At 51.8% G+C, this 70,488-nt stretch overlaps 2 protein-coding genes across 2 annotated transcripts in view; one reads left to right on the top strand and one right to left on the bottom strand.

The window, feature by feature from the left end:
• The first annotated feature begins 40,906 nt into the window (after positions 1–40,906).
• On the top strand, positions 40,907–54,175 carry CCND1 (cyclin D1). The gene is made up of 5 exons (XM_008018194.3): positions 40,907–41,352; positions 42,890–43,105; positions 43,692–43,851; positions 47,801–47,949; positions 50,876–54,175. Exons 1-5 carry the CDS (start codon positions 41,155–41,157, stop codon positions 51,038–51,040), a joined length of 888 nt encoding a protein of 295 aa, XP_008016385.1. The 5' UTR covers positions 40,907–41,154; the 3' UTR covers positions 51,041–54,175.
• A 7,664-nt stretch (positions 54,176–61,839) lies between these two features.
• The window catches only part of LTO1 (LTO1 maturation factor of ABCE1), a 12,648-nt gene continuing 3,999 nt past the window's right edge, over positions 61,840–70,488 (bottom strand). Inside the window, exons 3-6 of the mRNA XM_073009630.1 lie at positions 70,100–70,170; positions 66,299–66,416; positions 63,931–65,993; positions 61,840–63,632 (exon numbers count right to left, since the gene is read on the bottom strand). Coding sequence (XP_072865731.1) covers positions 65,925–65,993; positions 66,299–66,416; positions 70,100–70,170 — 258 coding nt within the window. The 3' untranslated portion in view covers positions 61,840–63,632; positions 63,931–65,924. The remainder of the gene's footprint in view (positions 63,633–63,930; positions 65,994–66,298; positions 66,417–70,099; positions 70,171–70,488) is intronic.

Below are 70,488 nucleotides of genomic sequence, written 5' to 3'. Positions count from 1 at the left end.
CGGGGGAAAAGTAAGCGTTATATGTTTGAACTTGTTGCTTTATCTTTTCCAGACTTCTGTCATGCCTCAAAGTCAGCTAAAAAAAAAAAAAAAAAAAAAGGCAGCTTGAGTTAAATTAGCATTTCTGCCTCTCTTCCTTTGTCTGTCTTTATGCCTTTCAGTTTTAAAAGTAAGTATTGTAGTTTTATAAAAATCGAGTACCAGAATCTTTACAGTTCCACATGGCATAGCTGCCACCCAAGTCGAACGTGAAGCTGAGCTCTCCCGTTAGATCTGCAGACGCTCCCCATCAATGTCCATCTAGTGCATCAGGGTTGCGGGGGACACAGGAGAGGAAATGCGATTTCTATAAGGAATTGAGTACAGTTTCTAAAACGAGCTATTTGTTTCCACCATGAGGTGGTCTATCTCTGGCAGGGTGTTGCCCTTTTTATAACATGGGTCTCTGTTTTCAAAAGAAATTGTCTGATATGTGCAAATTATTATTTTTGGAAGGATGAGACCAAAATGTCAGTGCTTTCCTAAGCCACCCTAGGGGAAGGGGTGAGGGGACTTGCCTGGGATCCTCCTCCATCGTCCAAGCAGAATCAAAGCTGGGGCAAGATTTCATTTAGGTCAGCACCACCCTCCACCGCCACGTCTCCATCCCTGGAGCCCAGACGGATTCAGTAGGGTGATGAGTTAATACTAGTTTCCTTCCTTAGCCAACTGGCCACTTAGGGCCCAAAGAAGGGACCTTCCATGGGTACTGACTAAGGCTGGCACCCATAGCAGGAAGAACTGCTGGCAATGGGCAACTCCAGAACCCATATCTGCGCCTCTTGGGAAGAACAGTGGCCTGTGGTGCGGCATCCACATGGGAGTGTGTGCCTCCCAACAGAACTCTCACCATGTAAACCCCTCCCCACCTGGGACCCCATGCCACATTCCGACCTCGGAAATTCATGTGTACTCAGGAAATTCAAACACGTTATCATCCTGCTACGTGCGGTGATGATGGTAATGATACTGGGAAGCCTTCACTCAGTGCAACCGTGGATGGAGCTGACAGGGCAAGTGTTAATGGGACCACCACTGATGAACTGGGAAGGAAGCAAAGCCAACCATATTTCCACTCCTCCTTGGCTCTCAATACCCCCAGGCTCCATACCTCAGACCATCTCTCCCTGAGTCACTCTTGGGAACAGGACCTGTGCTCTGGCTTTTGCAGGAGCAGCCGTTGCTTGGGACCCCCCTAGGCCCCAGGACTGTGGCCAGTCCTCGCCTGCCTCTGTTCTTTGGCGGGCCCACCAGGCAGCCACGTCCTCTGTAGAGATGCACATATTCGTTTATTTATTCAATTCATTTTGACTTATTCATCAGATTTAAATGGACTCTTTTTGATAAAAGCCCAAAGAGTAGAAGGGAGGCAGCTCTCCAGATGCAGGTGCTGGGCCCCATGAGTTTCCTGTTAACCCCTTGATGAGGTCCCTGCATGTGCAAGACCACGGTGGCAGAAAGGAGACTGAGAGCAGAGGCCATGGGATACAAGAGCTGCTTCACGCTCAGCTTTGAGGGCCAGCCTGGCCAGGATAAACCTAAAGGTGGGAACCTGCAGCTTGCTGGGCCCAGCTGAGCTTGGGGTGAATCCACATGTAGAGGGTGCAGTATGCAGGACTGGCCGCACAGCTCAGATGGAAACTCCCCTCCTACAGTCAAAGTCCAGATTCCTGGCTTAGCCTTCAAGCCTCTCCAGACTGACTACTTTTCCAGGATCCACTTCAGGGCTCTGTGGCCAACACAGCAGAGCAGCTGCTTTCTCATCCCTAAGCTCACCGTCCAGGTTCCCTGTGTTGGCCTGGCTTCTGGGAGCATCCCCCAGTCTCTGATGAAAGCTACTGAGGACTCACAGCCATGTCCTGAGCCAAGAATTGCCACTGACTGCAGGGAAGCCCCCTGGCCTGGAACATCCCCCTGGGACCACCCTGCCTGGGAGGGCCATAGTCAGTGACTGACTGACTGACCCTGGGGGTCTAAGGGCCCCCATGCCTCACTATGGGACTGACTCTGTGATGCAGGTCACACTCCAGAGCCCCCTGTGGGGCTGAAACCACCACTGTGCTGAGCCTCCCCTGCCCCATCTAGCCTCTCTCACTTTCTTTCTCTTGAAAGCCCTCTGTCAATCAATCCCATGGACCCAAACCCTTGTCTCAGGCTCTGCATCTGAGAAGCCTGGCCAGAGACCCTGTCCTTTCATATCCTTCTGGCTTTGCTGCCTCTGTCCCCTCCATGGAAAGGCCTCTTTCTCCCTTATCACAGGTTGAATTTTGTCCCTCAAATATTTATGTGTTGATGTCCTAACCCCCCATATCTCAGGATATGACACTGTTTGGGGGAACAGGGACTTCAAAGAGGTAATTTAAGTGAGATCACATGGGTGGGCCTTAATCCCATCTGATCCATGTCCCTGTAAGAGGAGATGAGGACACAGACACGCACAGAAAGACCACCCTGGAGGACACAGGGAGAAAACGGTCGACTATAAACCAAAGAGAGAAGACTCAGGAGCAACCAGCCCTGTGACACCTTAATCTGGGACTTCCAGCCCCAGGACGGTGAGAGGATCAATTTCTATTGTTTAAGCCTCCCTGTCTGCAATAGTTCATCATGGCAGCCCCAGCAGATCAAGGCACCTCTACATTCACTGACACCGCATTTGCCCTTCAGGATCCAGCTGTCATCCACCTGCAGTGCCTCCCTGCTTCTCCAAGATAGAATCACTTCTGCAGCACATTCTCGTGCCCATCTTAATATAAATACCACACCCCCACTTGCATTATGCTAGTTATATACATTCCTATTCTCAGCAGAGACTTTGCCTTTTAACGTATTCCTCCTTGCATTCCACGTAAGACCTACTAAATTGTCAAGTAATGTTTGTCGAGTTAAAAATGGACTTGGATTGAATTCCTTGACTCCCCAGGACAGGCCACCTTCCTCCTCCCCAGCAGGCCGAGCTCATTGGCAACTCAGATGGTATCGCACACGGGCACGGCGCAGGATCACGCTCCGGTCTCCGACACCAGCCCCATTTAAATGACTCTGGGGACACAGAATAGGAACTTAAATTTCTTTCCATGCAGCTAAAGGCTTCCTCCTAGGAAGTCGCTGACTGAACACACTTCACCGAAAAGATCACAGATGAAACTGAGACCCTAGACCCGTCTCAGCTCCCCTAGAGGCTCCTGAGCTGCGGGACTGGCTTCCCTTCAGACCCCCTTTGGGAGCGAGGCTGCTGGGAGTCTGTGCACCAAGAGGTCAATTGTCCGATATCACTGAGCCAAAGCTATCTGTTTAACAGACAACGTATCTGAGTGTCAGAATCAGCGACCATCATCCAAGATGCTGGGGTTTTTTCTTCTGCGTTGAAATGGATCCTTTGAGAGTCAGTCAAGGGGAAAGAATGTGGAAGGATGAAGCTCAGCAGAGCACCTCGGAGAAGGAGGCCCTCGGTTATAAGGGGGACATGAAAAACCGGGAATTTCCTCTCCCATCACACACTTCCCTCCGTTACCTCTACACCTCTGTAGAAAAACTACTCATTTGTGTTTCTGAAGACAGGAGGGCAGGGGGAGTGGGGATCATCAGAGCAAGGCATGTTTCCTGAAAATGTTTTTGATTGTCAGGAGGAGACTTGTCGAAGTAAATGCATGAGAGTCTCCCTACCCCCACCCTCCATACGAATACTGGGGGCTGGCTTTGCATAAGCAGCTTGTCGGCAGGAGGAAGGAAAGTGGATGTATCCCAGGATGAATGATAACTGTGCGGCCCGGGCCTTATGAACAATAGCTTTCTGGCCAGACAACATTAGCCACAGCCAGGTTGCATTTTTAAAAGAATGTTTGTGCATTTTTTTTTTATGTCTCCTAAAACTGAGAATTCTCTTAAAAGACATCAAAAGTGTTGAGCGCAGATATTCAGAATAAATCAACCCTTCCCCCCCCCACCCCCGCCAGTATGGTTGTTGTTGTAATAACAGTCTTCTTATTTATTGGATACTCATGTAACTTAAGATGAAAAGACATCTTATAGCCTTCGGGCAAAATGATGGGAAACCAACGGTACACTGGAGGCTCCTTTACGCCCAGGAGGGAGTCAGTTTCAGGCCATGGGAAAGGGGCTCTTTTCACTGCTTCTTGAGACCCACCTCCTGCCTTTCAATATTTCCCTACAGTGACTTTTCTTAAAGGCATGTAAAAAATACCTTGGTTAATTGGTTGTGATGAAAGAACATAACACAGTGGTCACGGAGACCCATTGAGGGTTGGTCCAAGAATTCGTTAAGTAACTGGTTTCTGAGCAGATTTGCTTAAATGTGCATGTTCCTCTCTGATCTGGAGGCATTTGGCAAGCTGAGGTTCCAAACAGGAAAGTCGGGTTCCAAGGCTCTAAGCAAATCAGTTCCACCTAATGGGCCTCAAATGACCCCGCTAAGAAATGGGTCTAATTATACCCACGGCCTCGGATTGTTGTGAAGTTTAATTAATGCTTGAAAATGTTTTGAGATCCTTGGATGAAAACAGACCACAGATACAGAGTGTTATTACAGAATCCTGCCGGAGGCCTTCTTTTTCTGCAATAAAATGCTGTGGGCATTATCTGAACTTTGTCCCTGCCAGCAATGGGGTTTTCTGAGATGTGCCTCTGTCCACTACACCTGCTTTCAAACCCTTTAAAGCCCTTTGACTGCTATGGGCCACTTATATGTAAATGCCCCAAGACAACAGATGAGAGATCTGACAGACTCCTTAGCAACTCAATTACCAAGAAGCGGCCGGGCGCAGTGGCTCACGCCTGTAATCCCAGCACTTTGGGAGGCCGAGGCGGGTGGGTCACTTGAGGTCAGGAGTTCGAGACCAGCCTGACCAACATGGCAAAACCCTGTCTCTACTAAAACCACAAAAATTAGCTGAGTGTGGTGGCACATGCCTGTAATCCCAGCTACTCAGGAAGCTGAGGCAGGAGAATCGCTTGAACCCGGGAGGCGGAGGTTGCAGTGAGCCGAGATAGCACCGTTGCATTCCAGCCTGAGTGACAGAGCAAGACCCTGGCTAAAAAACAAAAACAAAAACAAAATTCCGAGAAGAAAAATGTGTCTGTGCTCTCTCCTGTGGATTTTGGTTAATTTCTCCACCATCAACGGTATCATTTGAGGATGATTGTGGTACCCCCCACACCTGGCTTAGATTGCTCAAAATCAAAATGCTCTTTCTTAATGAACAGCCAAGGAGAGGGCTTGGGTTCACCATCTTTTATTTATTCTTTTGTACTATAATAAAGTAGAAAAGACTGATCTTAACTAAATTTGGTCTCTAATAAAGGGATTCCGGATGCACATAGTTTTGTTTTCCTTTTGATCTTCATCTTTTAAACATAAGTTTCTTGCTGGGCTCATGTACCCGGGGTAAGAGATGGATGGAAGGCTCTGCGTGGTCTGCCGGTGACAGACTCACTGGCATGTGGAGTTCTTGTGTAATCTGGCTAGGCCCCGTTCTCAGGAGTCTGATGGGAAGCTGGAGATTTGTTATTTCTAAACGCTGAACGGACTGGAAAGAAAGTGACTCTCACCTCCCTGATGTGGTCCCTCATGTCCCCTCTGCCCAGGACACTCTGCCCCCATATGGCCACTTGGCTGTCTCTTTGGCTCACTTGGAGGTCCATACAAATCCCCCCAACCCCCCATGCTGACTGCTCCCCGCTCCCCTCTCCTTCCACCCACTGTCACCCTCAATTTCTTATCTGGCATTATTCCCTTTGTGTTATCACTCATTCAGTTACATGGAATTCTCTGTCTCTCCCTCTAGAATTCGGCATCCATGGAGTGGTGGGGAGAGGTGTCCGTTTAATTCACTGTAGTATCCCCAGCCCGAGTATCCTACCTCACACATCGTGAGAGCTCGATCAATATTGCCGGGTAAATGGCCTCAGCGCCTAGTGGTGGGGAGTACGCAGAGGCTGAAACAAAGGCTTGAGCGTGAGCCCTTCATGGAGAAGTATGATCTGGGTTGGGGTGAGCAAGGCTGGAAGGACAAGAGGCGACACAACGGCACAGCCTTGAACCTGCTATTGCTACCCTCACTGGTCTCTCAAACCAAGGGATTCCCCGACGAGTGTGTGACTGTTTTCCTGGACTTTCCTCTGGAGAAGGGAAAACATTAATTCCACCATCATCCACCAGCGACCACCCTCTGCTAGAGGCATCTCACAAACTCCGGTAAGGTGCACGACTGGGTCGCAGTGTGACCATGAAAGGCGTCACTCCTACTGCCCATGAATTCCTGGGGACACAGCCCCGTGTGCCGGCCATTAGCTCAGTACATTCACCACACACTGGAAGATGGGGTCCCAGTGCCACTGGGTGTTGCCCTGAGCTGACACCTTAGCAGAGTCTTTAGCAAGATGCTCTCGCATTTCCTTGGGCTGATGCTTCTGGCTTATGGGAGTATATCTGTCGTAAGCCCAATAGATCTCACTAGTGTGTGCTCCAGTGAGCATCTCCCTCACTATAAAAAGTGTCCTCGCTCCAAGGCATCTGCCAGTTCCTTGGAGACAGATTCTGTCAGCCCTTTGATTGATGTGGGCAGAGCACTGTGAACACAGAAGGCAAATGCATATCTAGAGTAATGCCAATTCCAAAAAAGACAAGTGTTATCTCCTTTAGACTAGAAGGGGACCAATATAATCAGCTTACCACTAAGTGGTTAGTCAGTGCCCTCAAGGAATGAGGCCTTATTGAAGGTTTGTCATTACTGTCTGCTTTTGTGTGTGTTTGTCTGAGACAGGGTCTTGCTCAGTTGCCCAGACTGGAATGCAGAGGCACAATCACGGCTCGCTGCAGCTTCAACCTCCCGGGCTCAAGTGATCCTCTCACCTCAGCCTCTGCAGTAGCTGAGACCACAGGTGCACGACACTATACCTGGCTAATTTTTTGTTTTTTGTAGAGATGGGATTTCACCATGTTACTCAGGCTGGTCTCAAACTCCTGGACTCAAGCGATCTGCCCACCTTGGTCTCCCAAAGTGCTGGAATTACAGGCATGAGCCACCACACCCAACCTAGTGTCTGCCTTTGAAAGGTTGGGCAGACTAGCATGATCTATAGAACATCAAGATGATTATGGTACCTGTGACGTATATTCGTGGAGAACAGGAGTTAGGATAACACAGATCTGGAGTGAGATCGTGAATATCCTTCCTATAATGATAAATTGCTTTTTATCCTCTTTACTGATCAGGATAGAGAACACATTTGCTATAGCAATAGCTGCACACCTTCCAACTTCCAATTCTGGCCAAAAGTAACTTTCCTGCCACACACAATTCTAAAACTAGGGAACAGGGGAGGGATATGAAGCAACTGTGCTCAGGCATTGGGTACAGGCAGCAAAGACTGTGATCTCTAAGAGAAGGGAAACTCCTGGTGTGAGCCCACGGATTGCCCTGCCTCTCTCCCTAAGGAAAGTGTCCTGACTGTGGTCCAGGGGGCTCAGCGAGAGCATAGCAATCTTACCCAGCTGAAGAGGCTGCCAAATAGCTGGATCTATGGGTCAGGACACCAGAAATGGGGGAAGCTCTTCTAAGCATGAGCACCTCAAAAGTTTGTGTGGGGGTCACCCACAGTCCTCGGCCAAAGGTAGAGCTGTGTGTATGCAGGGAAAGACTGAAGAATTACCAGAGTCAGTTGCTATGCAGTTGAGAGGGACAACGATGCTGAGATATATTAGAACTCCAGCTCAGCCAGAGAGGAGTGGTTCCATTTATATCCCAAACACAAGAGACATCAGAAAAGTCATGCCTCAGGAGTAAGGACCACAATCTAGAATAAGGTCTACTCTACACTCTCTAATGCCTAAAACTAAGCCTCAACAACAGGAGTATCACATATAGCTGGAAGGCAAAACTTGGAGGATGAGTTAAATCAACTTAGAGGGGCTTAGGAAACACTAGATCCTAGTTTATGCAAATTCAAGTTATCCGTCAGAATGAAACTGCCTGCTAGAATAGAAATCAACAGTACTCAGAGGCAAATAGCAGAATCCTGGATTTCTAGGGTGTGTTACATGCAATGTCCAGAATATAATAAAAACAAATTCTAAACATCCAAGACAACAGGAAAATGTAAGCCATACTGAGAAAAAAAGGCAATCAATTGGAACTGACACTGAGATGTCCCAGATGTTGCACTTAGCAGATATAGACTTTAAAACTGTTACTATAATAAATATGTTAAGGGTTTAAAGAAAAATATGGTGTTAATGAGTGAACGGATAGGGAATTTCAGCAGAGAAATTAAAACTCAGAGAGAGAACCAAATGGAAATTCTACAATTCAACAACACAAAGCAAATGAAAAAGTAGCTGGATTAACTTAAAAGAAGATTAGAAATGAGAGAATAAATGATCTAAAGACAAATCTGTGGAATCTATGCAATCTAAATAACAGAGATCAAAAAAGAAATGTAAAGAAAGTAACGGATCCTGAGATACCTATGGAATAAAATCAAATGGCCTCGCGATGTGTAATTACAGTACTAGAAGGAAAAGAGGGTGATAACAAGGCCGAAAAAAGTCTGAAGAAATAAGACGGAACTTTTCCGAAAGTTGATGGGAATCATCAACTTATAGATCCAAGTACATCAGTGAACCCTGAACAGAACAACTGCCAAGAACAACCACACCTAGGCACACCATAGTAAAACTGCTGGAAACCAAAGAAAAAAAATCTTGAAAGCATTCAGGGGAAAAAAAAAAATGTACATTACAAGGAGGGAAACAAAGATACAAATCGTACTGATGCCTCATCAGAAACAATACAATCAGAAGAAAGTGCCAAGAGAGACTTAATGTGTTGAAAAAATTTTTCAACTCAGAATTCTATATCCAGTGACAATACCCTTCAAAAACAGGGGTGGAGGAAAGGATGAAATAAAGGCCTTTTTAGACCCATAGAACCTGAAAGCATTTCTCACCAGTGGATCTGTACTACTAGGGTGCTCTTCAGGCTGAATGGATATTACACCAATGGAAATAAGAACCTGCACAAAGGCATGAAGACTGTCTGAACTGGTAAATAAGTGGGTAAATAGTCACTTGCCAAATGTCAGAGATTGTGCCAATCTGCTGCAACAAATTCACCACATCCGGCACAACAGCAGCAACGAGGTTAAGTTTACATGGTTAAGTTTACCATACCATCATGCACCATGACCCATCTGTTTTTGCAGGGGCCAGACAGGTGAATTGGATGACAATGCCATGGAGCAGCATCACTTCATACCTTAAGTTTTTTGTGATGGTCCTAAATCCCTGCAGTTCCCCCTGGTTTGTAATATTGCTTCTGATTTTACCATCTTAGCCAGGTGACAGTTTCAGGGGCTTCCACTTGGTTCTTCCCACTTCATGGCTCTTTCCCCACGAGTCAGAGAATCAAAGCAAGAGTCCTGCCAATTCTGAAGTCTAGCTACTGCAATTACTACAATCAGGGAGCAAGAAAATGACTATAAGGTGAGTCCCCGGATCGACTGGCACCACTGGGTGATGACCTTGGGCAGGAACTCCATTTATCACCTGGTCTTCTTAGGAAGGCCCCCCACCGTCCACTGCCAGTATAACCAGGGGATAATCAGGAGTTTCAGATTGCCTCATATCAGGCCCTATATCAACAATCCCTGAAAGCGTAAGTAATCCTCTTTCTTCAGTGTACAGTTACTCTGGTAGATAGCCACATGTCCCTTCAGGAAAGCATCAGGGAAATAACTGCTGCATAAACTGGCAGTGGTATTACAGGATCCTCCCTCAAAGATACTCAACTTCCCTTTTAGTTAATTAATTAATTGATTAATGGAGTCTTGGTTTGTAAACTGAAATCTACTACTACATATACTTCCCTGGTTCCCATTGGTACATATTGATTAGCTCCTGATTTTTTCACTAGTGAGCTATCTCTTCTTAGAGCAGGAAACGTATTTCCTCACATGGGCCATGCTCAGGGCTGACCCTAGCTATGAGCCTTATTGGCTTGCACGTACTGAGGTGGGAACACATACTGAAAATGGCAAATGTCATGTTACATACCTGCTTCAAGTGAGACTTTGTGAATTGGAGGAAGCTCTAGGCAAAGGGGGCATTTCTCATCGAGGGGGTAAGGATATCTGCTGATATAGGGGGCTCAAAAGAATCTGGAGGTACAGGATTTTCAGGCTCATCCACCTAAATGTTACCATCCTGGATCTCAAAGTCCCACTCTTTTCCTACCAGAACCCTAATTTGGACAAAGCAGATCTGCGCAGTCAGTGTCCTTTGCTGCTATGCCACTCTTACAATCAGATCCTGAGCCTGATTTTCAGTACAGTCTGCCCTACAGAAAATGAAAATCTTTAAACGCTTCCAGAGACCCTCTGGATTCCACAGCTTGACATGAACTGACAGATGGCTAATCTAAACCTATCACTTTCTTTTTCAAGGCTCCCAAGGCCATTTAACTAAAGGAAGCACACTCCATGCTATTCAAGTGCCACAGCCCTGCACAGCCCAATGCCTCATTTTCCATGTGTACCTCATCCCAGGCAACCACAGGTGAGAGCCTTGGCTATGTGTGCCATAATCATTACCACCACCTGGAATGGGCCCCTCATTGATGTTTGACTAGTGAGTGATCCAATACCAAAATCCCATCCTGGGGCTCTGCTTTCAGAGGTTTTTTTTTTTTTTTTTTCCAAATATCTTAAACCAGTGTTCTTAGCAAATCCTGAAACAAAGACTTAACTGCAAGTACTTGGTTGGGAAGTGAGAACAAGTGAACAGGGCTGAGGGAGAGGAGGAGCAAGGAAGGGAAGAGGGAAAAGCCAAGTAACCCTGCGTTATTTGGTTAACCTCCAAGCACCTGCCATTTCAAATCAATAAACATCTGCTGGTTAATAGACCAATGGTAATGGTGGGCATGCCTTAACTGTGAAGCAGGAAACTAAGGCAACTGCCTAGATTTTAAATTCAGGAGCAAACTTTAGGCAGAGGTGAGAGGATTTGGGAATTATTCTCATCCTTGCCTCAGTTCCTTGAATTTCAGGGGAAGGGGAAGAAGTCCTAGCCCACTTATAAGTATGACATTGGCTTCATTTCCAATTCCATACCCAGCCAGCCCTCCAAAATACTATGTACTTTGTTTAAGTAAGGAAAGGAAATTAACATGGGCAGATGACATGCTGCTCATATTATAAGTAAAAATACTGGGATCTAAAGATGTACAGGTATCTGTTCAAAGTTCCAAAATTCAAACGAGAGTCTGCTTCATTCCAAAGTTCTTGCTTCCCCTATCTGACCATGCTGAGAACTTTGTCCTAAGAATCCAGAGTCCATCAACCCCAAACAGGCCCCAAATTCTCTGAAGAATAATTTGGGTGAGGTAAGTGAGGTTCAGAGTTGTTTAAGGGAAATTGCCTGTTAAATCAGTGGATTCAGCTGAGTCTGAGATCACACATGAGCCCACCAGAACCATATTCTGGTCTCCATGGCCAGGAAGTTTTCTTTTTCCAAGAGATTGTTTTCTAAAGTGAGAAAACAGCCTTTTTCTTCTTCTTCTGTATTCTGAGGGATTTTCCTCTTTGTACAATTTGCTGAAAATATACATTTTGATAAGAGAAATATTTGGACATCTGGGCAAGAGGGAAGTTGTGAAATCTCTACCCACCGTCCCAGGAGGGAACGGAAAGTGAGGAGGCAGCTGGACTTCCGGGCTCCGGGATCAAAGTGACTCCGCTTGTCTCCATCAGACCTTCCTGAGGCCAGTGTGCCCAGCTCTTTCCCTGTCTACATGGGCACCCACCTAGCTGGGGTGCCCTTGCAGCAAGAGGGACAGGGAAAAAGACCAAAGCACCTATCGCAAATGCCATCCTCAAGGTCACAGCCTGCAGGGTCACTGGCCTCAGCCCACTCCCACTGTTAGAAAGCAAATGGCTGCTAGCAGCTCAGGATCACCTGGGTTCTGCAAACCCTGACCGTGAGCAATCATTTTCCACAGGGATCACTGTGGTGTTTGTGTACCAGCACATCCCCTTCCTCCAGGGGTCCCCAGCCTTGGAGAGGACTCCCAGCACCTCAGGGAAACCACGTGGCTTAGAACCAAAAAATGATGTCCAGGGAGCCCTGTTCAAGAGATTAGGGCCCTTGGCATCATGGCACCAGGGAAACCTGGGCCTGAGCAGTGAGACTGTGTTGTCATGACCTCTGTAGATCCAGGTAGGCTTCCTGGAGGAGGTGAGCCCCAGAAGAGCTTTGAGAAACGTGAAACATTGGTATAGGTGGGGAGTGGTTGGGGATGGAGGGAGGGCAGTGAACAATGTAAACAAAGCTAAGGAAGCCCAAGTGGGCCTGTCCAGTTAGCTGAGAGTCAATGGCCTCAGGGCCATATTCTTGGGTGGGTGGGCGACCCACGATTTCTCCATGAGGTTTTTAAAATTGGTGTTCATTTCAGTGACCTTGTCCTCCAGGCATCACATCCACATGTAATCATCTGGAATGACCTGGATGCTTCTGATTTCAGGGCGCAGATTTGCATTTCTCATTCAGCAGACATGAAAAGAAGATAACCAGGGCAGGAGCTCTGAGCCCTTTCTGCAACGTAGACTTTATGGGAAAGTTTTCAATTCTATGGACCCCTTCTCAGAATAACACTCATCAGTGCAAAATACAAAATATATAGGAATACAAAGGAAGCGAATTCCACTGAAATCAGTTAACCGAATATTCTTAAAAAAAAAAAAAAAATGTGCGCTGGGCAGGGTAATCCCAGCACTTTGGGAGGCTGAGGCGGGTGGATCACATGAGGCCAGGAGTTTGAGACCAGCCTGGCCAACATGGGGAAACCCCGTCTCTAATAAAAATACAAAAATTAGCCGGGTGTGGTGGTGGGCACCTGTAATCCCAGCTACTTGGGAGTCTGAGGCAGGAGAATCGCTTGAACCCAGGAGGTAGAGGTTGCAGTGAGTTGAGATTATGCCTCTGCACTCCAGCCTAGGTGACAGAATGAGACTCGGTCTTGAAATAAATAAATAAATTTAAAATTAAAACTTTAAAAAAGACAAGTGTATCATATGGAAACTGCCCTGCTTTTCCAGTACATGCACTAAAGCCAGCAGTAGTTCTTCTCACTCACTTCCATGGCTTCAAAGGGCACATCAGCACAAACAACATGCCGAAATGTCTGCAACAACTGTAATGCAACTTGAAAAAATCCACAATTTCTACGAACGACAAAGCCACACGCCCTGCTGCTACAGCTGTGGCTCATGGCCTACCCTCAAATGCCAAAGTGCAGTCAGAGGTTGGTAAAAATCAAGATGTAACTTTCCCCTGCCCCAAGTTCATGGGCCCCAGGTTAAGAGCTCCTGACCTCTTCACATGCTGAGAAATGCATGTCTGGCTGTGGTCATATTAGCAAGTGGTGGTGGTGAGATCATGGTTCCACACACCTTGATCATCAGGGGGCAGCCCTTCACCAGCTGGAAATGGAAAGATGGTTCCTTGGACAAAGCCTTACTGTGCCACACTGGGGCTTTAGTTCAGCATCTTGAAAATGGTGTCCTGTCTTAGTGTCTTGTAATACCAAATCCCTTTCACAGACAGAGGCTAACAGTGGTGAACTTGATACACAGACAGTGTCTTTGCTCCACAGGAAGGATATGCAAGGAATGAGACATTTCACCGCCCTCAAGCAGGTCCACGTTTTACTCCTTAAGGGAGTGTGATGGTTTCAGGTGGGCTAGGGAAGAGGCGGCCAGCCCTAGCTGGGAGCCCGGCTCTCCAATGCAGGGTCAGAGCCTCCCATCTCCACCCCAGCAGGGGAACCCAACCCGGCCCGCGGCAAGACGCAGGAAGGTGCTCTCCGTGAGGGCCTGACCCAGGGTGCCAAGCCACAGTGGCAGAGGGCACAGAAGAGACAGGAGCGGGCCAGGGGGCATTAGAAGGGCCCCCAAGCAAGGTGAGAGGGCGGCAGGCACAAATCTGCCCCTCTGAGGTCTCAGGCAGGGGCATGAGAGGACCTCAGGAATGGGCCTCCTTCTCCACCTTGAAACGTTCAAAGCTGTGAATACCGTAAGACAGGACAAAAAAGAAGTTTCAGGTGTCTGTGCTACCCCACCACACGCACCCTCAAACAACTTTTTCTTTTAAAAAAAGGCATTTTTGACTGTACCTCTTCCGAAGGGCAGGGAGAGGGCTGGCGGCAGGCCTGTCCATCTACACACGGAAACTTTGCAGAGGAGGAAATGCTGCCTGCGGTCCGCTGACGGAAAGAAGCTCATTTGCAAATTGGCAGGTGGATCCTCGCCCTGTGAAGATAAAGGGCTTGATTGAGGAATGTCTAAAAAAAAGTGATTTAAATGTTTTTATGGAGTGCAAAACAAGAGAGGGGGAAAAAATTAAGTTAATAAAAATTTTACTGAATTAAGATAGAAACAAAGGTAGCATTTTACAGCAGCCATTTCCACTGAGGTTTTTAAAACAGACTTTTATGAGCTATTTTTTTCTCTTTTTTTCTTTTTTTTTTTTTCAAACCTTGCTCAGTGAAAAGCCTTCTAAATTACTGCTGACCACATTATTTTCAGTTCCTGAGCCATGATTTTTCCCTGCGCTGAGGGAGGCTCCATCTCCCAATTTACAGATGGGCAGGCCCGCTGCCCTACTGGTGGCTTCTGCAATTTGACTCTGAGATCCGTTAATGAGTCTGGCGTTGAATGTTAAAGCCATTTAATGGTAACCAAACTCTTCAGGGAATCCCACAGGGCTTTGATGGAAGCCCCAATCCTGTTGGCCCCTGCTAATTGCTCCAAGGCCCAGCTCCCCAGTTCTCCCCCACCCCTAACCCCCCGACACACACCAAAAAAAGGTGGAGATGGAGTGAGGATGTTGTAACGAGGAGACCTTGGAGACTAGAAGGAGTCGTGGCTCAAGAGAAAGATGGTGTCTATATTGCAAATCAACCCAGGATTGTCATCCACAGGCAAGAGACTATGAGGTTAGGGCTTCTCAGATGCCATGCTGGAAACATTTGGTAAAGTTTGGAGTAAGGAGCCAAGACTTATGGGGTGCCAAGCCCCAAAGGCTGGATTCACCAATGTGACTGGATGCTGGTGAGGACCCTTGTGTGCAGAGGCACAATTACTGCCCAAGAAAACCCTGAACCAAGGGGTCCTGGATGCTAGCAGGGCCCTAGAAACAGACCCAGAAGCGACACAGCCTCCACCTCCGGCCCGCATCCTGCATGCCCTGGGCCAGGCAACCGCACCGGAAAGGCTGCACCTGCTGAGAGGCCGGGCCATGCAGGGGTCAGAGAGGCCTCTGGGAGCCTGGACTCTGGACCAGGGGCCTGTGATGAGCACTCACAGGAGCTTCCAGCGTGGCCCTGCAGCCCGACACAGTAAACAGCACCAGACGCTCAGTTCCAGCCGAGAGGCCCAGCTGAAATGAAGTTTCAGTCCTAGACTTTGGCGTCCTTGAATTGACTCCCACCTGCCTTGGGTGTAACAGGCACAAGTCAAGGACTGGGAAAGTGCTTATCTTCACCTCCCCTGGGTCAGGAACCAGTGCCTGCGTTGTCCCCAGCCTGCCCTCCTGCAGGCAGCCCCCAGGAGGCAGAACCTGTACCGCATCTTCTGCCCTGGGCCATGGTACAAGCCCTAGCATGTATTTGAGTAGGGGGCTCTGAAGCTTGAAACCAGAGCTGGTCCTGCAGAAGCCCCTGGGTGGGGAGGGGCCTGCAAATGTGACCCGGGCCGTCTCACGCTTCCCGTAAGACGTGGATAAACCCACACGCAAGGCTTCCACGGCAGGCTTTCCTGCTCCCAAAGAATGCAATTATTAGTGGGGTTTATTCTCTCATGCCTTTGGCAAATTGGAGAGAGCTCCGAGGTCTAAAATGCATTCTTGAAGCAGAGTTGTGGCGGATGCTGACTGTTGGGGGTTGGTTGGAGAGGCCCGGGAACCTCCTTCCTGCCTCTGGTGAACCTGTCCTCCAAACTGCCCCACCTGCTTCCCCACCTGGTCACGCAGCTCTCTAACCTGAACATCTCCAGCGTGTCCTGCCGACAGGTGGACAGAGCCCAGCCCAGAGGCCCCCACACAGGCCCGGCCAATGCTTCCCACCTCCTCTACTGACTCTTGCCACAGACACTCCTGGAACCCCCCAGCTGCCCTCCAACCATCCTTGCCAGGCCTCATAATCTTTCTAAATCAAATTCAATTTAACTTTAAACCCAAAGAGGCAAGAAATGCCATTTTGGAACTAATAATCCAGGTAAGGGGGCCACCCTGGCAACACACACAAAGCCCCTCGTAAAACACCTGGTGCATCCTAAGCGCTCGATGCATTGATCCACTCGACAAACGGGCAGAGAGCCACTTCTGTGAGCACCTGCAGGGCGCACAGCTGAGCCCAAACCCAGGCCCTGCCTCACAGGGTGCACGGTCTAGTGCAAGGATTTACACAATAAATACCATACATTACATAGCATGCTGGAAAGTAATGCATACCACAGAACAAAAGAAAATGGGCTGGGTGCAGTGGCTCATGACCGTAATCCCAGCACTTTGGGAGGCAGAGGCGGGTGGATCATGAGGTCAGGAGTTCGAGACCAGCCTGACCAACATGGTAAAACCCCATCTCTACTGGAAATACAAAATTTAGCCAGGCGTGGTAGCAGGCACCTATAATTCCAGCTACTCAGGAGGCTGAGGCAGGAGAATTGCTTGAACCTGGGAGGCAGAGGTTGCAGTGAGCCACAGTCACGCCACTGTACTCCAGCCTGGGCAACAGAGCGAGACTCCATCTCAAATAAATAAATAAAAAGAAAATGGCAAGGGGGTGGGGTGCACTGGGCAGGGGGTGCCCTGCAGCATCAGGTGGGTTGGCTGGGGACAGCCACACCCAGAGCACAGCATTTGAAGAGTTAAAGCCCAGGAGGAAGCCCGCCCTGTAGCGAGCTAGGGAAAGAGCGTTCCAGGCCAAGAGGGCAGCCAGTGCAAGCGCCCTGAGGCAAGAGTGCGCCTGACACATCAGATGCTCAGCAGAGAAGCTGGCCGGGCTCAGCAGAGTGAGTGTGAGGGAAACTGTAGGGGCAGAGGTCAGAGAGAGTGGGGAGGACCCACTGAGGGTTGGGAGAAACGGTGCAGGACCTCAGGGCAGCAGAAGGAACTGATATTTTCTCTGAGTGAAACAAAGAATGGCCTGGCGGACGAGGGGCACTGGGACCAGCCACACGAGACCAGCTCTGTCTCGTGCCAGACACAGGATAGATCGCGCTATCCTCCCCACTCAAAGGCCAACGAAATGTCACAAGGGTGATGTCCCTTGAGTAGACAATTTCAGGGCCAGGACAGCTCAGCCATGCCCTTTCTTCCTCTGGCATGGTGACCAGCTGGGGCCCAGGGCCCCGGGCCCCCGGCACACAGTGGGTGCCCAGCATGAAGCAGAACAGAACCTTTGTTTCCAGCCACTGAGATGGGGTTTTTTTGTTACTGCAGCGAAACCAGCCTGAGTCTGATATGGGGGCAGAGACAGAGGGGCAGCTAGGGGACTATGGCAGTAATCCCAGTGACAGACAACGCAGCTGAGGCCAGAAAAGGAGCAGGAGAGGTGCTGAGAAGCAGTCGGAGTTAGGTATATTCTGAAGGGAAAGCTGGGAGGGGGTGGGTATGGGGTGTGAGGGGAAAGGGTGAGTTGGAGATGACTGCAAGGTTTGGGCTTGAACAACTAGAGAAATTGAGTCTCCACCAGCTGAGATGGGGAGGCTGGAGCAGGGAGGGGATCACGGCTTCAGTTGTGAACACGTTTGGGATGTCTCATTAACGTGAAGCCTGAAACATTCACGAGGTGGCAGGGGCAGGCATCCCATGAATTAATGTGGGGACCAGGGGAGGTGTCCAGGTGGGAGACATCAACGTGGGAGTGGGTGGTCAGTATCGAGATGGGACTTAAATCCCTGAGCTGAATGAGATAACTGAGGGAATGCATGTCCACAGAAGAAAGGCCAGGTTCAAGGACAATCCTGGGATCCCAGAAAGTTAGCATCCTCTGGGTCATGCAAGCATTTGGTATTTTACATGGGTCTAGGGTGGGAGAGAGGCCAGTCTTTGGTCCATCTGGACTGCCCAGGAGTGGCTCTCGTTGGCCACGTGAAGGTGGGCTCCATCCTGCTATGCCAGGATGCACAGGGATCCCAAGTAGGGAGCCCCACCCCAAAACTGTCTCCTTTTCCCTCCCCTACTTCTTAGAGACCTGCTGCTTTCCTGGATGTTCTGGAGGAACACCACAAGGGTCTTTCCCACTCTTGGAATGTCCCCTCTTTTAAATAAAGCCTCCATCTTGCCTGCCAGTTCTGGCCACATTTAGTTAGGCCGCTCCTTCCCAGGCCCTGTTGTAAACCCTAGAGCTTCCTCTAACCCTTGAGAAATTTCAACCCTTTTCTAAATGAAGAGTGTCTGTTTTTTGTTTGCTTGCTTGTTTGTTTTTGAGACAGAGTCTCGCTGTGTCACCAGGCTGGAGTGCAGTGGCGTGATCTCAGCTCACTGCAACCTCTGCCTCCTGGGTTCAAGAGATTCTCCTGCCTCAGCCTCCCAAGTAGATGGGACTACAGGTGCGCACCACCACGTCCAGCTAATTTTTGTATTTTTAGTAGAGACGGTGTTTCACCATGTTGGCCAGGATGGTCCCAATCTCTTGACCTCGTGATCCACCTGCATCAGCCTCCCAAAGTGCTGGGATTACAGGTGTGAGCCACCACACCAGGCCTGCAGAGTGTCTTAATCCTTCCCTGGGGCCAGAGCAGCTTGGTCCTCTTATCTCAAGGTATCACTTGCCCTCTGGAAGGAGAAGTAGGAAAGGGAAAAAAATAGCTCTCGTTTTCTTTGGATTCTTCTAGAACAGCAAAGAACACAGAATATCATCACAATATATTAACCTTCCACATATGCTTATCAACTTTGCTCAAATCATGAAAAATGAGTATCCTTCAAGGAACAAATAATCCTTCTACTAAATCAACCATTATAAATATATATAAAATGGGGGACACAATGGGAGTATGACACGATTAGGGTTTTGAATCAAACCAAGAACAGCGAAGCTTTAAAGACTCGTCTGTATCATGAACATAGACCCTGGCAATCCTAACACAATGAGAAAACTAGCCAAATCCAGTGAAGTCTGGGGTTTAGTGAACAGTGTATTAGTTCATTCTCACACTGCTATGAAGAAATACCCAAGAGTGGGTAATTTATAAAGAAAAGAGGTTTAATTGACTCACAGTTCTGCATGGCTGGGGAGGCCTAGGGAAACTTACAGTCATGGCAGAAGGCACCTCTTCACAGGGCAGCAGGAGACAGAATGAGTGCCGAGCAAAAGAAGAAACCCCTTATAAAACCATCAGATCTCACGAGAAGAGCATGGTGGAAACCACCTCTGATTCAATTATCTCCACCTGGTCCCATCCTCGACATGTGGAGATTATTACAATTAAAGGTGAGAGCTGGGTGGAGGCACAGAGCTAACCTATATCAAAAAATAATATACTGGTGTTGGTTTCTTAGCTTTGGCAAATGTACTGTGGTTATATGGGATGTTAACAATAAGAGAAACTGGGTGAGAGGTATATGGGAACTCTGTACTATCAAAAATTATTCCAGAATTGTCTGGGCATAGTGGCTCACACCTGTAATCCCGAGAAGTCACTCGCTCTCACGAGAACAGCATGGTGGAAACCACCTCTGATTCAATTATCTCCACCTGGTCCCATCCTCGACATGTGGAGATTATTACAATTAAAGGTGAGAGCTGGGTGGAGGCACAGAGCTAACCTATATCAAAAAATAATATACTGGTGTTGGTTTCTTAGCTTTGGCAAATGTACTGTGGTTATATGAGATGTTAACAATAAGAGAAACTGGGTGAGAGGTATATGGGAATTCTGTACTATCAAAAATTATTCCAGAATTGGCTGGGCATAGTGGCTCACACCTGTAATCCCAGCACTTTCAGAGGCCAAGTCGGGCGGATCACCTGAGGTCAAGAGTTCAAGACCAGCCTGACCAACATGGTGAAACCTCATATCTTCTAAAAATACAAAAATCAGCTAGGTGCAGTGATGCATGCCTGTAATCCCAGTTAGTTGGGAGGCTGAGGCAGGAGAATCTCTTGAACCTGGGAGGTGGAGGTTGCAGTGAGCTGAGATCACACCACTGCACCCTACCCTGGGCTCTGGGCGCCGAGCAAGATTCTGTCTCAAGAAAATAAAAATTATTTCAGAATAAAAGTTTTATCTTAAAATTCCAAATACAAGCAGAGACTCTTGCCACTTTAAAAAAAAAAAAAAAAAAAAAGGTGTCTATAGCAACCAAGAAGAGTTTATCCCAAGACTACATCAGTGGCATTAAAGCAGGAAAATTATTTACATGATTTATCATATTAGCATGAGAAATAGTAAAATCCATTTAATTATCTCAATAAATATCAACGAGGCATTTGAAAAAAAGTCACTAGAAATTTGTATGACAGGTTTTATTCTAAACATGATAAAGATTACGGGATTTTATTTTTTATTTTTTGAGACAGGGTCTTGCTCTGTCACTCAGGCTGGAGTGCAGTGGCACAATCTTGGCTCACTGCAGCCTCGACCTCCGCAGGCTCAGATGATCCTCCCACCTCAAGTCTCACGAGTAGCTGGGACTACAGGTGCACTCCACCACAGCCGGCTAAGTGTTTGCATTTTTTATAGAGACAAGGTTTTGCCATGTTGCCCAAGTCGGTCTTGAACTACTGGGCGTAAGCAATCCTCCCTCCTTGGCCTCCTAAAATGCTGGGATTACAGGCATGAGCCACTGCACCTGGCCAAGATTATGGATTTAAAATCAAAAGCCACCAGGCACAGTGGTGTGTGCCCGTAGTCCCAGCTACTTAGAAGACTGAGGCAGGGAGATGAACTGAGCTCAGGAATTCAAGGCTGCACAGTGAGCTATGATCATGCATGTAGATAGCTACTGCAGTCCGGCCTGGGCAGCATAGCAAGACCCTATCTCTTAAAGAAAAAAAAAAAGGCCAATTATTGCTTAAGGAATAGAAAGTCATTAGCACTAAAAATCTGGACATGCTCTCATTTGTCCAGTTACCACTCCTATTTTAATATAAAACTAAATTAAAACTAGAAACACTGGCAAAAGCTAATAAGAAAAAGAAATAACGTGAATATCAGAATAGAAGACATTAAAATGTGAATTGTCTTTTAGCTATGATTATAAACCTAGGAAAGCAACCAAAAGGACCAGTAAATTACTTCCAGAAGATACATAAGAAAACATTTAATCGAGGGCATCCTATATGCATATAATGCAGCTAGAAAATGCGTGTAAAATAAAAGAGAATTCAAGAGCAATTTAAAAATCAAATACTTGTATATCCACTTAATTGGGGACCTAAGACGCTTACCCAAAGGGCATGGTGAGACCCTAATAGGAGAAATGAAGGAAGATAAATTAAAAAAACAGAATTTTTCCCGCTCCTGTTAGGAAGAAGCACATAATAAAGACGAAAAATTTATCCCTGCCAGCTGGCAAGAGACAACTCTTGAATATTCAGAAAATTTGACAGTCATTTGTTAAGTTAGGTATAGCTTGAAAGTGGCCACGGTGGCCAGCACAGTGGCTCATGCCTATAATCCCAGCACTTTGGGAGGCCGAGGCGGGTAGATCACGAGGTCAAGAGATTGAGACCATCCTGGTCAACATGGTGAAACCCTGTCTCTACTAATATACAAAAATTAGCTGGGCGTGGTGGCGTGCGCCTGTAGCAGCTACTTGGGAGTCTGAGGTAGGAGAATCGCTTGAACCCTGGAGGTGGAAGTTGCAGTGAGCTGAGATCGCGCCACTGCACTCCAGCCTGGCGAGACTCAATCAAAAAAAAAAAAAAAAAAAAGAAAGAAAGAAAAGAAAAGAAAAGAAAAAAGAAGAAAGTGGCCACAGTGTGGGTATTTTTACCAAGCAGTCCACAAATGCACCAATCAGGGCTTTTCTTTCCAGAGAGCCGTTTTTCCTACACACCATTTAGTAAAGGTCAAAAGATTTTTTACTGTTACTTTTAGGAATGTAATGAATTGATTGAAGAATCCCCAAATTCCTCTTTTTATTTATTCTTTTACTTATTTATGTTTTGAGACAAGGTTCCACTCTGTCGCCCAGGCTGGAGTGCAGTGGCATGATCATGGCTCACCTCTGGAGCTCAAGTGATCCTCCTACCCTCAGCCTCCTGAGTGCCTGGGACCACAGGAACACACCACCATGCCTGGCTAATTTTTTGACTTTTTGTAGAGATGAGGTCTCACCATGTTGTCTGGGCTGGTCTCAAACTCCTGGGCTCAAGCGATCCTCGCACCTCGGCCTCCCAGAGTGCTGGGATTACAGATGGGAGCCACAGCTCCCGGCCCGCTATATTCTTTTGCATTTTTACTTACAATTGTTCTAGCTTTATTGAGGTATCATTGACATGAAGCTAATTAACATATCCATCCCCTTACAGAGTGACCGCTTTGTCTTTTGTGGTGAGAACATTTAAGATCTCTCTTAGCAATTGTCAAGTATGTGACACATTATTACTAACTGTAGTCACCATGTGGTACAAGAGAGATCCAGAATTTACTCATCCTGGGGAAAACATTTAATTTGTTGTATTTAAACATTGAGAGAAGTCTGAAAAGATCTACAAAAATATGTCTGAGTAGTGAGATTTCAGGTGCTTTTTTCCAATTATTTATTTATTTGTTTGTTTGTTTATTTATTTATTTATTTTTGAGACAGAGTCTTGCTCTCGTCGCCCAGGCTGGAATGCAATGGTGCGATCTTGGCTCACTGCAACCTCTGCCTTCCAGGCTCCAGCAATTCTCTGCCTCAGCCTCCCAAGTAACTGGTACTACAGGCGCCCGCCACCACGCCTGGCTATTTTTTGTAATTTTAGTAAAGATGGGATTTCACCATGTTGGCCAGGCTGGTCTCAAACTCCTGACTTCAGGTGATCTGCCTGCCTCAGCCTCCCAAAGTGCTGGGATTACAGGTATGAATCACCGCGCCTGGACCCCTTATTTTTAATTATTTTTATTTTTTTTCTATAATAAACATGTATTACTTGTGTGATGAGAAAACATTCTTTTTATTTATTTTAACAAGCTAGAAGAAAAGAAAATCACATTTTTTGCCCATCTGTGTAAAGGAAACAAATTCTGACTAAAGAAACAAAAACATCTCATTAGAGACAAGATGGCAGGGGGCTATTGAGCATCTTTCAAAAGTTGTGAACGCCTACGGCCGGGCGCAGTGGCTCACGCCTGTAATCCCAGCATTTTGGGAGGCTGAGGCGGGCCGATCACTTGAGGTCAGGAGTTCAAGACCAGCCTGTCCAACATGGTGAAACCCCATCTCTACTAAAAATATAAAAATTAGCTGGGCATGGTGGTTGAGTACCTGGAATCCAAGCTACTCTGGAGGCTGAAACAGGAGAATCGCTTGAAACCAGGAGGCAGAGGTTGCAGTGAGCCGAGATTGGGCCACTGCAGTCCAGCCTTGGTCACAGAGCAAGACTGTCTCAAAAAAAAAAAAAGAAAAAAAGAAAAGCAAAAGAAAAAAGTTGTGAACTCCTTACATAATCATAGGCATGATAAAACACAAATAGAACAACAGCATTGGAAAATGTGTAATAAATGTAAGTTAAAAGATAACTGTCTAGATATATGAAGTATTGCTATAAAATATACAAGCTCAAGATCCAGTTTCAAGTTAATGAGTGATCAGAGAAGGAAAAGAATACCATTTACACACCAGGAAATTAGGACAAAAAAGCGTCCCATGAAAAAATGCAAAGCGTCAGTAGCAATTCCAGAAAATACAACCAAAACAACACGAAAATCACTAGACACCTGTGAACCAGCTGAAGGAAGCAAAACCTATGTTGTGAGGGCTAAAAGGCAAACGGGCTTCCGCATTGTCTGAGGTGCCTGCTATAATTTGGTTTTGTTTCTGGAGAATATTCTGACAGCCCTTCTTGGCTTCTTGAGGAAAAAAGAAGACAAACTATTTATACCCTTTTGTATCACTTTGGAAAATATGTTCTGGGCAGCATCTTCCAAGTAATATTTCTGGAATACTTCCAAAGGATGTTGATAGATATTATATAGAAAGCGTATTGTAATTGCAAACACGGATGTTTCTATATTTCAGGACCTGTCAGTGCCCTTTACCCACTAATGTGCCTTGTGGATCTCCAAAACTATGTGCCATTTACTCAATTAATTTGACCCCAGAATCGTTGTCATGGTAACTTTACTAACAGCTCACAGAGCATTAGGCTGCTGGCAATCAGACTGAGAATAAGAAAAGTATTAGGGGTTTTTTGTTTGTTTGTTTGTTTTTGAGACTGAGTCTCGCTCTGTCGTCAAGCTGGAGTGCAGAGGCGCAATCTCGGTTCACTGCAACCTCCACCACCCGGGTTCAAGCGATTCCCCTGCCTCAGCCTCCCGAGTAGCTGGGATTACAAGCGTGTGCCATCAGGCCTGGCTAATTTTTTTTTTTTTTTTTTTTTTTTTTTTTTTGGTATTTTAGTAGAGACGGGGTTTCACCATGTTGGCCAGGATGGTCTCCATCTCCCGACCTCATGATCCACCCGCCTTGGTCTCCCAAAGTGCTGAGATTATAGGCGTGAGCCACCGCACCCAGCCAAGAAAGGTATTTTGTATTAAGATGTTATTGGTATAAGTAAAATCTCTGAAACAACCTGGATTTTTGCCAGCCGAGGAAAGTTTATCCAATTCGTCTGCATTTAGTAACAGTTCTTTGAGTGTAAGTTCTCTCTCATTTGCCAGTTAGATAAGCAGGCCTTGTAGACTTCTTACTTAAGTCACTGAGCCGAGAGTTGAACAGTAACAGAGAGCGAGCCCGTGGCTTGTCACCAGAGACCCATTTCCTCGGCTGCCACTGCTCAGTGGTCCCTGTTTAATTGGGAAAACCACCGGACTCCATTATCATCTAACCCAGAGATGCCATCAAGAATCACATGCCCTGCCGAAGTCAAACCGGAAAGTATATTTAGTGCTAGATGTTTGTGTATCTTTGTTAACCTTTAGAAAGAGGAAGAAGCTGGAGCCTGGTTCCCCATCAACGGTATCAGCTCAGCTAACTGACCCCTGATTCAATCTTGAAGTTAGGACGAGGAAATTGCACTGTATAAACTCATTCATGTCTTATTCATTCTTACATGCTGTCGGTCTGGTTGCCTTCAATTTCCTAGGACACATTTCTGTTTGAAAGTTTCCAGTCTTCTCCCACTCAAATGGAGGGGCAGCAGGAATTTAGCTCATATTGGTCACAATGAGTTGGAAGGAGTTGAACCAAAGAAATATCAGTATAAAACCAGAGCCTCAGAGACTCCGCGGACACCAATGTGTAGCATATGCTCACAGACACTGTGCTGAATGGGAACCCAGGGTACCCTACAGGAGCAGAGAGAGGGTAGGAAGCCTCGGCTGTGGCCATTATTTATCCCTCCCCTACCCCACCCCACTACTCCTTCCCTCCCTCCCTCACCCTATCCTGCTTCCACCCCACCCCTCCTGATTTTCCACATTTCTCTCTCTCTCTCTCTCTCACACACACACACACACACACACACACACACACACACACAGTTTGTCTTCTCAGTAGCCTTCTGATCTTGGTGATTTACGAATCCAGAAAAATGCACAAAAGCAGTCATTAGCCAACAAGAACCCATGTGTTCCTGGTAACATTCAAATGACCCCGGTACTCAGGAAGGTTTCTTGGGGCCATCAGCCTATCTGGAATGGCTATCACTCTTCAAGCCCAAAACATGTTTTTAAACACCTCTGTCCATTCATTCCTTCATTCCTTGGTCCAACACATCTGTGCAAAGCTCCTACAGTGGACAGTACCCCAGACTATACGTTTATAGTCTAGAGCAAGCCTGTCCAGCCCATGGCCCACAGGCCACATGCGGCCCAGGACCGCTTTGAATATGACCCAACACAAATTTGTAAACTTTCTTCAAACATTATGAGATTTTGGGGGGATTTTTTTTTAGCTCATTAGCTATGTGAATATTAGTGCATTTCATATGTGACCCAAGACAATTCCTCTTCCAAAGAGGCCCAGGGAAGCCAAAGCATGGGACAGCCCTGGTCTAGGGCATGGATAATATCAAACACTAATATCTAGCAAATACGAAACTCAATAGCAGGGTGCATTTAGAACTAGATGATAGCCGAGTGCGGTGGCTCATGCCTGTAATCCCAGCACTTTGGGAGGTTGAGGCAGGTGGATCACCTGAGGTCAGGAGTTCAAGACTAGCCTCGCCAACCTGGTGAAACTCTGTCTCTACTAAAAACACAAAAATTAGCTGGGTGCGGTGGCGGGTGCCTATAATCTCAGCTACTCGGGAGGATGAGGCAGAAGAATCCCTTGAACCCAGGAGGCGGAGGTTGCAGTGAGCTGAGATCACGCCATTGCACTCTAGCCTCGGTGACAAAGCAAGACTCCATCTCAAAAAAAAAAGAACTAGATGATAAATATGATCAGTGACTTTTATCTCCAAACTCCCAACGCCAGTCATAAAAGGGCTCTTCCCAACTGCCTTCGAGAGCCCCACCTTCCTGGCCCTTCCCAGCCTCAGGAGTGTTTGCAGCATGTCTTTAATGATGGCTCGTGGTGGCCCATGCGCTTCAGTCACAAGCAGAGGTTTGCAAGGTTATCACATTAACTGTGCCTGATCCCTTGCACCCAAATTACAGGCTGAAGCCACAAAATTGTCTCCCAATCAGAGGCCTCTTGCCGAACGCCCCCACAAACACCAAGTCCCCTTAATCAGAGTTGAGTGGATGTGCCGGTGAACTCTGCAACGGGGAGAACGCTGATTTTTCCAATTGTGCAAAGTACCTCAGCAGTCTCCCTCTAATTTTCCTTTTCATGTTCTTTTGAGGAGGTTTGTGTATTGCCAGTCAAGATTCTATGGCAAAAAAAAAGAAAAAAAAAAAAAAAAACATAAAAAGCCCACAACAGTGAAAACAACGACGACTAAATGCAGAAAGCAGTAGAGAGCTGCCTGCTGAGCCTCCGCCTGGGTTGAGGCTCCCTGGGAGTCCAGCTCCATCCAGCCTTGGTGCTCCAGTTGGGCATCTTAGCATGAGAAGCTGGAAGTACATGATCTCTGTGTTTTCATGACTTGTCAGGAGCTGCCTTTGCAGACAGACCCCCTACCTCCTGGCACTCCATGCCTGCTTCAAATATCAAGACAGTCCACCTTCTTCAAAGAGAAATCTCCCCGGACCTGCCAGCCACGTGGGATCCCTCCCTCTCCTGAGCCCCTGGAGAGCCTGGGATGGCAGTGGGAGGGAATGGTGGTCACAGATTCTGGAGGAAGTCACTCTTCCATAGAGCAACACGTACGGTGCTTGAGACACGCGGGCAGCTGTGGGTGGTGGCTGTGCGCAGCTGGCTGCTGAGCCGCATTGTGGCGGGGTGGGACCGCGGTGGGGTCTTGTGTTGAAGGCCCAGATGCTGTGCACTTGGAGGCAGGGGCACCACTGCAAGAACGGCTGAGTCCTGCAGCTCGAAAAGAGGGGTGGTAGGCCCCTAGGGGTGAGGAGAAGTTGACTTGGATGAAGAGGGTCTTGGAATGCCACGTAGTGATTTTAGAACACCTTCAGGGACCACCGGGGAGCCACTGAAGGTGCCTGAGTGCACAGTAGCATCATAAGACAAGTCCTCGGGTGTAGCCTGCCAGGCAGGTGAGCAAGGGGAGTGGTGACATACAGCAAGCTTCACAGGCCTGACGTCAAGCCATGTGATGAGGGTAACAGCTGACACCTTCTTCAGCACCAGCTGTGTGCAGGCCCTGGGTCGAGGCACTTTACAGGAATTGACTTGTTAAATCTTCCCATTGTTATCACTCCATTTTACAGGGAAGTAAAACAAGGCACATGGAGAAAGCAACTCAACTAAAACCATGCAGCCAGCAAGTAGTGGAGCTGAGACTGGAAGCCCAGCGTCTGGCCCCAGAGCCGCACACGTCATCACTGCACAGCCTTGCTTGGCTGGGCTGTAATCCATCAGCAGACCCGGGAGGCAAGGAGGAGGACAGGCCTATATGCTTGCTTAGAAATGAAAGGACTGAATCAGGAGCTGGAAACATGCCTCTCCTTTTGTATTAGTTATTCACTGCTACGTAACAAGCTGCCTCAATATGTTGTTTAAAACAATGCTCATTTGTTATCACCTAGGTGACGTGGGTCAGGAATGGGCATGGGGCTTAGCTTGGTCCCCTGGCTCTGGGTCTCTCACAGGCTGCCATAAAGGGCTCTTGGGGGGCTGCAGCCATCTCAAGGGTGGACTTTCAGGCTCACGCCCATGGCTGTCAGCAGCCTGCAAGGCCTTGCTGGCTGTGGGCTGCAGTTCCTGGCCACGTGGACCACCCAGAGGACAGCTCACAACATAGCAGCTGGCTTCTCCAAGGGCAAGGGCTCAAAGACAGCCAGCAAGGCAGACGGCACAGCCTTTTCAGAGCCCGGTCTTGGAAGGGACGTCCCATCACGTTTCCTTGGAAGTCATAGGCCTCACCCACACTCAAGGAGCAGGGGATTGCACAAGGGCAAGTGTGTCAAGAGGCAAGGCTATTGGGTGCCATTCTAGAGACTGTCTGTCACAACTTTTAAAATGAGAGCTTATTGTATAGTTTTTTGTGTTATTAAAAAAATGTTAATGATCAGCATTGAAAAACACAAACGTTTCATGATCAGCACTGAAAAATGCAAAAAGTGTTAAATAAAAACTCTCCAGCTCTTCTGTCTCCTCTTTCATCATTAGCCCTTGTTGGACCTCCTTTGTCCCTTGCCACTGCTGTGTCCCGCTTCATCCCTCAGAACTGGGACTTTTCTCCTTGTCTGGGTACTTTCTCCTCATATGTGCCCCACACTCCCAGAAGCCCCCCATCCCTGCATTTATGACCACTGACTCTTCTGTCTCTTCCATGAACGCAGACAAACCATTCACATTCCCAGCCAGAGCCAGCTCCTCTGCCTGTGCAGTGGGCCCCGCCCCACAGCCTCCCCACTTTACAATGTTTGCCTCTCCCCGGCATCATTTTCCTTTTCTCCTGGAATGTTCCCATCAACAAACGAGTCTGCTGCTATTTCTCCCATTGAAAAGAAAATAAAACCCCCTCTGTGACCCATTCTCCTCTCCAACTTCCTTCCCCTTCCAGCAAAGCTGATTTCTCCCCTGGCAGCTCTGCTCTCAGACTTCCTGCTCCACCCCACAAATCCTGACCCCACTAAGAGCCACTACCACGTTGCCATTGACTGTGTCTCTGTGGCATCACTGTTCTTGCTTCTTATCCTTCATGGCAGAGGACAGGCCTCACTGAGGGCTAGGAGACCTAAGGGAATCATAGTAGAGAAGGGAACAGGTTAAGTTCCACAACTTGAGTCACTGCCCCTCATTCCTGGGAAGCACCACAGGAAGTTCAGCCCTGCACAGGGCCCCCTCATCCCTGTCCCTGTGCCGTAAGACCCAGCGTGGGCAATTCCAAGTCTCTTCCTCTCATCTGGAGCACTGCCTCTTGCCCTTCAAGCCTGTTGCCCTTCCAATCTCTGCCTATCTTCAAGGAAACCACTCCCACTGCCAATATCATGAATACAAAGTGGCTGAAACAAGGTATAAATGTATTTTTTCCTCTTATGTACAAAACTTGGTATGGTGGCACTACTCTGTAATTTGAGTAAAGGGCCCTCATCACTGTGACATTCCTCATCCACATCATTCAAGAAGAGCCACTGCCATGTTTGCGCCTCATCAGGAAAAGGAAAAGGAGAAGGGGAAGGCATGCCCCTGCCTTTTAATGCCCCAACCCAGGAGTTTCAATCAGCACTTGCTCTCACAGCCCATTGGCTAGGACTTAGTCACAAGACCATCCCTTGCTGCAAGGGATGCTGGGAAATGTAGTCTTTAGCTGAGTAGTAGGTGCCCACTTAAAAACTCTATTGCTATGGAAGAAGGAGAGTATCAAAGATATCAAAGGGCACTGAGCAATGCCGGCCACCCAAAACCCTATCACCCAGCACTACCTTTTCCCATCTGTCTATATAATGCTCCTGGGAGGAATTGAGGGGCTGGGAGACTCTGGAGGTCTAGCAGCTTTCAAGGTGTCCTGATTTGCCCTAGTAGACAGCAGGCTGCTGCTGGATCAGACACACATGTGTCTCCCAAGGACCTCATGAATTCTTAGAGGTAGCATGGTTAAAGTTCATGCTAAGGAAAACACGGCTGCCTTACTGCTTCTTACTCAGCAGCCACCCCACTGGCCCTGTGGCAAAAGCATTGTACGTTGATGCTATAACTGTCATTTCTCTTTCCATTTCCTCCTGCTTTCAGCCCATGCCCTGCATCTTAGGAGGCAGAACCCAGGCCTCCTGTGCTCCTAAGTTATCATCCTCCAGTGACATGAAGGCCTGCCTTTGCATTTACGTGCAGCATCTGCCCTGGGACCAGACCAGTTAAATTCTACCTGAAACACCAGCCTCCCATTCCACTGCCTGCTGGAAAGGAGGTCATGGGGAATTTAGGATCCTCCTGAGCCTGGTAATGGGGGGCTTGGCAAGGGCTCCTCCCTCCATGACGGACAGAATCCCAAGTAGCTACTGCCCAATAAAACACAAAGGATTTGGCTCAGGTGTTCCCAGGAAAGCCAGGGAGCCTGGGGCCTGGAAAATACCTGGGTGTCTTTTGAAGTTGTTTCTGGTTGGATTCTTTTCTCTACTATAAAGGTAGTATTTGTTCATAATAGAATACAGTGTGTGGAAGTACATAACAGAGTATAGAAAAGGGAAAAATTGGCCAGGTGTGGTGGTTCATGTCTGTAATCCCAGCACTTTGGGAGGCCGAGGTGGGCGGATCACCTGAGATCAGGAGTTTGAGACCAGCCTGGACAACATGGTGAAACCCTGTCTCTACTAAAAATACAAAACAAACAAACAAACAAAATAGCTGGGCATGCTGGTGCACGCCTGTAATCCCAGCTACTCCAGAGACTGAGGCAGGAGAATCCTTGGAACCCAGGAGGTGGAGTTTCCAGTGAGCTAAGACGCACCACTGCACTCCAGCCTGGGCGACAGAGCAAGCCTCTATCTCAAAAAAAAAAAGGGAAAAATCACTGTGATCATCCCAAAAGTCTCCGCTCCTACTCTTTTGCTACATGTCCTTCAAACCAGCTATGTATTTATTTTGCTGAATTGATGCTGGTTTTATCTTTTGTATCTTGCTTTTTTTCATTTACTGTTCTTCCATCCAGTGCACACACCATGATTTACCATTCTCCTCTTCTTGAACATGAGATTGTTTCTAGGGTATCTCTTGCAAATATGATAATTGGCAATGATGTAACAGATCTCTATGCAGCTTACAAAAGTGATCAATCCTGGTGTCCTCCTCATCCTAGTTTTTGGTTCCAAGCAACAGAAACCAATGCTGGCAGATTTCAGCAGAAAAGGAAAATCGGATGCAGAAGATCGGCCGGAACAAGGGAGGCAAGACAGCATGAATCACAATGAAAGCATGCTGCAGATCTCATCTCATGAGAAGCCAGGGCCACCCCTCCCCGCCCCCACACCAGACCCTCCAATAAAACTGCAGGGGCTCAGACCTTGTCACCAGAGCCCATGGCTCTATGATGGGCACCACAGATACTGCTGCTCATAAACCTGGATGTCCCACCCAGTTCTACACTAGAAGACATTTCCTACTTTTTCTGATTCTTCCCACCACCAGCTCCCAATTCAAAATCTTGATCAAAAAAGATGAAATGTATAGATAATGCTATTTATGACATCAAAATATCAAGTACTTAGGAAGAAATCTAATAAAAGATGCATAACACACAACACACACACACTCACACACACACACCTGCAATGAAATTAAAGACAATCTAAATAAACAGAGGTCTATATCATGCCCATGAATCATGAATTGAATGACTCTGTCAGTAAAGTGTCAATTCCCTCAAAACTGATCTATAGATCCAATACAATCCCAATCAAAATTCCAGCGTCATGTGTGTGCAAGCATGTAAGTTGATTCCGAAATGTTTATGGAACCCTAAGGGCCAGGAACAGCCAGGGAAATCATAAAAGAGAAGCGAGTTGGAGGATTTAGCCCACCAGATATCAAGAATTCGTAGTGTACAGCTTCCATGATGCTTCTAGGGTAAGGACTGAAAAAGAGACCAATGGAACCAGATAAAAGTCCAGAAACAAGAGATTTATGTTAAATGAGCAGATTTTAGCTGCTCTTTTCACAAAAAAAGTAACTATGTGAGATGACGGGTATGTTAATCCGATTCACTCTGGTAACCATTTTACTATGTATATGTATCTCATGACATCAAGCTGTCAGGTTTATTTCAAAAATAAACTTTAAATAAAACCTTAGCAGCGTTATTCATAATAGCCAAAAAGTGGGAACATTCTATTTTTTAAAGAGCAGAAACTTTATTCCTCAAAGGAGAAATAGGTTAATAATAATAAGAATTAAGGCCAGGTGTGGTGGCTCATGCCTGTAATCCCAGCACTTTGGAAGGCCAAGGCCAGAGGATCACTCGAGCTCAGGAGTTTGAGACCAGCCTGGGCAACACAGTGAGACCCTATGTCTACAAAAATTTAAAAATTAGGTGGGTGAGGTGACAAGTGCCTATAGTCCCAGCTACTTGGGAGACAGAGGCAGGAAGATTGCTTGAGACCAGGAGGCCAAGGCTACAGTAAGGTATGATCGTGCCACTGCACTCCAGCCTGGGCAACAGAGCAAGACCCTGTGTCCAGGGGTGAAAAAAAGATGAGCCTTGTGAAAGAGAAATGAAAACAGCATCCACATATAAACTTGTACCTCCATGTTCATTGGCAGCATTGTCCACAGTAACCAAAGGTAGAAACCATCCTAAGGCCCATCAACTGATGAATGGATAAACAAAATGTGATCTACTGATACTATTGATAGTACCCAACCATAAAGAGGAATGAACCATGGACACATGCCACCTGTGGGCCTTGAAAACATGATGCTAAGTGCAAAAAGCCAGATGCAAGAGGCTACATAGCATACGATTCCATCTGTTGAAAATGTCCAGAAAAGGTGGATCCACACAGCAAGCAGATTAGTGATTGCCGGGGGCTGAGGAAAAGGGGGAAGAAAAGGGTGAATAACTACAAATGGGTCCAGGGTTTCTCTGGCGGATGATGAGCATGTTCTCAGATGGTGATGGTGACTGTCCAATATACCAAAATCCATTGAACTATATACTTTAAATGGGTGAACTTTATGGTATGTAAATTATTTTTCAATAAAGTTGTTTTTTAAAAATAAAATAAATAAAATAAAATGAAATAAAAAGGTGAACCCTGCCATTTTTAGGTGCTCTGGAGTTCACCGTTTTTCTCCTTGCATTTTGGAGTCAGAGTGAGAAGGCATCTCAGCTCTACCATAGCTGAATGATGCAGTGGGCTTCGGTTTCCTCATCTGTAAAATGGGGATAAAGGGCCTCTCCTTGGAGCTGCCGTGAAGATTGAATCAGATGCTCTCTGTGAAGATGCGGGGCAGGTGGAGAGCACAGTAAGCGTCCCGGGGCGCCGCACCATCACCGCCAGCAGGACTCACCGGTATCTTTGCCTGGGGAACAGCCAGGGTCTAGGCAGAAGAGCTGCTTCCCTATGGAGGCTCCTAACTTCCCCATCTCCTCCCTGTTTCTCCCCTGCCCACCCCCAACTCCTGGAAGTTGGACTCCCTGCCTCCTCCTGGGCCTCCCCGTATTGCATCTCCCCAGTTACTGTCCTTATCTCTCATCTCTTCTTTCCAAACAGCCTCTGTCTAGCACCTTGGAGCTTGCATGGTAATTCACGGGTGGGTGGTTCACAGGTGGGTGGATGCCGAGCTTGGCTTCATCAGATGGCAACCAAAGGGCAGAGGCCCAGGGGGCAAGGGAGCTCCAGGATCTGTCTCCCTTTGGAGAAGCCCAGGTTCACCTTCCCAGAAAGCTGCTTTGGCCTCACCACCATGGCCCCTACAGCCCCTACGCCCCTGACCCTCAATAACCTTCAGTGGAGCCCTTCTTGCAGCTGTAATTCCCCTCTTGGGATGCTACAAAAGGGATTCCAGGGATTTTTTCCCCATAACTCAAAAGGGATGGAATAAACAATATATTTGTCCGGGACAAGGCAGCTAAGGGAAGGCCTCAGGCTTCCTTTGCCTTTGCCTGGAAGTATACCAACCCTTAGCCTAGAGGGCCAGCAGAGAACCAATGCTCAGAGCCTGGGGACCCAGGGAAAGGTTTCCAGGCTGGACATCCCAGGAGCCCTCTCTCCCTTCCCCATAGCAAGATACTAAGAGCACAGGCTGGCCTGGCAGGCCATGTCGATGCCCTGAGCTGACATGGCCTTGGCAGCTTCTTGACAGTTGTGTCTTTTTGTTTCCAGCAGTGACACTCACTGACCCACACCTTTGGCCAGCGTCCCTTGTGACTGCCCCTCCCGCTTGAGCAGAATGGCTCCTATTACGCAATGAGTGCCAGGAACCCGGCCAGTCCATCCAGAGACAGGGCAGAGCCCTGGGCTACTGACCCTCTTGGGCCAGCAGAAACCTCCCTATGGCTCTGCCTCTCATCCTAGCATTGACACTTGTGCCCTTAATTAAAGTGCTTCTTTTTTAAATCAACATTTCTACTCCTTTTGCAGAGTAAGAGAGAAAAAAGTTGGGGGAGAAGAAAGAAGGAAGGATTAATGTGGTTAATTTTTTTTTTTTTCCATGTAAAAGTTTGTTCCATGATTTAAATCTCATGGCCACAAACAGCTCAAAGTCAGCATAGAGAAGCAAGCTGACAGATTATAAAGTCATTTGTAAAATCCTCTTTCTGAATATAAACTGAAATGTGTAATTAATTCCACATACTGCATGTGGCACACGGCCTTCATCCTGCATAAGAACAAATACATGAATGAATAAATGGAGCAGGCCTTGACATACGCCAGGCCCTGCACGAAATGCTTTCCACATATTACCTTAATTACTCCTCACCGTGGCCTTGTGAGGAAAATGATCATAGCCCGTTTTACAGATGGCAACAGAGATTTGTCCAAGGCCACACAACTAGTGGCAGATGTAGGTCTGTGTGTGACATTCTTGTTCAGTTTCATAAATGTGGCTGCCACCTGCCTGAAATTTTGAGGAAAAAAAAAGTGGTTTGGCTTTGCATGAATTCCTGAAAAAGTAGATTTTTATCTTTATCAACTTCTAAGCAAGCTGGATTTATTCTGACAGTGTCCATGACATGGCTACAGACCATCACTGTTGCCAATGTTGTGAATCTGAACAACGCACCTGGACAAGTTTCTCTGTGCCTCAGTTTCCTTACCATTAAATGCATTTCCCTGAGATTAAGTGTGTGAAACTGTAAGTTGGCTGGAGGAAACACCTCATAGAAGTGAGAAGATGAGGATGGGTGGTGGGTGAAGACTTTTTCTCCAAACCCTACAGGAGATGGACCTCAAAGCAAATGGCCATGCTTCCCGTAGACTGGGTGAACTGGTGCTGCTCAGGGGTAGAGGTGTGTCTAGAACCATGGGGACTAATGCAGCCCCCACCACCCTAGGGCATATAACCTGTCTCCCTCCCATAGGATAGCAGGGACAGCTCTCTGTCTAAGCCAGGTTTCAGTGAGATGGTCCAGGAGGGGCCTAAGGATTCCTCTGACTCATCCAAGCCTCGGGTCGGGAGGCAACACAACCTAGCCTGGATCTCAGGGGGCCACAATCATGCCCTGAAGCTCATGAGCCCAGGCAGGCATCCTGTTGGTTAAGGTCGGGCTCAGGGTCCAGGGATGCACTAGATTCTTTATCTTAAAGTGACCCTCAGGCAAAAAAAAAAAAAAAAAAAAAAAAAAAGCTATAGGCAGTTTCTGGACGTTTTCCTACTTGTTAAGCACCTTCTTGCTCCGAGCTTTCCAGCCACAGCGCACTGGACGCCATGGGAAGGGTGCAGCTGCTCTTTAGTACTTTACCAGCGCTGAGAAGGTGGAATGGTCACTGCCCGGTTCTGTCACTTTCTTCGGCCGAACAGTCGCCCTATTACAGATTCCAGTAGGGCCGAGCACCCTCCTTCCTGCCCGTCTTTACAGATGAACACGCTATCGCTCCAGTAGTACAACCCCCCTTATTACGTAAAAAAGCAGCCTCTATATACCCGGAGGGAAGGAGTATGTTCGGCATCACAGAGGGACCGGCGCTGGAGTTCAGCGTCCTGGGAGGTCCGCATGCGCTCGGGAACCGTGATGCGCGTCTTTTCTAAGCCTTACGGTAAACGCGGACGCAAGGCAACCACGTGGCGGTGGAACCGAGGCCGGGCGGGAATGCGCGGAATGCGCGGCCCGGCCTCGCGCGGCTCCCGGGCCACGGCCCAGGGTCCGGCGGCGCGCGCTCTCGCCTCCCCCGTCACCTCTTCCAGCCGTACCCGGGCCCTGGTCCTGCCACCCAGAATTCGCTGGGCAAATCGTGCCCCGCGTGAACACCCAGGAGGGACTTGGGGACCGAGCGCGGCCCATCAGTCCCTCAGACCCTGCGAACCCAGAATTCCCTAAGGGGTCCGAAACCGAATCCTGCCCCCAGCCCTTAAGGCACGGGCTCCAGGGACCCCAGGGGAAGGGCGCGGGGCGTTAGCTACGCAACCCGTTTCCCCGCACCTGGAAAAAAACTCCGTTTCCCTCCTTTCCCCTGCTTGTTGAGTGTCCCGATAACAGAACTCTAAGGTGGCCCCTAATAACGACCTCGCTGTCCCTCCACCCACCCCCAAGTGCCAAGGCGAGGGATGGAAGCGCTTTCAAGCGTTCCAAGGGCATTATGGAGCGAACCGGAGAGGCGCGGGGATGCGGGGGTCCTCCCCGCAGTCTTCCGGAAAGGGCGGGGGAGGGCGAGGCAAGTTCCGGAGTGGGGCATGCCGTGGGAGCCCACGAGGACCTCAGCGCGGATCCTCCGCCGGAAAACCGGCTCCTGCGAGCCGCTGCCGCGGGTTTCCTAGGCCCCGCGAGTCCGGCAGCGGCGCCCTGCGTCTCGGTCCGACGCGGGGGTCTGCTCAGCCTCGAGTGGGCCGCGGCCAGGCCTGACTGCGGGGGAGAGGGTCGGACGTGACCTCCGAGGTCACCGCCAGCCCGCTTTCTCTCCTGTGGCCGGAGGTGGTTTTCTTCTCGATCTGGGCGCCTACTCCCCACGACTTGGTCTGAGAGGGGCTGGGGCCAGCCGGAAGGCCAGGGAATCCCTGGTGGATTTGGGGGTTCATATTGCTCAGGGTACCAGGCGGTGCATTTTGAGGGGCGGGAGTCTCGAGGGGCGGGAGTCGAGGAGCGGGAGTCGAGGAATTAGAATCGCCTTTAACCCTCAAGAGTTGCGCCTTCAGCCTCGGGATCCCAGATGCGTCGTTGGAGCCAGGGCCGCCCCCCTACCTGTTGGGTTGCGTTTTAACTCCCGCGCACACCTCGCCCGCAACCTTCGGAGCTGGGGGAGGGGTCCCGTTTCCTCGCAGCCCGCCGGACGACTGGGGCGCGGGGGCGGGGGGGGGCGGGGTGGTCTGTGTGTGGCTGAAACTAATTGATCTACAGCGGAAACGCACGTCTGCGGTTGGGGCGATGGGGGGCGGGGTGCGGCTGTCCATGTGCCGAGCGTGTGGCTGCCTCGGGTGGGCACTGGGGCCGGAGTTCTCCCCGGCCCACCTTGCAGTTTTGGGGCGCCCGGGATCGGCGCTACGTAACCGAAGCAGAGCTGCCGCAGCACGTGGGCCGCCACGCGCACCCCAAAAGCGAGCAGTGTAGGGGGAAGGGGAGCTCCAGCGTCTTCGGAACCCAGGGGCCGGCTTTCGGAAGCGTTTTCCCGGGCGACTTAAGGGCTTAACAATGGAAAACTCGCGGAGCCTGAGCCAAGTCCTTTCAAGTCGCCGCCAGGTATGCGGCTGCAGGTGACCCCACCTGGGTGCGCCCGCCCGCCAGCCGCCCTGGTGGTAAGGCGGGTGCCAGAGGTCGCTGACTAAAGGTCAGGACTGGTCCCTGCACCACCCGCCCCCAACCCAAGCCCCCAGCCCCGCGGCGCGCAGCCGCGCTGAGTCCGGGGTCTGCGCCGCGTCGCGCCGGTTCTTGAATGAACGCGCTCCCTTCCCCCGCCTGAATGAAGGTTCCCACAGCCAGGGACGGTGGCGAACACGCGCCTGCAGCGGAATTCGCTCTCTCGGGGCCGACCATCCGCCCAGGCCGCGGTCACCCGGGCGGGGGCGGGCCAAGGGGCGAGGAAAGCGTGAAGGTGATTTAAGTTACTTTTGGATTTTCTTTCAAACCAACGTGGTTACCCTCCGGACTGGGCCACTTGCCCTTTGTCTCCAAATGGTCACCAAGAAATAAGAACAGAGCACTTTAAATGAGCCCAGAAGCCGCAGTTCCTGCTTCGTGGTGGGTTTTAAGAAGACAGTGTAAAGTAAAACTGCAACAGAAAAGTTTTTTAAAGTTGCTTTTCTCTTTGGAAAAAAATCAAAATGCTTTCTCTGCGCTTCTTGAAGCAATGACCCTCAAAAGCCCAGAGGTATTGGCCCCCTCAGGGGACCCGGGGCCCGCTAAGCAGGGTTCCCCCACGTGGAGGCTGGACAGCTGGCGCTCCCCGCCCGGCCCCAAATTCCAGCGCCTCCCCGCGGGTTCCTGGACGGCTCTTTACGCTCGCTAGCCGGGCTTGCAATTTTGCGCTCGTCCCTGAGCCGGGAAATCAACGAAGTTCCTAGCCTAGATCTGCCCGGTCCGCCTAGTAACAGCGCCGCGCCCCCATTGGCTCATGCTAATTCCAGTTTCCTCTGTCTTGCGCCCGGGATGGGGGGGTGAAGCTCCCTCCTGGACCCAGAGCCGGTTTTGCCGGAGTGGGCGAGCCTCTTTATGCCGTGCTGCCCCTAGCCGACTTCGGCCCGCTTCGCGCCTCGGGCTGGGCCAGGGCGCACGCGGGGCTCGGGGCCCCTCGACCCCCGGGATGGGAGAGGCCGGGTGATAGCTCCGGGCCCCATAAATCATCCAGGCGGCCGCCGGGTCGGGATTTTATGAATGAAAAAGCAGCTGGGCCGCCCTCGTGCGCGGGCTGATGCTCTGAGGCTTGGCTATGCTGGGGCCAAAGCGATTATGGGTGCTCGGGGAGTGGGGGGGGCACGACCGTGGGTGCTCCCTGCTGGGGCCACCCATCGCTCCCCATGCGGAATCTGGGGGTAATTACCCCCCAGGACCCGGAATATTAGTAATCCTAATTCCCGGCGGGGGAGGGGGCACGGGAGGAATTCACCCTGAAAGGTGGGGGGTGGGGGGTGGGGGGGGTCGCATCTTGCTGTGAGCACCCTGGCGAAGGGGAGGGGATTTTTTCTATCCGTTTTCTTTGAGCTTTTACTGTTAAGAGGATACGGTGGTTTGATGACACTAAACTATATTCAAAAGGAAGTAAATGAACAGTTTTCTTAATTTAGGGCAGGTACTATAAAAATAACAAAAACAAAAGTTAAGACAGTAAAATGTCCTTTTATTTTTTAATGCACCAAAAAGACAGAACCTGTTATTTTAAAAACTATGTATTTTAATTTACATCTGCTTAAGTTTGCGGTAGTGGGGACCCTCTCATGAAACCACGAACACCTATCGATTTTGCTGAAAATCAGATCAGTACACTCATTTGTTTAATTGATAATTGTTCTGAATTATGCCCGCTCCTGCCAGCCCCCTCACGCTCACGAATTTAGTCCCAGGGCAAACTCTAAAGGTGAAGGGACGTCTACACCCCCAACAAAACCAATTAGGAACCTTCCAGTGGTCTTGTCCCAGGCTGAGGCGACTAATATTTCCAGCAATTTAATTTCTTTTTTAATTAAAAAAATGAGTCAGAACGGAGATCACTGTTTCTCAGCTTTCCATTCAGAGGTGTGTTTCTCCCGGTTAAATTGCCGGCACGGGAAGGGAGGGGTGCATTTGGGGATCCCCGCAAGGACCGACTGGTCAAGGTAGGAAGGCAGCCCGAAGAGTCTCCAGGCTAGAAGGACAAGATGAAGGAAATGCTGGCCACCATCTTGGGCTGCTGCTGGAATTTTCGGGCATTTATTTTATTTTATTTTTTGAGCGAGCGCATGCTAAGCTGAAATTCATTTAACTTTTAGGGTTACCCCCTTGGGCATTTGCAACGACGCCCCTGTGAGCCGGAATGAAACTTGCACAGGGGTTGTGTGCCCGGTCCTCCCCGTCCCTGTATGCTAAATAGTTCTTGAAATTTACACGTGTTAATGAAAATGAAAGAAGATGCAGCCGCTGAGATTCTTTGGCCGTCTGTCCGCCCGTGGGTGCCCTCGTGGCGTTCTTGGAAATGCGCCCATTCTGCCGGCTTGGATATGGGGTGTCGCCGCGCCCTAGAGTCCCCCCTTCTCGTGGTCTCCCCAGGCTGCGTGTGGCCTGCCGGCCTTCCTAGTTGTCCCCTACTGCAGAGCCACCTCCACCTCACCCCCTAAATCCCGGGGAACCCACTCGAGGCGGACGGGGCCCCCTGCACCCCTCTTCCCTGGCGGGGAGAAAGGCTGCAGCGGGGCGATTTGCATTTCTATGAAAACCGGACTACGGGGGCAACTCCGCTGCAGGGCAGGCGCGGCGCCTCGGGGATGGCTTTTGGGCTCTGCCCCTCGCTGCTCCCGGCGTTTGGCGCCCGCGCCCCCTCCCCCTGCGCCCGCCCCCGCCCCCCTCCCGCTCCCATTCTCTGCCCGGCTTTGATCTCTGCTTAACAACAGTAACGTCACACGGACTACAGGGGAGTTTTGTTGAAGTTGCAAAGTCCTGGAGCCTCCAGAGGGCTGTCGGCGCAGTAGCAGCGAGCAGCAGAGTCCGCACGCTCCGGCGAGGGGCAGAATAGCGCGAGGTAGCGCGGGGCAGCAGAAGCGAGAGCCGAGCGCGGACCCAGCCCGGACCCACAGCCCTCCCTAGCTGCCCAGGCAGAGCCCCAGCCATGGAACACCAGCTCCTGTGCTGCGAAGTGGAAACCATCCGCCGCGCGTACCCCGATGCCAACCTCCTCAACGACCGGGTGCTGCGGGCCATGCTGAAGGCGGAGGAGACCTGCGCGCCCTCGGTGTCCTACTTCAAATGTGTGCAGAAGGAGGTCGTGCCGTCCATGCGGAAGATCGTCGCCACCTGGATGCTGGAGGTGCGGGGCTTTGGGCGGCTCTCTTAAGACTTCCCTGCAACTTGTTGCCCAGACCCACGTTTCTTTGCTCCTCACCCGCCTCCCTTCTCTCCCGCTAGAACTTTGAAGTTTGCCGTGGTGTTGCTAGGGATCCGTATTTTCAAAATAAAAATTGTGGGTATTTTCTGAAGCAGGAAGGGGTGGGGGTGGGGGTGCTATAAGTTGCGTTTCGTGGGAGGGGAGAAGGGGGTTGGGGAGGGGTGCCGTCGGGAGAAGCCAGTGTCAGGGGCACCTCAATGGGCCCGAGGGTGCGGGCTGGCAGGCTGAGTGCGCTTTGTGCCCCCCGCCTGCGCCCCAGCCTGGCTTCGCCGCCTCTCGCGGCCGCTGCGGCCGAGAGCCGCCAACTCCGGGGGGAGGGGGCATAGATTTGATTTTTAAATTAATATCCATGGACACGTATGCAAGGGCCGCTCGTGCCAGTATTATGCGCCATCTTTGCTCTTTTATTGCAAAGCAAAAGTGTTTATTAATAATTGGGGGCAGGGTGGGGGCGGGGAGCGGCCGCCGGGCGCTGGGGCCGCAGCTAGGGGCCGCGCGGCCGCCGGGAGCCCGCGGGAGGGGCGCAGGGACGCGGCATGGGGAGTTTTGGGGGGACCCCGCTCGGGAAGGGGGGCCCTTTGTTCAAGCAGCGAGTCCCGGGGCGCCCCAAATGGGCAGCCTGGGCCAGAGAGCACGCCGAGCTGCAAGGTCGCGTGGCCCCCAAGACGCCAGGGCTTGATCCCCGTCTGCAGAGATCTCGGCTTGGGGGACCTTCTCTGAGCGAGCCGGGGGCCTGGGAGCACATTGTCAGACCTTCAGTGGGCGCCTGAGGGGCCTGCAAGTATTTTTAAATAATTTTTGAAAGTGCGGCGTGGTGCCCTTGCGAGAGGGAAACGCCGCCCGCGCCCAGGGGGAAGGGGGGCCCCGGAGTTTGAATTCCTGGGGCTCCCCCCGGAGCCTGTAACGAACTCCCGACCCTCGGCCTGGGTAAAGGGTCGCCCGAGGGTCATTTTCAGGGTTTTTTTATGCACTTAGTTATTTTTTTAATATTTTTAAATATTTTTTGAAAAGATGACGTCTGGGGAAATGCGGCGCGGCGGCCTGGGACGCCACCTTTGTGTCTCGCAGGCGCGGCGCCCAACCCCGCGGCCCGTTCCGCGGCCCCGCACCCCAGTGGGTGTCGACCCTCAGTCAGAGGGACCACGGAGCTCCAGGGCGGGCCGGGGTCCCCAGGGCCGGCAGCCCGCACCGCCGCGCACGCCGCCCAGCTGTGCCCGCTCCCGCCCCCACCGTGCCAGCCTCGCGGGGACTTTCCCTTTCAGTTTCGGGGAGGGTGGGTACTGGGGACGCGCGGGGGAGGGGGCGCATCACAGGAAGGTCTTTCCGCCCCCGGCCCCGACCCCTCGGCGCCCTTCAGAACTGGCAGTCCTGCCGAGCGCGATGGGAGGGTGCGGGGGCGGGGGCGGGGGTGGGGCGGCGCGACCTGGCGGCGGCGGTCACGGGCCCCGTGCCTCCGCAGGTCTGCGAGGAGCAGAAGTGCGAGGAGGAGGTCTTCCCGCTGGCCATGAACTACCTGGACCGCTTCCTGTCGCTGGAGCCCGTGAAAAAGAGCCGCCTGCAGCTGCTGGGGGCCACCTGCATGTTCGTGGCCTCTAAGATGAAGGAGACCATCCCCCTGACGGCCGAGAAGCTGTGCATCTACACCGACAACTCCATCCGGCCCGAGGAGCTGCTGGTAACCGCGGCACCCCGCCGCCCCATGCCCCCCGAGAGTCGCACGCAGGATCACGGGGCCGGGGAAGGTGCAGGCAGTGGCGGCCGGCCCGCCTCTGACATATCTGCTCCCAGGGAGCGCGGCCCCGCCGCCGGGCGTCCCTGTCCCGGGAGCGGGCGGGATCCTAGCCGCCCCCGTCCCGCCGCCCCCAAGTCGCTTGCCTGCGACTCCCACCGCGTTCGCGCCCCGCAGTGTGGCCGAAAAGTGGGCGGCGCGCGCCCTCCAGCGGCTGCACGAGGAGCGCCGCGCTCCGCACTGAGCCTCCTGTTCCAGGTGGTGGGAGGTCTTTTTGTTTCCACTTGCAGAGTCTTTTCACGCAGCGGGCACCTTTTCTGTTTTGATCTGGGATCGTGCGTTGCCCCAGCTCCCCGACACCACCCCCATCATTCGCCAGCCCTCCCCTCCCACCTCCAGGACCGCACGAGACGCAGGGGCCGGTGCTCTGAGCCGGAGGTGCTGCATGGCCCGGGCCCCCGTGCTGCCGGCTTCCCCGCGCCCCCGGGTCGGCCCGCACCTCCCCTGATGGCCGCTCACCCTGTGTTCGCAGCAAATGGAGCTGCTCCTGGTGAACAAGCTCAAGTGGAACCTGGCTGCCATGACCCCGCACGATTTCATCGAACACTTCCTTTCCAAAATGCCAGAGGCGGAGGAGAACAAACAGATCATCCGCAAACACGCGCAGACCTTCGTTGCCCTCTGTGCCACAGGTAGGGTAGGCCCAGCAGCCCCCAGCCTCCGCCTGAGAGCCAGCTCCTTAGGTGACCCTGGCCGGCTTCTCGCTGTCCACCGGGGTGCTGTCTGGGAAGATGTCCCTAGGCTCCCTCCTGCGCTGGGAAGCGCTCTTCCAGCTCGGTGAGCAGAGACCCTGGATTATTTATTGTGCTGGATGGAAGGGGATTTGTTCCCTCACGGCCACCATGCAGTACCTTGGGCATCGGTGTGGACAGCTCGGCCTGCCTGTGTCCAGCTGCTGTGGCCTCATCCTCCAGGCCAGGCAGCCTGTGGCCACTCCATGCTCAAAGGGGTTTACCTTGGCTGCAGGGCCGCCTCCTTTCCCCACCCACCTCCAGCCCTTCTTGTGTCCTTAAGGAGCCTGAGCTGCAGGGCCCCCTCCTGGCCTCTCCCATGCTGGGCCACCTGCCAGAGACGCCTCCAGGGGCGGGGAGAGCTTTGGCCCGCCTGCACCACGTGCTCTGGGCAGCCGAGCGCAGGGGTGTCCAGCAGAGGAGCTCTGCTGCCTGAGGCCCTGCCAGGGGTGCTGCCAGCCAGCCGGGCTCAGCTGAGCCCTGGGGGGTGCTTCAGAGCAGTCTCAGCTTGGGCCGCCACCGTGGGCAGCAGAAGCACCCAGTCCTCACTTCCCCTGGCATGGCCCCAGAGGCCCCTCCCTGACATGGCCCTGGCCCCAGAACCCAGTGGGGACAGACACACACATACACAGGGTGCTGCCTCCTGCTGTCCCCAGCCCTGCCTCTGACCCCCCTGTGACCACCTCCTTTCCTGGCCCAGGAGGCCTGGTTACCCTGATGGGGGGGTCATGCCCCCATCCCACCCAGCTCTGCTGTGGCCCACCTTTGCTCAAACCTCAGTCATCACATCTGTTTGGGGGCTCACTCTGGGTGACCTAGGCCGCAAGGCCCAGGGGGCCTCAAGGAAGCAGTAGCATCTTCTCCCCTCCCCAGAGGGCGGAGCCCCCCAAGCCTACTTCAGTGCTCCCTTCTGACAGCAGTATCTGGTATTCCAGAATGGTTTCTGGTTTAGGCGTGAAGCCTCCCCCACCTCCTCCACCTGCTTGGGGCATGAACCCGTCCCCAACATGTTTCCAAGCTAATCCCCAAGGTGGGCAGATGAAGATGCCAAGGATGTCGTCCAGCCTGGATGGGTCTGACGGTGGGGGGTGGGGGCATGCGGCAGACAGGGAGGCATTCTCTGGCTGGTGCTCCTCAGAGGAGAGAGGCCTCTGGAGACTCCAGCCAGCCTTTTATGGAGCTGAAAGTGGCTTCAGAGAAATGCAAAGTTTCCTGGAGAGAACGTGGGGCATGGTTCTTGCACAGCCTCTCTACAGGGTGGCTCCTGCGGACGAGCTCCCCTCCCAGGACCCCTGAGTGCTGGTGGGAGGCAGTGGGCAGGTGCAGAGTCTCGCCCTCCCGGCTACTGCACACCCTTTGTCTGCTAAGGTGCCCCCAGCGGTGGGTGGAGGAGGGACACTCGGGGACCCAGCTGTGCACTTACTCTCAGTGGCTGTGGAGTCCACTCCAGGGTGGGCCCCAAGGGAGGGGCAGGAGGCCAGGGGACCCACCCCTGCAAAGTGCTCCAGGTCCTGACCCATGGCCACCCCATGGAACGTAACTGAGCAGCCAGTGCCTTGGTCCTGCTGGACATCTGTGGAGATGAGAGTGACTTAGGGCTGCTTAGAGTTAGAGATGGGCTGAAGGAGGTGGAGGCATGGAAAAGAGTCTGGGAAGGTGTTTCTGCCGTCCGTGGCAAGGGTTACATTTAAAGGGGATGCTGGGGGTTCTCCCTGTGCCAGGCATCCCTGGCCCCACGTCCCCAGCAGGTGTGCACATGCCGCATACACTCACGCACGGGGGTTTCAGGGCAGGTGTGCCCTTGGCTCTGCGGGAGGCCAGGTGAGGAACATCCAGTACCTAGGAGCTTCCAGGACAGCTGTCACTTCCCTTTACAACCGGGCAGCGGATAGGGTCAAATCCTGGAGCTTTGGTGTCTAATTCTGGGTGGCTCCCAATCTAAACACAGGCAGCGCCACACATTCGGGTGGGGGGGGAACGAGCTTCTGAAACAACGTGGCCCCCGTGACTCCGCTCTGCGTGTGCCCCTGGAGACGGGGGGCACAAGGTACGGGGCCAGCTAGAACCTGTTGCTCCCTGCAGAAGCGGTTTCTGTGTGCGGTTCTGATTTGCCTCCATGAAAAGGTTTCCATTCATGGCGCTCAGACTGGGTGGAACTGCTCCCATTTAAAGGGGAAAAGAGGTGGCTCGGCTCGTTAAGGATTTCTTTTTTTAAGTTGTTACGGCGCCCAGCAGTCGGCTTTGTCTCCCCTTCAGGGTGGCTGCCTTTCTTCCCAGCCCCTCGCCGGCGCCCCTCTCTAACAAGGCCGAAGTTGTTTATTCTCTCGGGATGAAGTCTCGGATGGGCCGCCGCACCCCTGGCAGCCCGTGGGGGCCCCTCTCCCTTTGTGCCTGGGTCGGCTCCCATTCAGCTCCCCCGACCCCCCTTGTTCCTGGGCGCTCAGTGGCGCGAGATGAGGCGATGGGGCCGACAAAGATGCCACACTCATCCCTGCTGACGTCCAGCTCCCAGCCCAGGGTCCCTGGTTCCTATGCAGAATTCCTCGTGGGTGTGACAAAAGGCTACCCCCAGTGGAGCTGGGGTGGGGGCCAGGCCGAGAGGCACCTCCCACGCTGGCCCACCTGTCCACGGTAGGTGCATGACTGCCCTGAGGAGGGGAGGCCGGGTTCCCCGCCACACACTGGGACGTGATTGGTGGCGAGGCTCTCTATGGAAAGAGCCGGTCTGCTGTTTGTCTAGGTCAGTCATGGAGGCCCTGAGATGCCCACTACTGCAGCCTGGCAGGCAGATGAGTCCCAGTATCTGACAGTGACCAGAGGGAGTTTTGTGCAGACCACAAAGGCTGATGGGCCGCCCTAGATTGATGTCCCCCTTGGAAGTAGGCCCAGATGTGTGGGACAGTCCCCAGGAAGCCCCGAGTAGGGGGATTGGTGCCTTCTTGGGAAAGCTGCTCCTTCCTGGGACCTGGCTCCTGGCCCAGTCCTCCAAGGGTGTCCCATGGTGCCTGGTGCTAGGAACCCCACACCTCTCCCTTACTTGGGAAGTCGCTGGAATTGCTGGGCTACATCAAGTGGCCCAGAGAAGCGTTTTTGTCATTGGCCAGAAGTAGAGTTGTGAGTAGAGGGCCCCGGGTGGAGTTGGGGTGTACTTGGTCCGTGCTCTGAAGGTCACTGTGACAGTCGTGGTCCCACGGTAAGGACCATGGGTTGCTGGAACAGCTCTTCCTTCCCGCGTGAGCCAAGCCAGGCTCTCCTGGCACCAGGGCCTGAGCCGGAGCCACACCATCACGGCCACCCTGAAGGCTGCCGGCCAGGGCTTCCCCTCGATGGACACAGGGAATGGCTTCCTCAGTGCCCTGCAGCCCCGTGGCCTGGCCCCGTGCAACGTCCTTTCAGAATATGACTTGTCTCCAATCCCTGCTGCTGGGGGGTGGCAGGTACTTGGGGTTAAGGTTTAGGGTCATAGAGGCGACATCTCTGTGTTCTCATATTTGTGTCATCTAACTTGGTTTTTGTGAATAAGTGATAACATTCACAAGGCTCAAGATGCTGAAAGGATGAGAGGGTAGTGATGTCCCTGTCACCTGTCCTGTCTTCCCGTGGCTTTCTCTTTGCTTGGTTATGTTTGAGTCAACAGTGGGGCTGACATTCCCGGAGGGTCCCTGGGCCGGGCTCCTGCTCTCCTAGTACCCAGGGATGGCGGGAGGCTGGGGCGGGCCTGGATGTGCAGCCACAGACGGCCTGGAGAGTGGTACCCTCCAGGCCGGGCCGCCTGCTCAGAGCCAGCACGTGGGGATGCCCAGATCACGGGTCCCCTGCTCACAGCCCCCTTCCCTCTCTCCTGCTGCAGATGTGAAGTTCATTTCCAATCCACCCTCCATGGTGGCAGCAGGGAGCGTGGTGGCCGCAGTGCAAGGCCTGAACCTGGGGAGCCCCAACAACTTCCTGTCCTACTACCGCCTCACACGCTTCCTCTCCAGAGTGATCAAGTGTGACCCGGTGAGTGAGGGCGATGTCCCAGGGAGCCTCGCCGGGGCTCACAGGCAGGAGACACCTAGTGCCACAGAAATGCCAAGGCTGGTGCAAGGGTGACAAGTTGGGGTTGGGGCTGGGGCTGGGCCCCTCGGACCCCAAGCCACAGACTGACAGGGCACCGGCTTCTTCCACTGCTCCTAGAACTCACTGACGGGTCGGGAGGTCCTCACAGGCTGTGCACGTCCCCTGGGGCTTCCAGGAGCTGTAGAGTGTTTCTGGGCGAAGCGTCCAGGACCAAGGCCCCAGGCGGCCCCAGCCAATGGTCCGTGTGGTGATAGTGTGTGGGGCTAGGCCCAGGCGAGCTTTGTTTGGGCCACAATGTGCGTGGCCAATAAATAGATGCTTGAAAAGGGCTCCTGTGAGGTCCGAAACGCCGGACAACGGGCGGATAGAGACGGCCTTGTTTACGGCTCTTTGAGAGGCTGCTGCTGTTAAACCCTGGGATGACCGTGTCTTTCTTCTTAAAAATGCCATTGTTTTATTCCCGATTCTTTTCTTAAAGAAAGAATTAAAATGACAATCAAAAGGGTTTGTGGCATTTACCAAATTAGACCAGAGAGGTGGCCGGGTCAGCCGCCGGCCCTGCGGTGTGTGAGGGAGTGACCGCCTGACCCCAGCTTGGGGCCGGCTGGGCCTGCGAGGCCCGTTGTGGCTCTGGCCTGGGCCACCTCTTGGGGGTCTGCCCTCGAGCCTCCCGGGGGCTCCGCATGGGTCTCAGCAGATGCTATCTAGCGTCCACCTGCCTGTCCCCTGCCTAGCGGTGCCTCTAGGCAGCTAGCGGCTTCCCAGCCCATGTGTGTCTCGGAAGAGGAAGAAGCATTTTTGCCATGGGATACTGGAGGTGGCAGGGGCACCCTCCCCTCCCTTGTGTGTTCTCGGCCGTGGCCTCCCTTGCACCCTGCCCCGTGTTATCCTGTGGGGGTGGTAAGGTGTCCTCACCCACTGTAGGGTGGAGGCCAGCAGCCCACAGTTCTCTCAGGAAAATGGTTCAGAAACGCCATCGAGGCCTCCAGAAGCCCAGCAAAGGGAAAGCCCCTCCGTCAAAATGAAACTCGCATCTGCACTTTCATTTCGAACTCCACGCCCTGAGTGAAAACCGCTTCCCCGCCAGGGGTATCTGCCCTGGGTTGTTGCTGTCCTCAGGCAGTTGTGGGAAGTTGGGCACTGGCCCTTATTTGAGTAGAGACCATCTGAACTAGATCGGAGGCACACGCTCGCAGCTGACACACGGGGTGAAGTTACCTGAGGCGGAGTCCACTCTGCCTCATTAGCTGAGCCCAGACTCAGAAAAACCATTCACAGCAGAGGCCCCCTGCACTTTCTAGGGTGTGTTCTAGAATTTTCTTTGGTGGGTGGAATGTCCATCTGTGTGAATCGGGTGCACAGTGCCACACACCAGTGACTTTTCGTGGAGGAGCGTGCTGCCTCCTTGGAGCTTCTGGCTGTGGGAGAACAGCTCTGTCCACCAGGGTAGCCTTGCAGGCAGCTGTGGGACCAGAGGCGTGAGGGAAATGGAGTCCAGCTGCATGCGTGACCCTGGAGCAGGTCATGGTGAGGGGGGCGGGCGGCAGGTGAAGAGTCCGTGGGTGGAGCTGCCAGGCCCCTGGAGCTGGGAACTGAGGGTGGCTGGTGTTTTAGGTTGAACGTCAGGAGTCTTGGATCTCACCCCAGGTCTCTGGCCTCAGTCTCCCCATCTGTACAGTGGGACTGTTTGTGCTGCCAGCCCAGCCAGCTTCATTTGCCATGATGAGAATTTATCTGAAAGGCAGGAGAGGAAAGCCCTCCCTATAAAGGCACAGGACGCTAAAATGTCACGACCCCAGGGGTCCACCGAAAAGTCCTTCTGGCCTAGGTCATCGCCTGTCATGCCCTGCCTGTGTCCATCCCCATCTAGTTGGAAGTTCAGTGGCACCTGTTGGGGCTGTGGCCCAGCCCTGCTCCTTGTGGAAAATCTGTTTCCTGGGCTGCCTAGAGACTCGGCTTGAAGCCCTACTGTGGCTTCCTGGCAGTTGGGACACACACAGCCCCAACACATGAAGCCAGTTCTCTATCCAGAAGCCCCCTCGCAGGAGGCAGCCGCTTCGGGCTGCCTGGGACTTGCCCGTGCTGGAGCCGAGGAGAGGCCCCCGGCTGGGCGCGGGGTTCCGGTTTCCATGACTGCCCTTTCCCACGGACAGTGTGGTGCGGCCGCCGCCAAGGGGGTCTGGAGCCCCAGAGGGCGGAGGTGCAGGGCTTCCAGGAGCTTCTGTTGCACTCCACCCGAGGGCGAGCACCTCTGTGGCCGCAGCGGGTAGATGCATGCTGTGCCAGGCTGATGGGTGGCCCCGGGGCACAGGCCTGAGCGGGAGAGGATGGAGGGGAGGGAACAAGGGTCCAGGTCCCCCTGGCTACCCAGCATTCATCCTCAGTCATGCACGGCCTAAGACTTTGACAGCCGTTGATCATGGAAGGCCAGGTTCACCTGGAGGGCTGCCACACGGAGAGGCTGTCTGAAAAGGCAGGACTCAAAGGGCCTGTCTGTCCAGATCAGATGGCACTGAATTCCCCAGGGAGCTGGCAGGGCCAGTGGGAACAGAAGGTCAAGGTGCTGTTGAGCATGGGGATGGGCAGAGCGGGTGCAGGGTGGGCGGGCAAGCATCTGCTGTCTTGTGGCTCCGGAGGCCAGGTGGGAGGTGGAAGTGTTGGGTCCTGAGTGTCTCACTGACAGGTGATGGCAGCTCCCACATCTCGCTCAGGTTCAGAGGCGGCGGCATGGGTCAAGGGACAGTTTTTTTACTTAGTCTTGCTCTTATAGAGGCCTTGCAGGTCGTGGCACCTGGGAGGGGGCCCTCGCCGCAGGCCCCTTCTAAGGACCCCCTCTTCCCACCTCTCCCCACCCCGTCTCTCTCAGGACTGCCTCCGGGCCTGCCAGGAGCAGATCGAAGCCCTGCTGGAGTCAAGCCTGCGCCAGGCCCAGCAGAACATGGACCCCAAGGCCGCCGAGGAGGAGGAGGAAGAGGAGGAGGAGGTGGACCTGGCTTGCACACCCACCGACGTGCGGGACGTGGACATCTGAGGGCGCCAGGCAGGCAGGCGCCACCGCCACCCACAGCGAGGGCGGAACCGGCCCCAGGTGCTCCCCTGACAGTCCCTCCTCTCCGGAGCATTTCAATACCAGAAGGGAAAGTTTCATTCTCCTTGTTGTTGGTTGTTTTTTCCTTTGCTCTTTCTCCCTTCCATCTCTGACTTAAGCAAAAGAAAAAGATTACCCAAAAACTGTCTTTAAAAGAGAGAGAAAAAAAATAGTATTTGCATAACCCTGAGCAGTGGGGGAGGAGGGTTGTGCTACAGACAATAGAGGATTTTATACCCCAATAATCAACTCGTTTTTATATTAATGTACTTGTTTCTCTGTTGTAAGAATAGGCATTAACACAAAGCAGGAGTCTCGGGAGAGGATTAGGTTCGATCCTTTACGTGTTAAAAAAGAAAGCATAAAAACATTAGAAAAATTCAGCAAACCATTTTTAAAGTAGAAGAGGGTTTTAGGTAGAAAAACGTATTCTTGTGCTTTTCCTGAAAAGCGCAGCTGTAGTGTGGTTCTAGGCATCTCTATACTTTGCTTGCTCATATGCATGTAGTCACTTTATAAGTCATTGTATGTTATTATATTCCGTAGGTAGATGTGTAACCTCTTCACCTTATTCATGGCTGAAGTCACCTCTTGGTTACAGTAGCGTAGCGTGCCCGTGTGCATGTCCTTTGCACCTGTGACCACCATCCCAGTGGAGGTTTGTCGGGCACCAGCCAGCGTAGCAGGGTCGGGAAAGGCCACCTGTCCCACTCCTACGATACGCTACTATAAAGAGAAGACGAAATAGTGACATAATATATTCTATTTTTATACTCTTCCTATTTTTGTAGTGACCTGTTTATGAGACGCTGGTTTTCTACCCAACGGCCCCACAGCCAGCTCACGTCCAGGTTCAACCCACAGCTACTTGGTTTGTGTTCTTCTCAATATTCTAAAACCATTCCATTTCCAAGCACTTTCAGTCCAATAGGTGTAGGAAATAGCGCTGTTTTTGTTGTGTGTGGAGGGAGGGCAGTTTTCTAATGGAATGGTTTGGGAATATCCTTGTACTTGTGTGTAAGCAGGACTTCGAGGCAAGTGCGGGCCACTGTGGTGGCAGTGGAGGTGGGGTGTTTGGGAGGCTGCGTGCCAGTTAAGAAGAAAAAGGTTTGCATTCTCACATTGCCAGGATGATAAGTTCCTTTCCTTTTCTTTAAAGAAGTTGAAGTTTAGGAATCCTTTGGTGCCAACTGGTGTCTGAAAGTAGGGATCTCAGAGGTTTACCTAGAGAACAGGTGGTTTAAGGGTTATCTTAGATGTTTCACACCGGAAGGTTTTTAAACACTAAAATATATAATTTATAGTTAAGGCTAAAAAGTATATTTATTGCAGAGGATGTTCATAAGGCCAGTATGATTTATAAATGCAATCTCCCCTTGATTTAAACACACAGACATACATACACAAACCTTCTGCCTTTGATGTTGCAGGTTTAATACAGTTTATTTTTAAAGATAGAACCTTTTAGAGGTGAGAAAAAACAATCTGGAGGAAAAAAAAACACACAAAGACATTGATTCAGCCTGTTTGGCATTTCCCAAAGTCATCTGATTGGAAAGGCATGGGTGTCACAAGGAAAATTAGGGTACTCGACATAAGTTCGGTTCCGATATATTCTTATCCCCTGCCCCTTCCTTTAAAAAACTTAGTGACAAAATAGACAATTTGCACATCTTGGCTCTGTAATTCTTGTAATTTTTATTTAGGAAGTGTTGAAGGGAGGTGGCAAGAGTGTGGAGGCTGATGTGTGAGGGAGGACAGGCGGGAGGAGGTGTGAGGAAGAGGCTCCCGAGGGGACGGGGCGGTGCCCACACCGGGGACAGGCTGCAGCTCCGTTTTCTTATTGCGCTGCTACCGTTGACTTCCAGGCACGGTTTGGAAATATTCACATCGCTTCTCTGTATCTCTTTCACATTGTTTGCTGCTATTGGAGGATCAGTTTTTTGTTTTACAATGTCATATACTGCCATGTACTAGTTTTAATTTTCTCTTAGAACATTGTATTACATATGCCTTTTTTGTAGGTTTTTTTTTTTTATGTGATCAATTTTGACTTAATGTGATTACTGCTCTATTCCAAAAAGGTTCCTGTTTCACAATACCTCATGCTTCACTTAGCCATGGTGGACCCAGCGGGCAGGTTCTGTCTGCTTCGGCGGGCAGACACGCGGGCGCAATCCCACACAGGCTGGTGGGGGCTGGCCCCGAAGCCGCGTGCGTGAGAACCATGCCGGTGTCCCCGGAGACCAGGCTGTGTCCATCTTCTCTTCCCTGCGCCTGTGACGCTGGGCTCTTCATCTGATCGGGGGCGTATCATCATAGTAGTTTTTACAGCTGTGTCATTCTTTGCGTGTAGCTATGGAAGTTGCATAATTATTATTATTATTATTATAACAAGTGTGTCTTACGTGCCACCACGGCGCTGTGCCTGTAGGACTCTCATTCGGGATGATTGGAATAGCTTCTGGAATTTGTTCAAGTTTTGGGTATGTTTAATCTGTTATGTACTAGTGTTCTGTTTGTTATTGTTTTGTTAATTACAGCATAATGCTAATTTAAAGAGACTCCAAATCTCAATGAAGCCAGCTCACAGTGCTATGTGCCCGGGTCACCTAGCAAGCTGCCGAACCAAAAGAATTTGCACCCCGCTGCGGGCCCGCGTGGCTGGGGTCCTGCCCTGGCAGGGTCATCCTGTGCTCAGAGGCCATCGTGGGCACAGGCCCATCCCGCCCCACCCCTCCAGAACACGGCTCACGCTTACCTCAACCATCCTGGCTGCGGTGTCTGTCTGAACCACGCGGGGGCCTTGAGGGACGCTTTGTCTGTCGTGATGGGGCAAGGGCACAAGTCCTGGATGTTGTGTGTATCGAGAGGCCAAAGGCTGGTGGCAAGTGCACGGGGCACAGTGGAGTCTGTCCTGTGACGTGCAAGTCTGAGGGTCTGGGCGGCGGGCGGCCGGGTCTGTGTGTTTCTGGTTGCACCGCGGCGCTTCCCAGCACCAACATGTAACCAGCATGTTTCCAGCAGAAGACAAAAAGACAAACGTGAAAGTCTAGAAATAAAACTGGTAAAACCCCAGCATGGTGCCCGCCTGTTTGCTTCCTGAGCTGGCCGGGAGCCAGGGGCGCGTGTCCCAGTGCCCCAGAACCAGGGCAGGGTGGCAGGCTCAGCAGATGCGGGAGGCCACAGCCTGTCCTGTGCACTGCGGGAAGTTCAGCGGCATCCTGACCTCCACCCACAGGATGACAGTCACGCCACCCACTGTAACAACCAAGAATGCCTCCTGACACTGCCACATCCCCGGGGGTGGGGACAGAATCCAGCCAGGAGCAGGCACACCCTTCCCAACCGGGAGGAAGCCCTGAGCACAGGGGTGTGAGGTGGGAGGGGGACTCCTGTCCTGGGGAGGCTCCAAAGAATAGTTTGCAGGCAGCCTGGCTGGGTGAGCCCACCTCCAATCACGCGAGATAATAGCTCCAGCCTGGGTGACGTGAGTGGTGCCCATTGATTGGGAACATCTTCCATCCCTTGCTTGCCCCACCAGTTTGTCTTCTCAGGTTATTTGCAGATAGGAAAATAAATAAAGCCGGCATTTGTTAACCCTCTTCTGGCACAAACTGCTGTTTGCTCTGGATGAATCATGACCCTCTGGCAACGCCAGGCTCCAGGAGAGCAAAGCACCGTGTCAGGGCTGTGATCCAGGGTGGCCTTTCACTGGGATTGTGGAGACCTGGAGGCTGCCTTATAGGATGCCCGTGACGTCCACCTCTGGATTTCAGGTGCATGTGACTGAACCTAACTTCAAACCCCGGGGTGGAGGTGGGTAGTGGGAGTGCCCTGGGAAGGTGTCCGCGGACCTTGGTCACTGCTCCTGGACCCATCTGTGAGGTTGGTCTGTCCTCACCCCAAGCCAAGTGGAAGCTCAGGTCCCACGTCACTGATGGTTACTACTTGTCAGCTGTAGGTCGAATCTCTGGCCTTTATGAAGCACCTGCTGTCTACCCTTCCTGCCTTGTAGAGCACTCCTCCCAGGGCGGAAAGGGGGGCAAGGGTGGTCAGTGTGTTGACTCCACAGGCGCCTGCCCTGGGAGGAAGGTGGGGTGTGGAGGGAAACACTTGGCCCCTATAGGTCTCCACCAGCCTCTGCCCTGAGGGTGGGGGCTCCGGGAGCCTTCCCCAAGGGAGTCCCATATTGAGTGGGTGGGGGAGCCTGCAGGGTGCCCCTGACAGGTCACCTCAGCAAGAGCTCAAGGGACCGTCGGAGCCAGAGGTGACACTGGTGGCCACTCAGGTGGCTTACAAGGCCCAGCTCCTTGCTCCTTGGGCAAATGACTCTGAAGCTGCACTACTGTGGCTGTTCAGTTCTGGGCAAGAGCCAGGTCCTGTGTCAGGGCTGGGGTCCTAGGGAAGCCATGTCCCCGCCCCCAGCCTGCAGCTGAGTTTACCTTCATCCCCGAGAGCACATGGGTGTAGCAGAAGGCCTGTGCAGAGAGTTCCAACCATCGCACAGGGCACCTTTGGTTGTTTCACGGAGCAGGCAAGGTAGCCATCGGACCCTGTTAGGTTTGAGCAAGGATGTGGGGAAGAAGCTGGAGAGCCACTTTGCCGAGCGCGGGGCTCAGCCAGGCTGGCAGGGCAGGGCAGGGGCCCTGAGTGGGTCAGGTGTGTTCACGGCCAAGTGTGTAGAGAGGGCTCGGGCCCAGAGTGAAGCGGTTGTGAGCTCCCCCACAGCCCAGTCTCTCTGTCTCGGCATCTGTGGCATCCCTTTGATGGTGGGGTCTGTACACCCCCCACCCCTGGCTGTGCCACGATGGGGGGATCTGTACATCCCCTGATCCCCCCACCCCTGGCTGTGCCACGATGGGGGGATCTGTACATCCCCTGATTCCCCCACCCCTGGCTGTGCCACGATGGGGGGATCTATACACCTTCCACCCCTGGCTGTGCCACGATGGGGGAGTCTGTACATCCCCCGATCCCCCCACCTCTGGCTGTGCCACGATGGGGCGGTCTGTACACCCTCCACCCATGGCTGTGCCACGATGGGGGGGTCTGTACATCCCCCGATACCCCCACCCCTGGCTGTGCCACAATGGGGGAGTCTGTACACCCCCACAGTGAAGGGTGGGTCTATATATCATGGTCATGCCACGAGCTCCAAGGCTATATTAGTCTGTTTTCATGCTGCTAACAAAGACATACCCAAGACTGAGTAATTTATAAAGAAAAAGAGGTTTAATAGGCTCACAGTTCTACGTAGCAGGAAAGGCCTCACAATCATGGCAGAAGGTGAAAGGCACATCTTACATGGAGGCAGGCAAGAGAGAATGAGAGCTAAATGAAAGGGGAAACCCCTATAAAACCATCAGCGCTCATGAGACTTACTCACTGCCATGGGAACAGTATGGGGGGAACCGCCCCTATGATTCAATTATCTCCCCCCCGGGTCCCTCCGACACGTGGGAATTATGGGAGCTACAATTCGAGATGAGATTTGGGTGGGGACACAGCCAAACCATATCAAAGGTGTGGTCTGGCTACTCTGGGCCCTTGTTCCCAACTCTCAAACTCCACTGACATCACTTTGGGGCCTGCGACCCCTCCTGGGATGCAGTGAAGACCTCATCCATTGTTGGAGTATCTGCGCTGCCCAGAGGGTGACGGTAAAAAACTGACCTTCGAGGAAGTTCAGAGACAACGACTTCCGCAGTCAGCTCTCCCTGCAGCCCCTTCTCAGAAGCCTGTTCTCAGGTGCCCCAGCACCCCTACCTGCTCACGAGGGGCCCTGCCTCCTGGCCCATGTCCCTGCAGGCAGACAGTCCTCATCCATTCTTCATCTTCTGCCCCCAACCCACGGCCTTCCTATCTCCCTTCAGCTCCGTCCAAGGTCCTTGGGACTCAGCCCCATCTCTACCCAGCCTTGAGCCCCAATAAGCTCGATGTCTTTGCCCAGGAGCTCCTGACACACCAGACTGCATCAAGCTTCCTGTTCTGTGCTTGGCCCGCCACCTTGGTCCACAGGAACCTTCATCTCTGCACTCACTGTGAGGATGGGCTCTCCGGAGGCTTCCCCATCCCACACCAGGCAGGTGGCTCTGGGAGTCCGGGATTGTCATACCTGGGCACCTTCCTGCTCCGGCCGAGTCCCTCCAGGATGGAAATCTCCCTGATTCCTCTCTGCCTCCCTTCTCCCCACCTGGCAAACAGTGGGTCCTAGGAAGGGGGCCAAATGGAAGGGAGGTCGTGTCGGCTCCCACAGGGCAGCCCCAAGCTGCCAGGCTGAGTTGCAGATCCATAGGTCCAGCCTGATCCGCGTGCCAGGAGCTGACTCCATGGCTGGAAGGGCTGGGGGTTCTCCAGGGGCCCAGACAACACCTAGAGTTGTCATGAGGAGTGCAAGTCCCTGAGCAGACAGAGGAAGGAGGCTGGGCAGAGCGGGCATGCAGACTTCCGACCGTGCTTGTGGGATAACAGTGGGCAGGGCTGTTGCAGAGGATGAGGCAGTGCCTGTGGGAGTCCAGAGAAGCCAGGCCCAGTGGCAGTGGCATGCAGCTGGCACTCCCTCCAGCCACCCTGCATGCAGCGTGACCCTCCTTGAAGCACCCCAGGAAGCAGAGTCACAGCCTCGTTCCGCCCAGCATCAAGGGCCTGGCCTCTGAATCTGGTGGGGAAGGCCGTGTTGCCTCCTGGCACCCGCTCCATCACCAGTCCCACCATAAGGCTAGTCCCCAGAGTCAGCACTGCAGCCAGGGCCAGCGAGGGCCAGCAAGGGCAGGCCTGTGCAGGGGCTGCAGTGTGGGGTGTGCGTCCCGCACGCTGGGCCAGCCTCGCAGCTCACAGGGCTCTGTCATCCCAGGAATGTCTTTGATCAAGAGTTTATGCAAGACGAGGAAAGCAAGCCCAGGACCTCTAATCCGTTCCCACAGTCCCCTGCCCGCTGGGGCCCCACAAGCCCAGCGCCACACCGCTAGGCCGGAGCAGACAATAGCCGGCGGACGGGTGGGCGGGCAGCTCCGGGGCCGCTGGCCTTGGGGCCCACATCCGGGAGCATTGTCACCGCCACTCACGGGGGCACACAAGGAGGACTGGGGAAGAGAGAATGCAGAGCCCTCTGCTGAAGGGGCTTCAGTGGGCCTTGAGCCTTTCAAAGACGGCGGTGTCCATTAATCCTTTTAATTTTCCCCTAGGCAGCTGAGACAAGCCTCTCAACCGGCAGCCACTTTAAGAGCCGAGTGGTCTAACCCGAGGATCAGCTCCTATTCCAGACCCCGGGCCCTCTGAGCCTGTTGGGGTAGTCCTCCTTGCCTTTGTTTAATCACGGGAGGAACCAAAGCTGGAGGTTACTGAACACGTACTGTGTGCCTTGTGCTCGATACTGAACACAGTTTCTCTCCAAGTCTTGCAACGACCCCATGGGTTGGTGACAGGGAGGGGACACTCTGGTGAGAGCCACAGACACAGCCCTGCCCTCTCAGAGCCTACACTCTCCTGCACACAATCATCCCATCTGCTAGGTCAGGGATTGGCAGGTTTTCCGGAAAGGGCCACAGAGAGGGGCTTCAGGCTTTGCGAGCCACAGGGTCTCTTGCCCTGTGCAAAAGCAGCTGCAGCCGCTCTGTGAATGAGTGAGCATGGTTGTGTGCCAATAAAGCTTTATTTACAAAAATAGGCAACAGACTGGATTCGGGCGAGGGTAGTAGTTTGCCGACCCGTTGCAAATGAGTAAACTGAGGCCCAGAGAGGTAAAGTAACTAAGCTAGGACCGCACAGCTAGTGTGTGACCAAGCCAGACGGGTCAGCCTCATGGAGAGGAAAGGGCTCAAGCTTCAAAAATGGAAATGCATGGAGCCTTCATTGGGCCATTTGCAGCCAGGCCCCATGCACACAGCTCAGGGCCCTGCTTCGCCAGCTCCACCTGTTTCAAGGCTCCCAGTCGGTCGCCCCTGTGGGCAGCACTGTGTCTTGGCTGCTGGCCTGGAGAAGGGCAGCCAAACAGGCCAGCGGTGGACATCTGAGGGCGATCAGCTGTTTAAAAAGAAAACTCGCCAGCATGTATAGACACACACATTAAGCACACACGTTTTGGAGTAAAAGGCCCTGGGGTTGGATCTCAGATCTGCAACATTCCAGCTGTGCGGCCTCATTTCTCTGGGCCTCAATGTTCACACCTGTAACATGGGGAAAGCCTGCAAGAACACAGCCCATGATGGGAAGTCGTCTCCATCTCCTACCCATGCCAATGACCAGCACAGAACAGGGGCTCCATAAATCTCTGTCCAATAACTGAACTCTGTCTGGGGTGCTGAGGATTCAATGGCTCAACGTGTATTATGCAGTGCTGAGCACCGAGCTTGGGGCGCAGTGACCACTCAGGGAACGCCATCATCCCCTTGGAGCATCCGCATAGTCACCATCACCATTCCACGCACCACCCAGGTCTGGAAGCACAGGCCCCCATGCCACGGTGGCCACGGGTAGTGGCACCAAGGCTGATCTTAATTCCCTCCTTTGGCCCATTCAGTGGACAGTTCTGGGTTTTGTTGCCACCATGGATGCCCCCTCCTGGTGTTGATAGCACCCAGATGTTGCTCCAGGAGAACCACCATTCCCAGATCTGTGACTTGAATGGGACTGACCCCATCCCCAGCTCCAGGCCAGGCCCTGATAGGCTGAAATCCAACCGCACATCCATGCCCACCAGAAGAGCAGCAAGTTAATGGATGGGGGAGAAATCAAACAGAGTCACTGAGTCTTGAGAAGACATTTTCTGGGGCTTCTGAAAAAGAGAATGCTTTCCCCCCTTCCTTAGGATTCCCAGCAGGGGAACACGAGCCCAGGGGTGCACTGCCCCTCTGCAGCCCCAAGGGAAGACTAAGCTGCTCCCAGAGCCTCACTTACATCTTAAAAAAATCTACAAAGACCCTATTTCGTATTTCCAAATGAAGTTGCAGCTACCAGAGGCTAGGACTTCAATGTTCCTTTTTGTGAATACATTCAATTTGCAACAGACTTGGGCTCTCAAAGCCTGGAAGCAGACTCCACAGTCCCTTCGAATTTCAGAGGCACGTACTCACTGGAACCAGCAGAGGGACACCAATCCGTGAGCCTCCAGCTCAGCAAGCATCACATACTCTACACGTTCAGGTATCGCCCGAGATAGAGGCTTCCATCCCTGCAACCCAAGGCCCAGCTGCTCTGGTAAAGGGTGCCAGGGAGGAGACACAGCCAAGGCGCTATCCTGATGGGGGTCACCAAGGGCCAGACGCCAAGGCCGCGATGCCACCTGAGTTTACCAGCCAGGGAGAGTTATGAACAAGTGCATGAGCAATGAGCGACTTTCCTTCTTGGAAGTTAATCTGAGAGATCCCAGCTGAACCCCTTAGTCACGCTGGCTTGGACAACTCGCTGAACCCTTGAGGCCTGGCTCCTCGCCTGCAGGCCCCGTGTCCTGTGAAGCACCAAACACAGTGACCCATTTTTCTCAGATCATAAGAACTCTGTGACTTCAGTTTACTGAGTCACAAACCAGTTCCTCATTTGATTCATTAAGGATCAGGATAACTGTGGGAATTAGGATAAACTTGCATGTTAATTACCCTTTGTGGTATCTCCAGATTACACTGGTGTTTTCAAGTGGAGTGGGAGAGACTTCCCTGCGGCGTTGTGAGGCCAGATGAATGCTCGCAAAGCTCAGTATGAAGGTCATCTCCTCCTGTGTCCACCCTCTCATTCCCTCCTCTCCCCTGAGCTCCCAAAGTGCCACGGGCATCCCTAGGTGAGACCTGCTCACAGGGTCTGGGGCAGCTAAGGACCCACCCAGGCACTGCCTCTCCTACAGGCAGCCGGCATGAGTCGTTTTCCATAAATCCATCTGCTTTTGCCTCAATCTGGCCTCAATCTGCTAGATCGGGGTCCCCCATCCTCAGGCCGTGGACCAGCACCAGTCCATGACCCGTTAGGTACCGGGCCGCACAGCAGGAGATGAGCAGCAGACGAGAGAACTACTGCCTGAGCTCCACCTCCTGTTAGATCAGCAGAGGCGTCAGATTCTCATAGGAGCGGGAACCCTATTGTGAACTGTGCACGTGAGGGATCTAAGGGGCATGCTCCTTATGAGAATCTAATGCTTGACGATCTGAGGTGGAACAGTTTCATCCCCAAGCCATCCCCACCCCCAAGCCCTGGCCATGGAAAAACTGTCTTCCACAAAACCAGTCCCTGGTGTCAAAAAGGCTGGGGACTGCTGTGCCAGATGCAAGACTGGTCCTGAAGGCAGACTGCAAATTCTCAGAAAGCAATGGCCTCAGGAAGCGAATCATTCAGGCAACCTGCTCAAGCCCTGCTGTGCCCCGTCAAGCCTGAAGTTGGCCACTTACTGTGACCACTGGACTTGTCCTCAGTATCTCTGCAAAGCGAGGGTGGCAGCCCTGCCTCCAGCACTGGTGGATAATCCCAGTAAAAGGCGGGCCAGCAGCAGCCACCGGGCAAATAGGCCTCTCGTCCCTTCTTCCGTATCTCCTCATTCTTTTCTTGCCACTGGTTAGAGAAAAAATGTCAAGGGGTGAATGTAAAATAAAGTGAAAGGTGGTCGTGTTTTAGGCCCGATGAGTGGCCCTTGGGCAGTTCCCTTTGGCCGTCCAGTGACTCTGACAGGTGATTCCAAAGTGGAGAGTTCAGTGGAGGACTGACTACTCTTGCTTGTGCCTAGCTGTTAACATTCTAGAAAAACTAACTGAAGTAACTTCAACTTTTACATGAAATGGCTTTATTTCCTCCCCAGTCCCAATTCAACAGTCTATCCAGCAGCCACAGCTGGGTCCTGTTAGGGACTAAACTGTGTCCCCACAAAACTCACGTGGAAGCCTTAACCCCCAGTGCCTCAGAATGTGACTGTGTGAAGAGTGAGGTCTTTAACAGGTAACTAAGTTCAGATGAGGCTGTAAGGGTGGGCCCGAATGCAATCTGACTGGGGTCAGTGCCTCAGAATGTGCCTCAGAATGTGACTGTGTGAAGAGTGAGGTCTTTAACAGGTAACTAAGTTCAGATGAGGCTGGAAGGGTGGGCCCCAATGCAATCTGACTGGGGTCAGTGCCTCAGAATGTGACTGTGTGAAGAGTGAGGTCTTTAACAGGTAACTAAGTTCAGATGAGGCTAGAAGGGTGGGCCCCAATGCAATCTGACTGGGGTCCTTATAAGAGATGAGGACACACACAGAGGAACGACCACGTGAGGACACGGGGGGAAGAAAGTTGTCTGCAAGGCAAGGAGAGAGGCCTCAGGAGGGAGCAGCCCTGTGGCGCCTTGATCTCGGACTCCAGCCTCCAGAACGAAGGGAAGGTGGACCGCTGCTGAAGTCACCCATCAGGGGTGCCGTGGTGGCAGCCCGAGCTGAGACGGTGGCAGACAACACGCTGGGAGCTTCTGACAGGAAGGAACGGGCAGGTCAAAGCCTTGGAAAACCGACCGCAAGGGATGCAATCCAACCCCAGGAGCTCCCAAACTCAAGGCCACTCTGGACAAAGGCTGACATCCAGGATTAGCGGGACGGGATGGGCCTGATGGGGATGGGGAAGGCAACAAGCAGACTTTGTCTGCAAACAACAGAAACCCAGGGCCACGGCCTTCCATGACTGGGATGGGTAGCGCTTACAGGTGCGAGCAAGGTGGCTCAGGGCTGCTGGGAACAGCACGTGGTGGTATCGAGGACGCAGGTTCTTCCTAGCTCTTCGCTCTGCCAGGCTCGGGGTGGCTTCAGCTGTAGCCAGCTTGCAAGATGACTGGAGCAGTTCTAGCTGTCACATCCCAACAGGATGATGTTCAAAATAGCACCAGCACCTTTTCTTTGGAATGACGTAACCTTTCCCAGAAGCCCCCGCAGGACCTTCTGCCAACTCATCTCCTTAACCCAGCACAGAAACACAGTCATTCTAAGAGTGGGCCCACTGTGCTGGGGACTGGTCGACCCTCTACTAACACCTCATTAGCAGAAGAGAAGACACAGACATGCTCATTCCCAGGGTAAAGGCTGAGGATGGCACTGCCTGGATAGGATGGAACCACCTGTTACAGTGGGCTCTGTCTGTACCACAATGTCGGGGGTGACCAAGGGATCCTGGAAACTGGGTCTCGTTCTCTAGAAAGGGGCCAGGCAGGCACAGGCCAGCAGAGTGTGTGAGAATCTTGAAGATGAGGAGGCAGTCCTGGCTCCCTGTGAGGCAAACCAGAGGAGGAAGTGGCAGTCTGCTGCTCAGCCAGCTGTGTCGAAGAGGCAGAGAGGGAGTAGGGAGAGAGAACAGGAGACAGAGATGGGAGAAGAAAAAAAAGAAAGAGGAGGGGAGAGAAGGTTGGGGACAGCGGGGATAGAGATGTCTTGGAGAGAGGGGATGAGTAATAGCTGGGCCAGGTGAGCAGGAGCTGACCAGTCCCTAACACAACGGAACCACTCTCGCAGCGGCTGTGTCTACGCTGGGTTAAGGAGACGAGCCGGCAGAAATCTAGGGCACGTGTCTTCCTCCATATCCAGATCCGAAATGCCCTGGAGGAAGAAACAAACTGGCTGGACGCTGTGTTATAAATGATGCTGTGTCATGCGTGACACTGTGTTATAAATGACACTGTGTTACAGGTGATGCTGTGTTATAAGCGATGCTGTGTTATAAGCGATGCTGTGTTATAAGCGATGCTGTGTTATAAGCGATGCTGTGTTATAAGCGATGCTGTGTTATGAATGATGTTGTGTTATAAACGGTCCCAGACAAACTTTCACTTTAAAATATGCTATTTACTTTTTTTCCAATTATAAAAATAATACATTATCAAAATAGACAACTTACAAAACACAAAAATCCACCAAGGGAAACACCACGAAGGCCCCTGATCCCACCATCTAGAAAGAATGGAAATCTTTCTGCCCGAAGGCACCAGCTCTGATGAAGGCACAATGGGGCGATGCCCAACGCAGACTTCCCCAGACCTGAGGTGAGGCCACAAATGAGGGGTGCACAGCCACACACGCAGGTTTACAGTTCAGAAGGAGGAGACCTAAGTCTTGTCTTCAAAAAGAAAAAGCAGGCTGGGAGTGGAGGCTCATGCCTGCAATTCCAGCACTTCGGTAGGTGGAGGTGGGTGGATCATTTCAGGCTAGGAGTTCAAGACCAGCCTGGCCAACATGGCAAAACCCCATCTCTACTAAAAATACAAAAGTTACTTGGGCGTGGTGGTGGGCGCCTGTAATCCCAGCTACTAGGGAGGCTGAGGCAGGAGAATTGCTTAAATTCAGGAGGTGGAGGTTACAGTGAGCCGAGATCACGCCACTACATCCCAGCCTGGGTGAAAGAGTGAGACTCCGTCTCAAACGAAAAACAAACAAAAACAAAGCAGCTCTCTCTCAACTCCCGAGCCGCCGTGGAGGTCCCCCTGCCGCCGTGGAGGTTCCCCTGCTGCCGTGGAGGTCCCCCTGCCGCCGTGGAGGTCCGCCCGCCGCTGCTCCTGCGGGAGTCACTGCTCTGGCTCTTGCCGCCAGCAGCTTAGGCAGCACAGCACAATCCACTAAGACATTCGGGAATGGTTTTAAAACCAAAGTGGATTCATGGTGACTCCTTAATAATCCCGTGGACTGCTTTCAGACATGCCTTCTGGAACAGGAGGGGTGGGGAGAGCCAGCGTGTGGGGACTTCGGTGACCCTGAGGTGCACATAGGAGGGTGCGTGAACACATGCCATCGCATATGACCACTCACCTCGTGGGGGCCCACCGAACCATCCACTCCACTCATCTGTGCCCAGCCCGCTGTCTCTGTATGACACCTCGTTAAGGACCGACAGAGACCAAAGAGCGCCTAGGAGAGGGGAGAATGTAGGAGCCTGTACACACGGTTCTCAGTTTCTGCAAATATAACGGCGGCCTAACATTTGGTCTTTGGTTCAAAATATTTCCCCCCTTCACCATTTTTTAATGCTGCAGAGCTCATTGCCCCTCTGGGGACAGTGTGAACGATATGTCCGGGTCCCCTCAGGATCAGGCTGGCCTTTCTTCCTCTCAGCCAGATGGCCAGGCAAACTGGCCACCATGGACTCCTCCGTGCTCCGCGAGGCTCAGCAGGGCCCATGCGGCCTGGGAGGGAGGGCAGGGACTCTCAGTGCTGAGGTGCCAGCCTGTGCATTCCAGAGGCGGCTGCGGCTGGTGGCGGTGAGGCACGGCCTGGGGGCGGAAGTCCTAGCTCTGCTGCTGGGTGCCCTCAGACCAGGCAACCCCTTCTTGTCTCACCTTCTTCCTCTGTAAAATGGGAATAACACCCACCCCGTGGGCTCCTGAAGGGATTAAATAAAACACGAGACACACGTCCCGCAGGGCCTGGCGCACAATCGGCTTCGACATGAGGCACAGCACCCGTCCAGACCTCCCACGAGCCTCGCTGAGGGCCAACTGTCTCTCTCATTGCAAAAAAAAATGTAAAAACCTGCCTCGAGTCCAGGCCTGGGGACTGACCCTATCCAGAGTCAACCCCAGGCCAGAGCCAGCCAGGCCTGTGCTGCCGAAGAGGCCGTCAGGCCAATGCACGTGGGCCCAGCAGGGAGCAGCCGCGCGAGGGCTCTGCCAGGGATGGCTTCAGCCCAACAAAGGGCATTGTGAAGAGGCCCCACGGCGGGCACCGAGATGACACAGGCAAAAAACCCCGGGGAAGGAGGCCCTCCCGCGGCCGAACCGGAAGCCTCACCCTCCCACTGAACGATGGCCTTCCCAGCACCGTCTGGCCCTTCGCCGCATTTCTAAACATGTCACACACACATCTGTTCCTCGATGTTCGGTCTCTGTTCATCCATCGTTCTCAAAATGAAAGTCCGGAACCTTCTGCACTAATTTTAAAGTCTGGCTGAACGTTGAGTAATGAACAAAACTGAAAACACAAAAGAAAAGGGATGGTATTTTTAATTTGTGTATTTTTACTGAAAAATGAGAAGATAACTCTAACTATAGCTTTTCCTGTCTACGTGGCCAGCCCATAAGTGAGTTCTAACTCCTATTCTCTGGACCATCTTCAGTTTTCCTGCACTGTGACTCAAGGATGAGACGCCTCTACGGACAGTTCCACGGCACACGCAGCCCCAGGCCATCGCCGCCGTGGCCCCTGGAGTGCGCCGCCCCGCCTGGGAAAGGCACAGTCAGGCGCTCCCAGCAGGAGGAAACACACAGTGCACGCACCTGTTTAAATTTTCCCCTGATTTTGTCTAAGTCTTCATGGAGTTTATCGTAAGTAGGGTCATCATAAGGGAATTTCTGGATCATTCCAATCAATGATTCTAAGACCTTCATCTTTCGGCTGTAAAGCACAGAAATACAGACTCTCAGTCATGTGCACACACCAGGTTCAACTTACGCAACAGCTATGCTGCTTGCTTACTGAAACCCAGCAGATGCGCTAAGAATGCCTTCGTTCAAAAGCTGGATGATCATTTTCTCATTACACGAAATCGTATTTATTTACCTAGCAACATGCTTAGGCCCACACCCAGCACCTCGACAGCAACTGTGTGCCTAGCTTAGACATGCCTCCATCCGGACCGTGGGGCTGAGTGGCTGAGGCGGCCTGAAGCCCACTGACTCTCGAGGTCACACACACAAAAACAGACAGAACTGGGCAAGAGGGACTGGGGCTGGGCACAAGCAGCCTGCTCTGGGTCTGGGGATTTTCCAGGATTTGGAATCTTTGTGCTCAAAGCCTTCTGGAGTTCAGCTGCAAGTAAACCAGCAAACCCCTCCCTCAAAAGAGTGGAAATCAGTACTGTCCACGCCCCAGGGAGGACAGAGCTTTGCTAGGGAGGCAAGGAGGTTCTGCAGAAAGGACGTGCACTCAGGAGACAGCAGCCCTGGGCATGACTGCTCCCCAACACCTACCTACCCGCTCTCAACCCTGCTGGCCTCGTCCGTAAAATGGGGGGGCATCCCAGCCTCCAGATGGTGAGAAATTCATTTCTGTTGTTTATCTTTTTTAAAATGGGGAGAGTAACAGCAACCTCATAGACTTCCAAGAGGATTAAATAACTGACATGGGCTGGGCCTGGTGGCTCACACCTGGAATCCCAGCACTTTGGGAGGCCAAGGCGGGTGGATCACCTGAGGTCAGGAGTTCAAGACCAGCCTGACCAATATGGTGAAACCCCGTCTCCACTAAAAATACAAAAATTAGCTGGGTGTGATGGTGTGCGCCTGTAGTCCCAGCTACTCGGGAAGCTGAGACAGGAGAATTTCTGGAACCCGGGAGGTGGAGGTTGCAGTGAGCTGAGATTACGCCACTGTACTCCAGCCTAGGGGACAGAGCAAGACTCCATCTCAAAAAAAAAAAAAAAAAAAGACTTGAAGCTTGGACTCCAGCACAGAGTAGGTGCTCAATAAATGTTAGTCTCTTGGTTTCCTCTGGATCCTAGAGAACAGGGCTCTCACCTGCAGGGGTTTAAAAATAATCCACACATGTGTACCTCTAGTGGGGCCAGGTCCTTCCAATGAACCACAGAAGCACGCTGCCCCTATGCCACATTGGACCATGTGAGTGGCCAGAGTAGGCAAGATTCTCAATTAACAGGAATTTTAAAGAACTGACGGTGAGGATGGATTGACAGCAATTCAAAGCAACCAAGACTCCTGTGTGCATGCAAACAGCTGGTGCTCCTGGACACACAGAAGAGCAAGTTCGCCAGCTGCATCCAGTTTACAAGAGCTAACGACGGCTACCTCTCGGAGAAAATACAAAACTGTGAAAGGTCAAAGCAAGTCAGTTTTAGCAACAAAGCACCTGGTTTCCAGGGAAACCAAAGGGAGATGCCAAAACGTGGGAGGTGGCTGTATGCGACCCAATGCAGAGGACCATCCTCTGCATGGGTGCTCAGCGATGCTGCTCAGACACACCCAGGCGGGCGCACCGTCAGAGGCAGCACACATCAGGCAGGTGTGAGCAGCTCAGGGCTAACGAAACAAAAGTGATGGTACCAGAGCCCCCACGCTCAGCCCCGGCACGCGCTGCTCTGCAGAAGGGTTTCACCAGACTGCTAAAGCCGGGGACAGAAGTGCCACGCAGTTTACTGGAAAGCTAGTTACTCAACAGAAAGCACCATCTTTTGGCCCAAGATGCCGCTCTCCATGGTTTCTTTGGTGTTACAATGCCCAGCATTTTGCTGAATGACAATGCAGGTGGCAGGTGTTTTTCTCTTAACATCCTTATTCGGAAAAATTTACAGGTAAAACATGCAACATCAGCCCTTCTTCATTAAAAAAAAAATAAACAAAACCTGACATGTAAGATCCAAATATCCGCGAACCACTGCTCTACAATAAAGCCTTAGGTTCCAAAGAGACCTCTGCGTACTACTGGACGGGGTGAGGGTGGCTGCGAGGGGGGTCTGGCCGGGCTTCCACCAGCCCCTTGTCAACCAAAGCGGTTCTTCTCTGTTAGTTAGACTGGGTGTGCTGCGTTAAGACGTCAGCAAACCCCTGCTCTGGGGTAAGGGCTGGCAGCCTCCTGGGATGGGACCACGGACACACAGCGGAGCACTTCTCCGGGAGCCGGCAGATTCTGCCGCGGTGGGAGATGGGAGACGGGTGGAGAACACCAAGCACACACATCCTTTTGTGGCCTGGAGTCGAGAGCCAAGCTCAGCTTTGACTGCCACCCAGTGGCGGCACGGGCTGCCAACAACGACTTCCCTGGGGTCCCCAGCTGCCCGCCACCACCTGAGAACCAAGAGGAAAATGTCCTCAGGTGCCTCTCTACTAACCCAGAATCCCATCAACTCCCAGCCGCTGCTACAAATGCAGCAGAAAGAACCACCGAATCAGCTGCAAGCATCCTCATTCTTAAACATTTGAATATTCAAGATATTCAAGGTATTTCTAGAAATTCAAGATATTTCAAATAAAAGCACAAGGCACGTGGTCAGGGCGAGTGTTATCCACTCTCCCTGTGCCCCCCATGCTAGGCGAGGCCGCGAGGTGTCAGAACGACCCAGAGCACCAGCTGAGGTCCCACGCTTGCTGCCCGCCCATGAACGGCAGAGTATCCAAACCATCTCTGCCGTTTACTTGAGGGTTCATTTCCAGCTCCAGAATGAAGCTAGATAAAGCAGGGCCACGTGGGGCCTCAGTAAGTACAATGCAGGAAGAAGAGTTTTTGTTTGTTTTTGAGAAGGAGTCTCGCTCTGTCACCCAGGCTGGAGTACAGTGGCGTGATCTTGGCTTACTGCAACCTCTGCCTCCCGGGTTCAAGCAATTCTTCAGCCTCAGCCTCCCGAGTAGCTGGGACTACAGGCACACAGTACCACACCTGGCTAATTTTTGTATTTTTAGTAGAGACAGGGCTTCACTATACTGGCCAGGCCAGTCTCGAACTCCTGATCTGTTGATCTGCCCACCTTGGCCTCCCAAAGTGCTGGGATCATAAGCGTAAGCCACTGCACCCGGCCGAGAAGAGTTTTTAACAGCTAAAAACAATTGAAATGACAGCTAACACTTATTGACTGTTGACAAGTTCCAGAAAGGAGTTAAACACATATAAACACATTTTCTTGTTAACAGACTTAGTTGGCTACATTAAAAAACTGATGACAATGGCATCCTCATTTCTGGGCCCAAGTCATACAAAACTGTTATAATTTGTTTATTAGAAGCTCAGGGGAAAGGTGAACGAGAAAATACAATCAATGTCAACATTATTTTATTGGTAGGGTATCTAAAAGCCACGTGGTTCCCTAACGACTCCAGGTAAAAGGCAGGAGCATAGAACTCGTGAGAAGCAACAACAGCCAGTGTTCATCAAACACCTAAAATGTGCCTGGCGCTTTCTGTTTAGTATTTTCGTTAAATCTCCTAACAACGCTCAAGCTTGACACTGATTATTTTCTCCATTTTACAGATGAGGAACAGACAGATTGATTATTCAAGGGCATGTCGGTAACCCATGGAACTAGAACTCCTGGTTCCTACACTAAGAAAGAAAGACACCTCCATCTTTACCTGTCCTTCTCAGTGGTGCAACTGTGCAGTAGACATTTCCACGCAAAAGCAAAACCCTGGTAGCACCCGATCTGTGAATGTGAAAAATATTTAAGAGTGAAATTAATAAGCCAACTAGCTACACTTTCATTACCAAGATCTCTCAAAACAAAAGGTGGGGGCAAAGGGCAGCGGTGCTTCTTACACTATTGTTCTGGAAGTACCCGTTGGGCATTAGGCAATGGAAATTAGGAGATTAGGTCATCAGTGGGGCAGCCAGCCTCCCAGATGCCCCAGTCCTCATCTCCTGGTACCCATGCCCTATGCAGGTCCCTCGACACTCCATCAGGGTGGCTTTCGTAACCAACAGAATGTGGAGGACCAGCGCAAAGCTCCTGAGTCTAGGGATA

The sequence above is a fragment of the Chlorocebus sabaeus genome, chromosome 1 (assembly GCF_047675955.1).
Source record: "Chlorocebus sabaeus isolate Y175 chromosome 1, mChlSab1.0.hap1, whole genome shotgun sequence".
In the NCBI taxonomy this organism is placed as follows: Eukaryota; Metazoa; Chordata; class Mammalia; order Primates; family Cercopithecidae; genus Chlorocebus; species Chlorocebus sabaeus.
Note: the sequence above shows the minus strand (reverse complement) of the source record. Positions and strands in the feature narration are given on the sequence as shown.

Bases quoted from the DNA above. Each gene is read 5' to 3' on its own strand.
- CCND1 (XM_008018194.3), top strand. From the start codon at position 41,155: ATGGAACACCAGCTCCTGTGCTGCGAAGTGGAAACCATCCGCCGCGCG. The intron at 41,353-42,889 runs GTGCGGGGCTTT...GTGCCTCCGCAG, and splicing joins TCGCCACCTGGATGCTGGAG to GTCTGCGAGGAGCAGAAGTG. The intron at 43,852-47,800 runs GTAGGGTAGGCC...CTCCTGCTGCAG, and splicing joins CGTTGCCCTCTGTGCCACAG to ATGTGAAGTTCATTTCCAAT.